Raw genomic sequence first — 72,089 nt, 5'->3', positions numbered from 1 at the left:
AATCAGTTGACTTTTAACGAAATTAACTTATTCATCGGTCAGGGATATAACTCTACAAAAAAGTACTCCTTGTATTTCCACTAAAGCTGTAGATGGAAAACTTGCATTCATTATAGTAATTTTTTTATTGCAAGATTCATAAGATATTACTTACTTTCCTATAAAGTAGGAACGTTTGAGACAGTTCTATAGGCACTGTCCACAAAAGCATTTACAATCTCCTGAATAACAGCCCCTTCTGTTCTTGAGGATCCTGAAGAAAAACCATGATTCAAAACATCTTAAAATATATCATTCAATCAATTTACTTTTAAACGAAAATAACTTAATTATCAGTCAGGGATATAACTCTTCAGAAAAGAACTCCTTGTATTTCCACAAAAGCTGTAGATGGAAAACTTTCATTCATAATGGTTTTTATTAAATGCAAGATTTATAAGATATTACTTTCTTTCCTTTAAAGTAGGAACGCTTGGGACAGTTCCATAGGCACTGTCCACAAAAGCATTTACAATCTCCTGGGTAACAGCACCTTCTGTTCTTGAGGATCCTGATAAGACGTGTCACAGTACTTGTCTATCCCAAATTCATGTATTTGGTTTTGATGTTATATTTGTTATTCTCGTGGGATTTTGTCTGATGCTTGGTCCGTTTCTCTATGTGTTACATTTCAGTGTTGTGTCGTTGTTCTCTTATATTTAATGTGTTTCCTCGGTTTTAGTTTGTTACCCCGATTTTGTTTTTTGTCCATGGATTGATGAGTTTTGAAAAGCGGTATACTACTGTTGCCTTCGTTTATTCAAAACATCTTAAAAGATATAGAATACAATCAGTTTACTTTCAAACGAAAATAACTTAATTATTAGTCAGGGATATAACTCTACAGAAAAGTACTCCTTGTATTTCCACAAAAGCTGTACATGGAAAACTTACATTCATTACAGTTTTTTTTTAATTGCAAGATTCATAAGATATTACTTACTTGCCTTTAAAGTAGGATCGTTTGGGACAGTTCTATAGGCACTGTCCACAAAAGCATTTACAATCTCCTGAATAACAGCCGCTTCTGTTCTGGAGGATCCTGGAAAAAAAACCATGATTCAGAACATCTTAAAAGATGATTGAGTATCATTCAATCAGTTTACTTTTAACGAAAATAACTTAATTATTAGTCAGGGATATAACTCTAAAGAAAAGTACTCCTTGCATTTAAACAAAAGCTGTACATGGAAAGCTTACATTCATTATAGCTTTTTTTAATTGCAAGATTAATAAGATATTACTTTCTTTCCTTTTAAGTAGGAACGTTTGGGCACAAAAGCATTGACCATCTCCTGTCTAACAGCCCCTACTGTTCTTCCCGAAAAAGAAACCGTGATTCAAAACATTATAATTTATGATGCAAAACATCTTAAAAGATATAGTATTAAATCAGTTTACTTTTAAACAAAATTAACTTATTCATCAGTCTGGGATATAAATCTACAGAAAAGTACTCCTAGAATTTCCACAAAAGCTGTAGATGGAAAACTTACATTTAATAAAGTTTTTTTTAATTGAAATATTCATAAGATATTACATACTTTCCTTTAAAGTAGGAACGTTTGGGACAGTTCTATAGGCACTGTCCACAAAAGCATTTACAATCTCCTGATTTACAGCCCCTACGGTTCTTGAGGATCCTGAAAAAAAACCATGATTCAAAACATCTTAAAAGATGTATCATTCAATCAATTTACTTATCAACGAAAATAACTTAATTATCAGTCAGGGATATAACTCTACAGAAAAGTACTCCTTGTATTTATACAAAAGCTGTACATGGAAAACTTTCATTCATTATAGCTTTTTTTAATTGCAAGATTCATAAGATATTACTTACTTTCCTTTAAAGTAGGAACGTTTGACCAAACGTATTGACCATCTCCTGGCTAACAGCCCCTAATGTTCTTGGGGATCCTGAAAAAGAAACCGTGTTTCAAAACATTATAATTTATGATGCAAAACATCTTAAAAGATATAGTATTAAATCAGTTTACTTTTAAACAAAATTAACTTATTCATCAGTCTGGGATATAAATCTACAGAAAAGTACTCCTAGAATTTCCACAAAAGCTGTAGATGGAAAACTTACATTTAATAAAGTTTTTTTAATTGAAATATTCATAAGATATTACATACTTTCCTTTAATAGGAACGTTTGGGACAGTTCTATAGGCACTGTCCACAAAAGCATTTAAAATCTCCTGGGTAACAGCCCCTATTGTTCTTGAGGATCCTGAAAAAAATCATGATTCAGAACATCTTAAAAGATGTATCATTCATTCAATTTACTTTTAAACGAAAATAACTTAATTATCAGTCAGGGATATAACTCTACAGAAAAGTACTCCTTGTATTTCCGCAAAAGCTGTAGATGGAAAACTTGCATTCATTATAGTATTTTTTAATTGAAAGATTCATAAGATATTACATACTTTCCTTTAAAGTAGGAACGCTTGGGACAGTTCTATAGGCACTGTCCACAAAAGCATTTACAATCTCCTGAATTACAGCCCCTACGGTTCTTGAGGATCCTGAAAAAAAACCATGATTCAAAACATCTTAAAAGATGTATCATTCAATCAATTTACTTTTAAACGAAAATAACTTAATTATCAGTCAGGGATATAACTCTACAGAAAAGTACTCCCTGTATTTATACAAAAGCTGTACATGGAAAACTTACATTCATTATAGTATTTTTTAATTGCAAGATTCATAAGATATTACTTACTTTCCTTTAAAGTAGGAACGCTTGGGACAGTTCTATAGGCACTGTCCACAAAAGCATTTACAATCTCCTGGGTAACAGCACCTTCTGTTCTTGAGGATCCTGATAAGACGTGTCACGGTACTTGTCTATCCCAAATTCATGTATTTGGTTTTGATGTTATATTTGTTATTCTCGTGGGATTTTGTCTGATGCTTGGTCCGTTTCTCTATGTGTTACATTTCAGTGTTGTGTCGTTGTTCTCTTATATTTAATGTGTTTCCTCGGTTTTAGTTTGTTACCCCGATTTTGTTTTTTGTCCATGGATTGATGAGTTTTGAAAAGCGGTATACTACTGTTGCCTTCGTTTATTCAAAACATCTTAAAAGATATAGAATACAATCAGTTTACTTTCAAACGAAAATAACTTAATTATTAGTCAGGGATATAACTCTACAGAAAAGTACTCCTTGTATTTCCACAAAAGCTGTACATGGAAAACTTACATTCATTACAGTTTTTTTTTAATTGCAAGATTCATAAGATATTACTTACTTGCCTTTAAAGTAGGATCGTTTGGGACAGTTCTATAGGCACTGTCCACAAAAGCATTTACAATCTCCTGAATAACAGCCGCTTCTGTTCTGGAGGATCCTGGAAAAAAAACCATGATTCAGAACATCTTAAAAGATGATTGAGTATCATTCAATCAGTTTACTTTTAACGAAAATAACTTAATTATTAGTCAGGGATATAACTCTAAAGAAAAGTACTCCTTGCATTTAAACAAAAGCTGTACATGGAAAGCTTACATTCATTATAGCTTTTTTTAATTGCAAGATTAATAAGATATTACTTTCTTTCCTTTTAAGTAGGAACGTTTGGGCACAAAAGCATTGACCATCTCCTGTCTAACAGCCCCTACTGTTCTTGGGGACCCCGAAAAAGAAACCGTGATTCAAAACATTATAATTTATGATGCAAAACATCTTAAAAGATATAGTATTAAATCAGTTTACTTTTAAACAAAATTAACTTATTCATCAGTCTGGGATATAAATCTACAGAAAAGTACTCCTAGAATTTCCACAAAAGCTGTAGATGGAAAACTTACATTTAATAAAGTTTTTTTTAATTGAAATATTCATAAGATATTACATACTTTCCTTTAAAGTAGGAACGTTTGGGACAGTTCTATAGGCACTGTCCACAAAAGCATTTACAATCTCCTGATTTACAGCCCCTACGGTTCTTGAGGATCCTGAAAAAAACCATGATTCAAAACATCTTAAAAGATGTATCATTCAATCAATTTACTTATCAACGAAAATAACTTAATTATCAGTCAGGGATATAACTCTACAGAAAAGTACTCCTTGTATTTATACAAAAGCTGTACATGGAAAACTTTCATTCATTATAGCTTTTTTTAATTGCAAGATTCATAAGATATTACTTACTTTCCTTTAAAGTAGGAACGTTTGACCAAACGTATTGACCATCTCCTGGCTAACAGCCCCTAATGTTCTTGGGGATCCTGAAAAAGAAACCGTGTTTCAAAACATTATAATTTATGATGCAAAACATCTTAAAAGATATAGTATTAAATCAGTTTACTTTTAAACAAAATTAACTTATTCATCAGTCTGGGATATAAATCTACAGAAAAGTACTCCTAGAATTTCCACAAAAGCTGTAGATGGAAAACTTACATTTAATAAAGTTTTTTTAATTGAAATATTCATAAGATATTACATACTTTCCTTTAATAGGAACGTTTGGGACAGTTCTATAGGCACTGTCCACAAAAGCATTTAAAATCTCCTGGGTAACAGCCCCTATTGTTCTTGAGGATCCTGAAAAAAATCATGATTCAGAACATCTTAAAAGATGTATCATTCATTCAATTTACTTTTAAACGAAAATAACTTAATTATCAGTCAGGGATATAACTCTACAGAAAAGTACTCCTTGTATTTCCGCAAAAGCTGTAGATGGAAAACTTGCATTCATTATAGTATTTTTTAATTGAAAGATTCATAAGATATTACATACTTTCCTTTAAAGTAGGAACGCTTGGGACAGTTCTATAGGCACTGTCCACAAAAGCATTTACAATCTCCTGAATTACAGCCCCTACGGTTCTTGAGGATCCTGAAAAAAAACCATGATTCAAAACATCTTAAAAGATGTATCATTCAATCAATTTACTTTTAAACGAAAATAACTTAATTATCAGTCAGGGATATAACTCTACAGAAAAGTACTCCCTGTATTTATACAAAAGCTGTACATGGAAAACTTACATTCATTATAGTATTTTTTAATTGCAAGATTCATAAGATATTACTTACTTTCCTTTAAAGTAGGAACGCTTGGGACAGTTCTATAGGCACTGTCCACAAAAGCATTTACAATCTCCTGGGTAACAGCACCTTCTGTTCTTGAGGATCCTGATAAGACGTGTCACGGTACTTGTCTATCCCAAATTCATGTATTTGGTTTTGATGTTATATTTGTTATTCTCGTGGGATTTTGTCTGATGCTTGGTCCGTTTCTCTATGTGTTACATTTCAGTGTTGTGTCGTTGTTCTCCTCTTATATTTAATGTGTTTCCTCGGTTTTAGTTTGTTACCCCGATTTTGTTTTTTGTCCATGGATTGATGAGTTTTGAAAAGCGGTATACTACTGTTGCCTTCGTTTATTCAAAACATCTTAAAAGATATAGAATACAATCCGTTTACTTTTAAACGAAAATAACTTAATTATCAGTCAGGGATATAACTCTACAGAAAAGTACTCCTTGTATTTCCACAAAAGCTGTACATGGAAAACTTACATTCATTACAGTTTTTTTTTTAATTGCAAGATTCATAAGATATTACTTACTTGCCTTTAAAGTAGGATCGTTTGGGACAGTTCTATAGGCACTGTCCACAATAGCATTTACAATCTCCTGAATAACAGCCGCTTCTGTTCTTGAGGATCCCATGATTCAGAACATCTTAAAAGATGTATCATTTAATCAGTTTACTTTTCAACGAAAATAACTTAATTATTAGTCAGGGATATAACTCTTCAGAAAAGTACTCCTTGCATTTAAACAAAAGCTGTACATGGAAAGCTTACATTCATTATAGCTTTTTTTAATTGCAAGATTAATAAGATATTACTTACTTTCCTTTTAAGTAGGAACGTTTGGGCACAAAAGCATTGACCATATCCTGGCTAACAGCCCCTACTGTTCTTGGGGACCCTGAAAAAGAAACCGTGATTCAAAACATTACAATTTATGATGCAAAACATATTAAAAGATAAAGTATTAAATCAGTTTACTTTTAAACGAAATTAACTTTATCATCATTCAGATATATAAGTCTACAAAAAAGTACTTCTAGTATTTCCACAAAAGCTGTAGATGGAAAACTTGCATTCATTATAGTTTTTTTTTAATTGAAAAATTCATAAGATATTACATACTTTCCTTTAAAGTAGGAACGTTTGGGACAGTTCTATAGGCACTGCTCGCAAAGGCATTTACAATGTCCTGTGTTACAACCCCTACTGTTCTTGAGGATCCTGAAAAAAACCATGATTCAAAACATCTTAAAAGACATCATTTAATCAATTTACTTATAAACGAAAATAACTTAATTATTAGTCAGGGATATAACTCTACAGAAAAGTACTCCTTGTATTTCCGCAAAAGCTGTAGATGGAAAACTTGCATTCATTATAGTATTTTTTAATTGAAAGATTCATAAGATATTACATACTTTCCTTTAAAGTAGGAACGCTTGGGACAGTTCTATAGGCACTGTCCACAAAAGCATTTACAATCTCCTGATTTACAGCCCCTACGGTTCTTGAGGATCCTGAAAAAAAACCATGATTCAAAACATCTTAAAAGATGTATCATTCAATCAATTTACTTATCAACGAAAATAACTTAAATTATCAGTCAGGGATATAACACTACAGGAAAGTACTCATTGTATTTATACAAAAGTTGTACATGGAAAACTTACATTCATTATAGCTTTTTTTGATTGCAAGATTCATAAGATATTACTTACTTTCCTTTAAAGTAGGAACGTTTGACCAAACGTATTGACCATCTCCTGGCTAACAGCCCCTAATGTTCTTTGGGATCCTGAAAAAGAAAACGTGATTTAAAACATTATAATTTATGATGCAAAACATCTTAAAAGATATAGTATTAAATCAGTTTACTTTTAAACAAAATTAACTTATTCATCAGTCTGGGATATAAATCTACAGAAAAGTACTCCTAGAATTTCCACAAAAGCTGTAGATGGAAAACTTACATTTAATAAAGTTTTTTTAATTGAAATATTCATAAGATATTACATACTTTCCTTTAAAGAAGGAACGTTTGGGACAGTTCTACATTCATAATGGTTTTTATTAAATGCAAGATTTATAAGGTATTACTTTCTTTCCTTTAAAGTAGGAACGCTTGGGACAGTTCTATAGGCACTGTCCACAAAAGCATTTACAATCTCCTGGGTTACAGCCCCTTCTCTTCTTGAGGATCCTGAAAAAGAAACCATGATTCAAAACATCTTAAAAGACATATCGTTCAATCAATTTACTTATAAACGAAAATAACTTAATTATCAGTCAGGAATATAACTCTACAGAAAAGTACTCCTTGCATTTATACAAAAGCTGTACATGGAAAACTTACATTCATTATATTTTTTTTATTGCAAGATTAATAAGATACTTTCCTTTAAAGTAGAAACGTTTGGGAGAGTGCTAGGATTTGGTTTGCTATCATCAGTGGTCGTTTTACCGTAAAGTTGTCCAAAATTTTTCTTAACTTGTCTTACTGTCTTTTTATTATTTAATCTGGATTATGATTTTTCATTGTTTCAGAATAGGTTATGACCTCTTTAACTGCCTCTTTTATTGACTGGGGGTCTTCATCCAATTCAATGTGTATACGGGCTTTGTAATCTTGCAAGCTCAAAAGAAACCTTTGAAGCAGGTCTTCTTGTTTAGTTTTTAAATCCCTATTTTTGTATGCCGTGTAATAGAGGCGCTTTAGTTCTGATGCAAACTTTTCAGGTGTCTCACCTGACAATTGCCTGCATCTACTTAATTGTACTTTGTAGGTTCTACTGGATTCAATGACCCCAAATCTGTTTCTTTATTCTTTAATTAATTTTGTATATTTGTCTAGAGTTTTGCTAGGCAGTTGGTCAAAGACAAAATCACCTGCCTCTCCCTGTAATCTAGGTATAAGCTCTCGAAGCTTTTCATTATCGTCCCAATTATTTAGTCGAGCCACAGCCTGAAACCTATTAAGCCAAGTTTCCCATTTCTCATTTCCTGTAAAGGCAGCAAGCTTAACGTTTTGCCATGACTTTGGCCTAGACCTGGATTTGAAAGTTTGACTGGTGGCTACACTGCCAGTGTCTGAGAGTGAGGACTCACTGTCAGAGCTTTCACTAAATGAGTTTGTAACTCGGGTTAATGATCTTATTTTGGATCATCTGGATTTAATGCTGGGTTTTTGTACTGTAGTTTTTTTTTATATCTGTATGATATTTAGCCATTGGACTGGCATTTCCTTGGAGGGCAGTCAAAACAGCAGAAATTATCTGTGTGGTCATGTTCACAAAAAACATTTTTGTTTAATCCACTCATTTCAATTGAATCACCTTGATTCATTTGTTGACTGGTCATGTCAAAAGCTTTATTTATTTGCTTTTTTTGGAGAGAAAGCGTAAGCAATGGTAAGCTCTTTCTTTGAGTTTGTTGGACTGGTTCAGATGGCTTTACAGCTGAACTGGTGATAGGTTTAGGTCTGAAGATGACCGTTTCATCTTCATGTTCATAATCTGATTGACCGGATGTTAACTCATATTCTGTGTCACATTGATCTGTTATATATTTATCAAATTCATCAGAATATTCAGTGTCATTGGCAGGAGCTTGAGTTTTTCTCCGTACCATATTTCTTTTTTTAGTCAAGAGTACGTATCACTGAATTCACTAATTTAAATGAATCCCACCGAGGATGCCAAAATCTGTAGAGTGCCAGGGTGACTATAAACCCAACAGAAAACAAAATTAAATCTCTAAATTCCAACCACTTGAAAAAGTATAAACTCAAGACTATATGAATATTTCTGACAAGACTGAATATTCTCTGACTAAAGTATAGGTTCTCCTGCTTTGATAAAAATCCGGACAATCAGATTATGCTATCCTGGTGAAAAGAACACCAAACAAGTTTTAAAGTTTCCATATTTATTTATTTTTATATACTGTAGGTCATGAACTCACTAAATATGTATTTCACACTAGTCTACAATATAAATATACAGTAATTACATAACAATACAATTTCTAGCAACTCACTAAACCAGTCTCAGAGCTTCCAATTAAAATGTAATAAAAATCTTTTCAAAAATTTATCAATTCTAAATACGTTACACCAAATGCATTATTAAATTGGTTAAAATACATGGAAAAATAGGAAATTGCGATCCAGTCCCATATAATACTAGAATACTGTTAAACGTTTGTAGAACTATATAAGAATTTGTAATGATATATACTTGAACTTTTACATGTTTGAGTCTTGGTATATTAATTACTTATTTAACTTACAATTTCTATAAATATAAAGTTTAATAATTTGTGCAGAAGTTAATCAGAAACCTTTTCTGATTTAAATAAATAAGTTTAGGAAACTGATTGCTTATCAGTTCAAAATATATAAATAACTATCAGGTCCTTCCTGATACAAATACAAAAATGTTGATTAAAGAAATACTGTCAAGTCCTTACTTTGACAGTATTCCATAAATTCAAGTCCTTCCTGAAACAGTACCTATTTTAAGATAACAGTTGGATCCTTTCTAACTGTTATCAAATTTAAATATGGTTTCCAAACCTTATGGAAACCATAATCCCTAATTCCAAAGATTGCCTATTTATTCCTATTTAAAGTAGTGTTTAAAATTTACAAACATCAAATAACTATTTAACAGATTGACTTCAATATAAACTCGAACTATTATAACTAAAGCATTGCCTGCAAAATTCGTAAAATTAACTAAAAGGTTTGAAAGTATTTGCTACAGTTTCTTAAATTTAACTTAACATGACTGATGAGAACAAAAGATTAAAATCTTAAGAGCCCGGCTCCTAAAAGTCCGCTCGAATAAGATTTAACTTTACAAAAACTAAAAAGACATTGTTTTTACCTTTCTATATTAAATAACTATAAATCTAGTTAAATTAAATTTGTAAATTTTTTCTAAAATTAACTTGAATCAATAATCTGCAATAACAAGCCAAAGTTTTAAGCAAGACTAACGTTTTTGTCGTTTTTTACGTCACCGTTGGATTTGTGGGAAGTCGGAACGTACGATATTCCCGCGGAAGTAAGATTTAAAGAAAAGAATTATTTATAAAATAATTCGTAAATTTATATAAAATATATTTCTCATCGTTTTTTTATATAAGAGCTTCTATTGTGTTATTTAATTCGATTTTCCTTGGCAACAATAAATAAAGTTACAACTGCGCCACCGGAAGTAGTGGCTTGTCTGTGAGAACAAAACATGTGTGTGTTAACGGCTGACAAAATTACAGAATTCGCCGCTAAAACAATTTGACAGCTTATCAAAACTATGTGAATACTTTATACACAACTCATGGATATACGAAATGCCGGTGAGTACAACTGTGAAAGCGTTAAATTAAAACAAAATTATATCTTTTTTAAATACTACTCTGCAATCTTTGTTTAAACCTCTGTCTCTATTTTGACAGCTCTCCTCGTCTGGGTGGCTGTTGTTGCAAGCACAACTCGCTTATCCTCCGTTTGCGTAGACGTTTGTTGGAAGTTGAAGCTCTTCTTTCTGTGTGTCCTTTGTCTTCAAAATATAAAAAGATGGATCTGGTACCCATGTAGCAGACAGTTTTTAATCTGTTCCATCGGGCAGAAAACACGATTCGTCTTTCCTTACACAGCCATATCCTGTTGACAATTAATACACTGCCTTATACTTTCCCGTCTTCTTTGCCTCCTCAGCTACTAACAGGCACTCAGAAGCTTCACAGGAACACTGGAAGCGGGAGGGTGGGGCCTGAAATCTGTCTTCAGTACAGACTTCATCCCCAATAGCAGGCAATTTCAGATGCTTACTATCCCTCATAATACTGTTACGGTTCGGGTCTGTAGACCTCAAACTATTTTATGTAGTTTTAAGTCAACCTTTTGTAGTAGTTTACTTTACTGGTATTCAACCATTGGTAGCATGGCTTATAAAGGCACTGGTTTGTAAATATATAATAAAACACTAAAATAATAACAGAGTCAAAATCAAGTCCTACTCAATTTAATACACATGTAATAGAAATATTTCATACAAATATAATAATACCCAGAGAATAAAAACGATTCAGAGACCCCCCGTGGAACGTCGAGCGTCAAGCATAATGTTTCGGTTGTCAATTCCGTAGTAGTAGTAAAAATCTAGGTCAGAGGCCAGTCTATTACATGTATTAAACGGGGAAACCTACTCAATATTATCTGGTAACGATGTTTAACAGTTGCTGGTGGTAATTTCTGAGGTATAATTTATGGTGTATAACAATAAAAGGTCCCTGGTATCGGTTTACAACGTTCTAACCAGAGCCCACAGAAGATGTCCTTTTTATACTTAGAGCCCACATCCCACATCCCCATGGAGTTGGTTGCTCGGATACCATACTGGGTTCTTCTATGAGCCCTTCCACAGCCTGTCTAGTAGGCGAGTCAAATAGATCCACTAGGTTTTTCTTAACAGATGACAGGGAGCTATAATCCCTAATTTCCAAAAGAAATACTGCAAGGGGATATTTCGGACAGTGGCGAAATAGGTTTTACAGATTGTGTCAATATTGGTGTGTTTGGCGGTGTTACTACTCTTGGCCTATGATAGTGCAGCTTTGTCTTGGATTGAAATTAGATGTTGGCACTGGTATTATGAGTTCGCTGTCTTTAGTTCTGGGGTTCGTGATATGTCTTTGGACATTCTTCTCATGTTCCATGAAGGGGAACCTCTTAATTGTAGGTACCAATTACGAGCAAAATCTGCACTGCAGCATCTTCTTAGGCTGTGTGTCCCTAACATGTCTGGTTAATTGACTCCTCAGATTATACTGGGCACCAGAGTGAAAGCAGACGAAAGTCATCTGATGTATAAAAATACTATTTTGAGAATATATTCTTTTTTAACATACAGCACAGTTGACCAGTACCCATAATTTTGCTTGCATACTTTGGAAAGTATTTATACTTAAATTTCTGTTTTTCATTCTATTTAAAAAATGAAACACATTACTTTTTATTAACACACAGCAATAAACCTATGATTAATATATAAATATATATTGATGGCGATCCGATGGATACATGTGTTGTAGGGTTGTCACTGACTCAGACGTACTTGTGAATATAATTATTTTCTGTGACTGTATCTTACATTAATTTGTAGGATCCTTTACTATAGATAATTTAGCTGATCTTTAACAATGACATCTTCATGCCTTATATATCATGTACTGTAGTACGCCGCTAGATTAAAACTGACGTGGAAAGGTAACATATGGCCACCGAAAGCTCTTTTTTTGAGAGCCCAGGTGGTCGTGTGGTCTAGCGGGACGGCTGCAGTGCAGGCGATTTGGTGTCGCGATATCACAGTAGCATGGGTTCGAATCCCGGCGAGGGTAGAACCAAAAATTTGCAAAAGCAAATTTACAGATCTAACATTGTTGGGTTGATGTTTAGACGAGTTGCATTTATATATTTTCTTTTATTTTATTTTATTTCTTTTTATATATTATTAAAGACAAAAAGAAAAAGCACCTTGCGAAATTCTTTAATTTTAATTCCCGATATATTGATGATGTTCTATCATGAATAACCCATACTTCAGCCAATACTTGCATCTCCTATATCCCAGTGAACTTGAAATTAAGGATACTACTGATACTAGAAGGACTGCTTCATACTTTGATCTTTTCCTCAATATTGACGAAGATGGACGACTTCACACGAAAATCAATGATAAACGGGACGATTTCAACTTCCCAATTATCAATTTCCCATTTCTCAGCAGTAACATACCCTCTGCCCCTTCGTATGATGTTTACATATCTCAATTGATACGTTATTCACGTGCTTGTTCTCACTATACGGACTTCATATACAGGAGTGTGCTCCTTACGAAGAAACTGCTCCAACAAAGTTATGAGGACAGACTAAAATTGACACTCCTTAAATTTTATGGACACCATCACGAATTGGTGGGTCCATACGAGGTGTCTTTAACCAAACTAGCTAAGGACATTTTTACCACATGGTAGATTGTGGTTTGTCATAATGTCGTCTTATCTTTTAATTACCATACGTGACTTATTCCCGATTGTGACTGTTTTGCTGAATGTGAATTCGCATTACTATAACACGTGTTACGGTACTTGTCTATCCCAAATTCATGTATTTAGTTTAAATGTTTAATGTCATATTTGTAATTCTCATCAGATTTTGTTAAATGTGTTGATGTCTTTTTTATTTTATTTATGTGTTCTGGAAAGAAAAATTAATCACCGCCTTCATTTATTAAATTTAATTTTGTACGAGAATTGACGTTTGAAGTTGGATTCATAACAAACTGGACATATATATATATTATAGCTTATTGCTATTAATAAGTATTGCAATATGCATTGTGTTTAAATCAAATGTAATATCAGTTTTTAGTTCTAATATAATCTTAAATCAATCCTAATTCTATCTTACTTTTGAATTATAGTTTTTCGTATGTGTCGTCATGCTGTTTCTTAATTTCATAAATTCAAATGTGACGTAATGTTTGTGCATTTTCGCCATCGTATGTGACGTCATTTTTATGATTTATTGCGTTGAGGCCTGGACTGAATCGTGTGTGTCTATTCTGTGTTGGTCTTACATTATGTATTCGGGGTTAGTTTTCTGTAATAAGTTAAAACTTCAGTTTAATTATGTATATCTCTTTTATGTTTTTAATTATGTATATCTCTTTCATGTTCATTTGATAAAATTTACTGTTTGCAATAGCATTAATTGTTCTAAATAATAAGGATGTTCTTACCCCAAGCATAAAAACAAAGCCGTATTTGGCACAACCTTTTTTCAACTTTTGATCTTCAGTGCTTGTACTGTACAACTTTGTACTTTTTTTCACTTTCGAATTTTTCGTCCTGTATCAAGTCAGGAAGATGGCCATTGTTATATTATTGTTCGTTTCTGTGTGTGTTATATTTTAACGTTGCGTCGTTTGTTTTCTCTTATTTTTGAGATATTAAGATAAGACGTGGCACGGTGCTCGTCTATCCCAAATTTATGTTTTTGGTTTTGATGTTATATTTGTTATTCTCGTGGGATTTTGTCTGATGCTTGGTCCGTTTCTGTGTGTGTTACATTTCAGTGTTGTGTCGTTGTTCTCTTATATTTAATGCGCTTCCCTCGGTTTTAGTTTGTTACCCCAAATTTGTTTTTTGTCCATGGATTTATGAGTTTTTAACAGCGGTATACTTCTGTTGCCTTTATTTAATGTTACGCACAACATGACCATTACTTTGTGGCCTAAATGAGGTAGTCCTTGTTTTGTCAATTTTTAACTAAGCACTAAGCACAAAGTTCCTTAAATAAACCAGACTCAAATTGTCTCCCTTGATCTGAGTGCATTCGACAGTGTATTCCAAATCTACAGAAGAAATGGTTAACTAAATTATCAACTATGGTAGTTAAAGCTCCATGATCTGTTCGTACTTGAAAATGTGTACCATAGAGATAGTGATGAAAATGTTTAATACTTAATATTACAGCCAAAAGTTCTCGTCTTATTACACAGTATTGTCTGCGCTTTACTGAGGGATTTACAGTAATATGCTACTACAACCTCTTTGCTTTCATGAACTTGAGAAAGGACTGCGGGAATTCCGAAACCACTAGCATCCGTATCTAGTATGAATTGTTTTGTCATATCAGGGTAACTTAAAATTGGTGCAGACATTAAAGGCATTTGAAGTTTCTCAAAAGCTTCATTACATTCATTGGTCCAACCAAAAGTACATTTTTTCTCTGTTAATTTATGAAGTGGTCTTGCAATTTCAGCAAAATTTTTAATAAATTTGCGTTAATATGAACATGTTCCTAGAAAATTTCGAACATCTGTCATTGATTTTGGCAATGGTCATGTTTTTACACAAGCCAATTAATAAGGGTCTGTTACTACACCCTCACTTAAATATGTCAAATTTTTGAAACAAACTACATTTTTTAGGCGAGACTTTTAGTCCTTGTAGTGCTATTCAATCTAATAAATCATTTAGTCTTGATAAATGAGATTGAAATGAATCTGAAAACACTATAATATCATCAATATAAATCAGACATGTCTGCCAATTTAGGCCAGTCAAAGTATACTCCCTTAAGCGTTGAAAAGTGGCAACCCCATTACACAGACCCATAGGCATTACATTAACAGGAAAAGGTTCTATTAAAAGTTAAACTCATTTGACTCTCTTTGGTGTCCGTCGTCGTTAACTTTTACAAAAATCTTCTCCTGAAACTATTGGGCCAAATAAAATCAAACTTGGCCACAATCATTATTAGAGTATCTAGTTTAAAAATTGTGCCCAACCAACCAAGATGGCCGCCATGGCTAAAAAAAGAACATAGGGGTAAAGTGCAGTTTTTGGCTTTTAACTCAAAAACCAAAGCATTTAGAGCAAATCTGACATGGGGTAAATTTGTTAATTAGGTCGGGATCTACCTGTCCTGAAATTTTCAGATGAATTGGAAATTTTCCACTGAAACTACTGGGCCAATCATTATAGATAGGGATATTTGTACGCAGCAAGAATAATCAGTAAAGTAAGATCTACAAACTCATCACCATCACCAAAACACCATTTTGTTATGAATCCATCTGTGTCCTTTGTTGAATATTGAAATTCACATAGACCAAGGTGAGCGACACAGGCTCTTTAGAGAATCTAGTTTGTCTATCTGATGAGTTAAGCCTTTTTCAACTTATTTTTATAGTTTGTTCTTATGTTTAACTGTTATACCACTGTCCCAGGTTAAGGGAGGGTTGGGATCACACTAACATGTTTAACCCCGTCACATTATCTATGAATGTGCCTGTCCCAAGCCAGGAGCCTGAAATTCAGTGGTTGTCGTTTGTTAATGTGTTACATATTTGTTTTTCGTTGATTTTTTTTTTACATAAATAAGGCCGTTAGTTTTCTCGTTTGAATAGTTTTACATTGTCTTATCGGGGCATTTTATAGCTGACTATATGCGGTATGGGCTTTGCTCATTGTTAAAGGCCGTACGGCGACCTATAATTGTTTAGGTTTGTGTCATTTTGGTCTTTTGTGGATAGTTGTCTCATTGGCAATCATACCACATCTTTTTATATTGCACTTTTTTCATCTTCTCTATAACAACAAAACTGGTTTGTCTGACATTTGTTTTTGACAAATTTATTTATTAAACGGAATTAATTATATTTATTTAAATATTTATTAGAATTTCACTTCGCTTAGTTCGGAGAGTCCCTTAGAATTTTGGACTCCCTACATTGGCTACCAAATGTAACGTTTTCGCTCAGTGTTACTTTAGCGTTTTCGTTACCCTGAAGTGAAACTCTGACCCACTGACAAAACAAGACAATTCGCCAGACAAACTTATACTCGGCAATAAATACTGTTTCAAATGACTGCTCCCTTGGGTTAACTCAACCCTGTAATCCAATAGCTATATTAAAAGATGCGTTGTTTCAGAAGACAGAAGTAAATAATTCGTTTAAAGTTAATGATTTAATGAAATGTTGCTATGATCAGTAATAGATATGTTATTCAGACAATTTTAATAGTGTATCTCTTTTTATATCAGATCAACACAATAAATAACACTTAAATAGTATGCAACTAGTGAGTACTCTAGTCAAGTTCTGTATACACTTGTATTAAATAAAACAATCTAATTAACAAGTAATTATAGAAATCTCTATAATTATATACATCTAAGTTATGTTGACTTCTCAAATGTATAAGTTGCGACTCCGGGTTTTACTGTACTTTTTGTGAATATTCGACTTCGTAATGTATATGTAAAGAATCGTTAATAATAACAGTTTCCACACTATTGGTATATCAAGTAAATGATACAAGAATAACTTTAACTGTTACTTTCTCTGAAGAAACACTCTATTGACGTCTTATTTGAATAGCGATTTTAAGACTCGAGTCTCTGTATAAAATATGGAATATTTTATATTTCCGACTTATCTGTACTTTTCAGTTTCAGTATTTAACTTGTTTGTACGTCCACTGATCTCTAATCTTGAGAGTCTCTCATAATATAAAATTATAAATCTATGTTTTAAATGAAGTAAAACTCTGACAAAATATTTCCTAACCTTTTAAAAGTGCAAGACTCAAATTGTAAGTTACAGTGAAGAAAGGATTTAGTATAATATATTGAAAACAACACGTTATTAATTTCTTGCGTCCGAAGCGCTTTTCTGGATTTACCTTCATCAGGAACGCTCAAAGCCAAACATTTGAAATCCGAAGATGTATAAGTACCGAAACCGTTGAAGAGCTGAATGTCAAAAATACCTAAAATAATAGCCAAATTCATCTAAAGCCAACTTTGCCTGAGGGAGTTGAAACCTTAGTTTCTTAATAATTTATAAATTTATAAACGGACAATTTTAGTAAAGTTTGTTAAATCATGTCAGTACCGAAATACTGACTACCGAGCTGATGATACCCTCGGGGACTGATAGTCCACCAGCAGAGGTGATTGTAAGCAACCTTTTGCCACGGTAGTCCGATCACGACTAACTTGCTCAATGGTAGTTCAATATATATACAACAAAAGTACTTAAAAGACTTCATATTGACGTCAAAAGCGACTCGAATCACTCTATTTCAACGTAATATTGCCGTTCACGACAGTGCACTTTGACGGTTTACGGTAAAGCGACTCCAGTGAACATGGCGGACATTACAAGGAAAAAGAGAGACTATGAGTCTCTAGAAACTTGACCAGGTTAACTAATTTACTAAATATAATTATATATAGAGATTAAAACAACATAACACAATCATCAACAAATATATAAAGGTAGGTCCAGTATAAGGAAATTCTGTATTTCAAAAAATAAATAGAAATTAAGGCGACTCAGTTTCAGGTGGGACTTAACGTTATTTTTATCTTTGCTCAAGTTACTGTTCATAACACAATGTGATTAAGTATTAAATATCTAAGATAAGTTATTCTAATAAAAAGAAACATGTTAAAAAAATCAGTATCCAATATGGTTAAACGGAGATTTAACTTGATAAAAAGTGAAAAGTGGGAGGGGACACAAACTGTTGAACAATGAGGCCGAAATCCGTTATAATATATATATACAGACTGGTGATAGATGTATAGATTGTGGTGTATATAACTTGTGCTGATATATTTGCAGACTAGTTATAGATAAACAGAATGTGTTAATATATATATACAGACAGTGGTGATTCATAAACAGGCTGAGATGATAGATATACAGATTGTGATATTTCATATACATATATATATATATATATAGACTGAGGTGATAACTTTACAGACTATGTTGAGAAATATACAGGATGTGGTGATCGATCTACAGGCTATATATGCTATATGTGCTCAGATATTTAAGACTGGTCACGTGATAGATATACAGAATAATGTGATATTGTAACGCCGTAGGGCTATGTTTAGTTCGTGTGTACCTTAACTCGTGTAATAAAGCAATTCGTATAATAGTGGGACTTTGACTGTTTATAATTTTACCGGTCAAAGTTACACCAATATACAAAAAAGGCCTGTACTATCTAGACAAGACCACTAAATACAAGAAGAACTTTAAATATAGCCATAACATTATGTTATCTATAAGGGATCGTTGAGTCTCTGGCTTTTGGTGAATATGAATGAGAAAGTTGGATATACAATATATAATTTATTAATAACGTATATGCAATATTTATAATATGTTACACATAAAACTGTCTTATTATAGTCATTATATTTCTGGGTAGCGGCCTGATCCTCTAAAAATATAGGGAACCTTTATATAAATACGGAAATAACGGACAGTCTACTTTCTTTAACTGACGGTTGTTATGACGCAGTAATATTCTATATTATTATAATCGGTTAAAATGATACACCTGCTTTTAAAATATTTAACGAAAAAGGCAGAGTATCCTAGATTTCAGTTCTTCTGTATGCTGGAATTGGCTGGTCAGTACAAGTATAATCTATATAACTTGTTTGTTGTTTTTATCCGAAAGTTAACTCTATACAATTTATAAAGTATCTAGCCCCAGTCCGATACGTTATTTATTTGTACGATAATTAATTATAGTCGTATTGCCTGTTTGTCAATCAACAATCTCAATATAAATAACTTATAGCAGTTTTTGTAATTACAGTTACTAAATTTATTCATGCACTTATTCAATTTATCCGTTTTAGTGAAGATAACTTGATAATAATTTGTAATGTTGACTTAATTCAGACCAGTAATTAAAAAAATCCTTTATTATCAAGAACTTTCTATAAAACATAAATATACATATATTTTTCCTTAAATATTACGTATTGCTTTAGCTGAATTTATATTCAAATTCAACTTTTGTACCTCTGAACCTTAATTGTTATGTATGAACACCGTTCCCAATTTATTACGTAACTAAGGTGCAAGTAACGGACACCCTCTTTGTATTATCAGATCAATTTCTCTTTCAGAAATATTCCGTCTCTAGAAACCTTTCATTGTTTCTCTTTTAGACAAATTATTAAAACTGCTCTTGCAGTCCGCCTAGCAGTTTTCTTTATCTTCGTTTCCGCCTTGAGCCTTGAAGTCCGACTGCCCAACACATTCTGTGCAGGATGTTTTATAATAATAACGTGCTCTATCCTCGTGCCAATCAGCCAATCAGAAACTGATTTCAACTTGAAACGTTATATTTCAGTTTCCTACCTGAACAGACTTGTAAATATGTGTTTATTCCGTATTCACGTCACCGTAAAATTTGTATAATTATATTCTAGACATGGAGAAGAATTTAAACATATCTCGTTTATTATGATACGAATTTTTCTAAGTGATCAGCCACATGAAACAGCTATTAATATTTTGCCGTCTAGATTTCGATTGGAACAACGTCAGTTTGTTATCAACTCTAGACCGCATATTTGTATATTCAGCTGTCACCTTCTATTAAAATTGTTATGAAGTTACTCTTTGGATTATGTGTGTTCCATGGACTATTCATGTAAGCTGGTTAGACTCGTGTGAGCTGAGAACGACGATTATTGCATCCAGATTATCTACCTTGTTCTAGACAGTGTTTGTTTACGTCACATTCCAAATAAACTCATCAAAGATACCAGGACTAAATTTACACAATACACATCTTTAAACGTTATAAAGTTTGTAACAAAACCAATAGTACTACGGGTTTGTACAACAATATATTATATAAGAATACATATTCTTTATCGACTTTAGACATTACGACTCTTCGTGTAACGAAAATAAATTAAAAAAACAGCCTGGCTGTTCAAGTTTGTTTTTGTCTTTTTCTAAACAAGATAGTTTTTGTAAGACCTCTTCAGGCTCCTGTACATGTGCTTACAATAATTTTTTTATTTCCGTGACAATACCTCCGTCAACCGTTGGCATTTGGCCCCCAAATGGTCGTACATTAGATAGGTTAGTTTACCATTGTTAAGGGAACATGTGACTATTAAGGCGATGGATTCCATGGAAGTCTATTTTTAAAATGGTTTGGACTAAAGTTCGAATATTATAAAAGACAAATACTTAATAATATTTTTGTGTAAATTTTTATGTTAGTATATAAATTTCAAGTTTTGTTTTCAAAGTTGTTCGATTCTTTGGACTACCTGCCTTTTGAGATCGTCTAACTGGAAGTTTCTGGCCTCTATCAATATCTCTTCTAGATATCTCCTGTCTTTGGGCAGGATACTTCTGGATAATTCTTTATTGTTTCGTTGGTAGTTCATGATAATTTAAAATAGGCAGGGTCCCTATCCAGGAAAAGCGGATTCTCTGGGAGAGTTTCCTGGCATAGGGCCCAAAATAATGACCCTGGCACGACGGATAGGGTCTCCTTAGATGTTTCAAATTTCGTCCCGCCTATATTCAACACGACCCTATTCTCTTGCGATCGGCGAACCTTCTTTATGATTTCCTTCACCATGTTTGACAAAATCGGTTCGGACGGGCCAGATCTTGTTCTTGCCGGAAGGGAAACGCTCCTGCCTCAGCGTGAATGGATAACTCAAGAGTCCTCGGACGAGCTGCTGCTTGATGAGCTGGAATCGGACCTTGCTCTTGTGTTTGCGGGCGGTCCTGAAGTAGCAACGGCTCTGGGAGACTGGCTTAGCACTATTCTGGTGTCTTGATCTGCTTAGACATTACTGTTCTGACTCGTACGGGCCGGACTGACTAACCTTGTCACAATAGATTTAACTGAAGGTACAGGTTCCTCCTGACTGTGGATCTATTATGTCCTCTGTTGTCCCTGTGCTCGGTATTCCTTATAGGGGAGCGACCCCTACTTGCAGACACAAATGGACGAATTTTCCTCTTTAGAGGAGTGTCCTTGTCTGGTTTCCACTGCAATGTTCTGTACAACGTGTTCTTCTTTAAATTTATTGTATTTATCCCTAATCTTTAATCCCGTTTCTTCTGTTTGCTTATTTCTCAGAATCTGGTTGGAATCACCCGCTTCACAAGCGCCATGCCTTTTCTCAAAGATTTTCTTGCATACAGTACATTTGAATCCGTATGGGCTATGTAACTCCATGATGTGCTCCTCTATCTGCCAACGGAATGCAAACTCCCTGTCAACACATATCTTGCAGACCAGCATTTGTTTCTCTTTTTATAATTGTTATAATATTGTTCGTTTCTGTGTGTGTTGCATTTTAACGTTGAGTCGTTTGTGTTTTCTCTTATTTTTGAGATAAGACGTGGCACGGTACTTGTCTATCCCAAATTTATGTTTTTGGTTTTGAAGTTATATTTGTTATTCTTGTGGTGTTTTGTCTGTTGCTTGGTCCGTTTCGGTGTTGTATCGTTGTTCTCCTCTTATATTTAATGCGTTTCCCTCGGTTTTAGTTTGTTACCCCAATTTTGTTTTTTGTCCTTGGATTTATGAGTTTTGAACAGCGGTATACTACTGTTGCCTTTATTTAGGCGCTAATGTTAACAGTAAGGACGTTAAATCAGTACTGATTTGACGTTATTATCACGCTAAGTATGACGTCACATTTCGTTCAATTACCTTGATCTTGCCCTCATCACATAGCTGATCATGAGTGATATTGATGAAGGATGAATTGAGGCCACCACAAGGGTACAAGATAACCACAAAAATACGGATTTGCATTTTGCGTTTGTTCTCCTTCAGTTTTTGTTATATAAACTCTTAATAAATTCTCACCAATAACTTTTGATTTAAGTGCTATATGAGTATTACTATAAATAGATCGTAAAACAATTTTGTTGGAAATTCATGTTAAAATTTCTTGACTTACAATTTTTCGGAATTTTTACCAATTTTCATACTATAAATATATCTCTATAACTACTCCACATACCACGTATTTAAAAACTATAAGGAATAATTTGTGCCATACGTAAAAACAAACAAAATAAATAACTATGTACAATATTGAACCACCACATAAATGCAATAACTAACTGCGTGTTGCGATAACAAGGAATAACATAATTATAGCGTTTATGTAATTTTAAACAATTTTGGTTTCTCTTTTCCGTTAGACCTTTTTAAGCGATTATGGTGTATAACTTTTGGCTTGTTTTTTTGCCCTTTTTGAATCCTGTTTATTACATAATTCAATTTCTTTGTTATAATAAACGGACCATTCCATGGTCTGTATGACTTCGGGCAAAAACCTACTTTGCGTCTAGGTTCGTACAACCACACGGCATCACATACCTCATAAGAAATGTGATTGACATTTCTGTCATGATATTTCTTCATTAAATCACTTGATTTATAAATCCGTGGTCTAGCAAAGCTGTGTATGGTCTGTACTTTTTCTTGTAATCTGTTTGCGTAAGTAGAGTTATTTATGCCATCATTGTTCTTTTCTTAAGGTCTACCTCCCTGCGCAACATCTCACATGGTGATACCCATGTTGTTGCATGTTCTGAGGATCTATATGTCATCATAAGCGGTTGTAAATATTCGTCCCAGTCTTTCTGGTGTGACGATACAAATGCAGATAGCATATTTTATATTGTTTTGTTGGCCTTTTCTATCATACCATTTGACGACGGATGCATAGATGTGGTTCTCGTCTTCTCAATATTATTTTACCGTTCTGTTGAAAAACTTCAGGTTCAAAACATGAACCCTTGTCTGAGTGTATTTGTTATGGTACTCCTACAATACTTATGAAGTGGTCAACAAGTTTACACGTGACTGTTATCGCATCTATTTTCTTAATTGCTATCGCCTGGGTCATCTTTGTAAAGTAATCGCCTATGACCATTATGATTCTGAAATTTGGAATCTGAATGCCAAATCATGTAGCAGTAGACCTAACCGCAGTCTCATCATAACTAATAAAAGTTCAACCTCTAATCTTAGTTTTCTACCAGGCCCTGCTTTAGGAAAAATGTTTGGGTCATCCTCAAATGAGTATCTTATTGGGGCTTCTTTTATTGTTTGTCTAGGACCTTTCCAATACTGCATAACAAATGCTTTCAGCCACTGCTGGTGGACGTTTCGTCCCCGAGGGTATCACCAGCCCAGTAGTCAGCACTTCGGTGTTGACATGAATATCAATTATATGGTCATTTTTATAAATTTTCTGTTTACAAAACTTTTATTTTTCAAAAATTAAGGGGTTTCTTACGCCCAGGAGTAGATTACCTTAGCCGTATTTGGCACAACTTTTTGGAATTTTGGGTCTTCAATGCTCTTCAACTTTGTATTTGTTTGGCTTTTTAACTGTTTTGATCTGAGCGTCACTGATGAGTCTTGTGTAGACGAAACGCGCGTCTGGCGTATTAAATTATAATCCTGGTACCTTTGATAACTGTTTACACCACTGGGTCGATGCCACTGCTGGTGGACGTTTCGTCCCCGAGGGTATCACCAGCCCAGTAGTCAGCACTTCGGTGTTGACATGAATATCAATTATATGGTCATTTTTATAAATTTTCTGTTTACAAAACTTTGATTTTTCAAAAACTAAGGGTTTTCTTACGCCCAGGAGTAGATTACCTTAGCCGTATTTGGCACAACTTTTTGGAATTTTGGGTCTTCAATGCTCTTCAACTTTGTATTTGTTTGGCTTTTTAACTGTTTTGATCTGAGCGTCACTGATGAGTCTTATGTAGACGAAACGCGCGTCTGGCGTATTAAATTATAATCCTGGTACCTTTGATAACTGGTTATACTCAAATGGTCAAACAACATCTTAAATATGTCTGTGTTGTGTAACCCAGTGTAAAAATGTACATCTGCATACAGAGCGTAAAATTATTCTCATTACAAACAGTATTATTTGGAACTGAATCTTCGATAGTATTAGTTCCTGATTTTGCAAGTTTCCTTTTTTTATTGATACTTTTGTCACTTCTTTTACATGGATTTCTCTTATGTAGTGATTTTGAGTTTTCACTATTATTTAAAAAAAAAAAGTGTTGGAACAGGGCAATGGAATGTTCTCTCGCCATCCTGAAAATGATTGGAGCAGATATTTACGCTTTTACTCTCTACATAGTTTTGTCTGCCTTGACGGATTTTGTCGTGCCATAGTTTACTCAGTTGTGGGTCTTTTTGCAGAGAATGAAATTGTAAATTAGAGACATGTGACCTTTTAACAAGTTTATCTGGATATCTTCTGTCATTGTCACAAATACCAATACTGCACCGATCACCTCCTTCCATAATGCGAAATATTAGCAGAATTATACACATATACATGTATGCTAGTAAATACAGATATAGCTATATGCAAAGATAAAAGTCCAGGTAGTCATGAGAAGAAGTTGTTGATTGAATAAATATAAAGCAGGATAGTACAGGTTAGCAAAACATCCATTGATTAGGCAAGCATACAGTACTTGCAACCTTAGGCGTTACTGTTTGACGTGAACTTGACTGATCGGTGAATGATCGGTGACGGATGTTTGACTGATCGATGACTGATCGGTGATCGGTGACCCATAGGATCCGTCAGATAAGTCAAATAACCTATGTGAGAGTTACCGTAACAACGGTCATCGATCGATCAGTAAATCAAATTTATGCACGGATCGGACGGATACGTATATATTTCAAATTCTTATGTAAACCGAACTCAACATTGTTTACGATCCATGAACGCGGACCTCGACGAAGACACCATAATTTACACGTTAATTTGGTTGCAATAAAAAAAGTAAAAATAGTATAACAGTTATATTAGATTCTTGATTAAAGCGTTAAATTGTTTATGTTGATTAATAGTTTTGTATTAAAAATTGTAAACATTAGAAACATATATAATACATTATAGGATTATATGTCTCAGTTAACATGAACTTCTACCTACAAAAATGCCGATAATCCGCCATTGGAGTTTTGAACTTTTTATAGTTTAGAAAAGGTCGTTTTTCATAAAATTAAAAGAATTAAAAGAAAGGCATATTTAAATTTTATGCGCATTGTCCAAAACTACCAAAAATTTCTCTTTTATTTAAAAAAATGACACTGTTTTCTTTGAAATCAGTTATTTCAAACAACTGGAGATAAATATTTTCATTAGAATTGAGCTGAGACTACTATAGTAGTCTCAGTTATAGTAGTCTCAGAATTGAGATAATAAGAATTAAAATACTTAAACTTTTATTTTTATGGAATAAGAATGCAGTGATTGATTTATTTTGATAAACATTATTAACCGTCATATCATTTCGGTACTTTTTGTACATCAGGATTGGCTGTTCTTCATTACATATGCTTACTTTAAGGAAAAAAATATTAAATTTTTGTATGCGTTGCCTAAACTGCAAATATTTCTTCTTTATTCTAAAAAGTATTGACCGCCATTTGATTTTTGTACTTTTTAAAGTTTAAAATTGGTTTTTTTTTTCATGAAATTAAAGGGGTGTCATAGAAATCATACTTAAATTTTATTTCCATTGTTTAAAATAACTAAAATAAGTAATTTTTTTTATTAAAAATGATGCTTTTTTATTTAAAATTAGTTATTTATTTTTATAAGTCTTCTTATTAGAAATTACACTTTAATTTTTGTTGAATAAGAATGCAGTTCTTGATTTATTTTGATACAAATTATTAACTGTCATATGATTTCAGTACTTTTTGTACAACAAGATTGGCTGTTCTTCATAAAATATGCTTACTTTAAGGAAAAAGATATCAAATTTTTGTACGTGTTGCCTAAACTGCAAATATTTCTTCACTTTCCTAAAAATTATTCACCGCCATTGGATTTTTGTACTTTTTAGAGTTTAGAATAGTTTTTTTTTCATGAAATTAAAAGAGTGTCAGAGAAATCATACTAAAACTTTAGACGCGTTGTTTAAAATAACCAAAATTAGTTTTCTTTTTATTAAAAATGAAGCTATTTTATTTGAAATTAGTCATTTTTACCATCTTGAGACAAGTCATCTAATCAGAATTGAGATATACTGAGAATTAAAATACTTGAACTTTTAATTTTGTTGAATAAGAATGCAGTTGTTGATTTATTTTGATGCAAATTATTAACCGTCATATTATTTCAGTACTTTTTGTACATCAAGATTGGCTGTTCTTCATAAAATATGCTTACTTTAAGGAAAAAGATATTAAATATGTGTACGCATTGCCTAAACAGCAAATATTTCTTCATTTTACTAAAAATTATTCACCGCCATTGGATTTTTGTACTTTTTAGAGTTTAGAATAGTTTTTTTTCATGAAATTAAAAGAGTGTCAGAGAAATCATACTAAAACTTTAGACGCGTTGTTTAAAATAACCAAAATTATACTTCTTTTTATTAAAAATGAAACTATTTTATTTGAAATTAGTAATTTTTACCATTTTGAGACAAGTCATCTAATCAGAATTGAGATATACTGAGAATTAAAATACTTGAACTTTTATTTTTGTTGAATAAGAATGCAGTTGTTGATTTATTTTGATGCAAATTATTAACCGTCATATGATTTCAGTACGTTTTGTACATCAAGATTGGCTGTTCTTCATAAAATATGCCTACTTTAAGGAAAAAGATATTAAATTTGTGTATGCGTTGCCTAAAATGCAAATATTTCTTCATTTTACTAAATATTATTGACCGCCATTGGATTTTTGTACTTTTTATAGATTAGAACAGTTTTTTTTCATGAAATCAAAAGAGTGTCAGAGAAATCATACTAAAATTTTATTCGCGTTGTTTAAAATAACCAAAATTAGTCTTCTTTTTATTAAAAATGAAGCTATTTTATTTGAAATCAGTCATTTTTACCATCTTGAGACAAGTCATCTAATCAGAATTGAGATATACTGAGAATTTAAATACTTAAACTTTTATTTTTGTTGAATAAGAATGCAGTTGTTGATTTATTTTGATACACATTATTAACCGTCATATGATTTCAGTACCTTTTGTACAACAAGATTGGCTGTTCTTCATAAAATATGCTTACTAGAAGGAAAAAGATATCAAATTTTTGTATGGGTTGCCTCAAATACAAATATTACTTTTTTTTTACTAAAAATTATGGACCGCCATTGGATTTTTTGCACTTTTTATAGTTTAGAATAGTGTTTTTCATGAAATTGAAAGAGTGTCAGAGAATCATTCAAAATTTTATTCGCATTGTTTAAAATAACCAAATTAGTCTTCTTTTTATTAGAAATGATGCTATTTTATTTGAAATCAGTTATTTTTACCATCTTGAGACAATTTTTTAAATCAGAATTGAGATATACTGAGAATTAAAATACTTAAACCTTTATTTTTGTTGAATAAGAATGCAGTTATTGATTTATTTTGATACACATTATTAACCGTCATATCATTTGAGTACTTTTTGTACTTCAGGATTGGCTGTTCTTCATAAAATATGCCTACTTTAAGGAAAAAGATATTAAATTTTTGTACGCGTTGCCTAAAATGCAAATATTTGTTCATTTTACTAAAAATTATTGACCGCCATTGGATTTTTGTACTTTTTATAGATTAGAATGCTTTTTTTCCATGAAATTAAAAGAGTGTCAGAGAAATCATACTAAAATTTTATTCGCGTTGTTTAAAATAACCAAAATTGGTCTTCATTTTATTTAAAATGAAGCTATTTTATTTGAAATCAGTTATTTTTACCATCTTGAGACAATTTTTTAAATCAGAATTGAGATATACTGAGAATTAAAATACTTAAACTTTTATTTTTGTTGAATAAGAATGCAGTTATTGATTTATTTTGATACACATTATTAACCTTCATATGATTTCAGTACTTTTTGTACATCAAGATTGGCTGTTTTTCATAAAATATGCTTACTTTAAGCAGAGACATATATTATATGTCTCTGTTTTAAGGAAAAAGATATTAAATTTTTGTATGCGTTGTCTGAAATGCAAATATTCCTTCATTTTACTAAAATTATTGACCGCCATTGGATTTTTGTACTTTTTAAAGTTTAGAATAGTTTTTTTTCATAAAATTAAGAGTGTCAGATAAATCTCACTTAAATTTTATTCGCGTTGTTTAAATTTTATAGGCTTTGATTGTGACAGGAATATAAAAAGTCCTTGCATTATGATAAAAAAAAAATTAAAGGATTTTATCATGATAAGGATACAAAACTTTTGAATATAGACTACATCTTTCAATAACTGATCCTTTCATTTTGCTTTTCCCGAGTATGTTTGGAAAATAATAAAATCAAAATCGCGATGTAGACACCGTTTTAAAACCCGCTGGGTTTGAAAATATATTACCTAAATAAAACAAAAAGACCATTCTTTAATAATAATATATTTATGTTAGGTTTTATCGGTACATTTCTTTTCAATTAAACTTTGCTAAATTATTTTTATTAAAGCAAAATGTATCATCATGATCATTGAACGTTCGATTTTCACTAGTCGCCATTTTAATTAAACAAAACGAAACTAAGATTCCGTAATTTGTATTAGTTTATCATGTGGCGTATTACAGGTCAATCCGTCATCAAGGTCCGTCCGATCAGTCCGATCAGTCAATAACTTTTACTATAAGTCTGACGGATTGCTGACGTGAGTTTGACGCGAACTTGACTGATCGGTGACTGATCGATGACCGCTGATTGATCGCTGAAATAGTAACGCCTAAGGTTGCAAGTACTGTACATAATATTTCAAAGCTGATGATAAGGATGAAGCCATGCAGATAACAACACAATGCCCAGTGAACCTGAAATTATAAAAGAAATGGGGAAATTTTGTATTTCAACATGGATCAAAAAGATTAAAAAAAATAATTAAAATGTAGAGGGTCTGAACATAAGGGTACAGCTAGAAAATATTTCCTTCTAATTTAGCTTAAGGATGTACACCTCTGAGGAGCCAAAAATTTCTAGAATTAAACTTTTTTTCTAACCCTGTTTTTTGGGTTCATATGACTGTAAAAAAATAATTGGTGAAGAAAAAATCATATGGTGGTGCACTTCTTTCTTTGCTACGGCCCTTTGAAAGTACCCAATTTTGATGATTTTCTCATTTTTCATCAGTTTTTACCTATTTTTGGGCTATAATCATGAAAAAAAATCACATTTCCACAATTAAACTTTTTGTCATACTTTCAATAAAGATAAAGGGGACCAATCTGAATAAATTTGAATAACAAAAACTATAGGTAGGTGTTAATATAAGAAAGTTTTATCATATTTTGATGCTTTTTTGTGCCAAATTTACCATGTTGTCAATTTTGTAAATTTGAGATTTTTCTCCGTTTTAAGTACAAATTGCATATTTTTTCAACTTCTTTGTTATAAATATTTGAAAACATACATATCTAAGAAATTTGAAAAGAAAAAAGGGATGTGGGATGTACATGTTTCTGGTAAAATAATGTTTTGTATCCCTCACCCATTTTCTCGAAATTTTGGCTAAAAATACTGACTTGATTGGTAATAAAATTTGAAAAATTGATTACTCAAAAACTATTCGTTGGAAATACCCAATTTTTTCACATAGTTGAATTTGATTATAACATTTTTTAAATTCATTCATATTTTCCACTTGTACCACATGTTTTAGACATAATTCCAGAACGAGATTTCATCGAGACTGAACGAGACTGAAATGTCAGAAGAATACATCCTTAATTTCACATTTGACGCTTTAACAATTTTATTTTTTCAATATCGCCGCCTTTTTAAATCCGGAAGTAAACAATTCGAGTCACATGATAGTTTGCCGCCTATCCAAGATGGCGTCATTAACCATGAAGTCGTCTATTGTCAGGCCAATGTACTCTGCATTTGGTGCATGCCAGTCTGAAGATTCTACTGACTCCAATATGACCAGATCCTGGATACCTTTGAAACATTGGAGCACCTAATATCTACATATTTTCTGTACAAGTAACTTTTTAATCTTACTAAAAATACTTCATGTAAAGAATATCCTTGTTTATTATAAAAAAAATCCATGTTGTCCTTAAACTTGTAAATATTTTTGTTATGGACCTAAATGTCAGACCACTCAGGTTGTTCGGAATTGTTTTCTAGCCATTTTTTTATAATGCTTTAATCTCTTTTGTGTCTGCTAATTTGGTCTCTATTTTTCAGATCTGCGAGACAACCAGAAGTCTATTGCAGTTTCAGAATTTTGATCAGTGTGTTCTTGTTTATAAGAGAACGACTATAATGTGCATCATCCTTAACTTCATTATAGTCTTGAGCTCCCCCTCCCCGGTAGTCTGGGGAGTCGTAAGCCAATAGCAGTGGGTAACAATCCTGTTTGTTACTTGATTGATAGTTCTGTAATCAATACATAGCATAGTGGACTAACAATATAGGAGGTATGTTCATGTCTAGATGATCTCCATCGTATTCATTAATTATGTGGGATTGGTAAATCATAGATACCAGGACTAAATTTAGTATAAAAAAAGACTCATCCGTGACGCTCGAACCCGAAAAAGTTTAAAATGCCAAATGTAGTACGAAGTTGAAGAGCATTGAGGACCAAAATTCCTAAATGTTTTGCCAAATACAGCTAAGGTAATCTATGCCTGAGGTAGGAAAGCCTTAGTATTTAAAAAAAATCAAAATTTTGTAAACAGTTAATTTGTAAATATAACCATATCAATGATGAATCATGTCAGCACACAAGTTGTGCTTTCTTTAGTCTCTGGTTAAAGTAATAAGACAAATATTAGACTTTTTACTTTTCTTTTTCGGTTAACAACAAGTAACTTCGTCTTTTCTCGGTTTTTTTTTTAGCTTTCTCATCTAGCTTTGTACTTTTGTGACAGTGACTGTTCTAGTGAATTTCGTTTAACTGTACAAAATGAAAAGTAAAGTTTTAAGCTAATTTAAATAAAAATTAGATGAACCCATAAAACATAAATTAGAGAACTACATATCGTCGTGCACCATTCACTTGTGCTACTCTGTAATTCATGAACTCTGTTAATCCAGAATGCGTGGCGTTAGCTGAAGGATAACTTTTTAATGTTGCATTTTCTGAATGAACAACGTGGCACGTTGCTTTAGTATTAAATCTACCTTCAGTCTGTTAGTGACGGTTTCAGTTCTACTGAAAAAAACTGTTTTACCTGTTCGTCATTTTATTTGGTTTATCACCAGTTAAACTTAATAATCCGTTCGCTCCGTTAAAAGCTGTTACCATATCGCAATCGATCTTTTTCAGGAAAAGTTATGAAGATGTTAAAAGGCATAAAATAAAATATTTTCGAGAAGTCTACTCAATCCACCTGCGTTACTTCTGGCATATGTTGAACTTAACAGTTTCAATTCTTCACATCGAGGAATGTATCGTCATAATGTTCCTGTTCCATAAGTGAAGACATGGCATAAACTCTGGCGGTCCTTTTAGTTTCACAAAATTTGGGAATAGTAAGATCACTACCTCTCGTCAGGAGTGATACATCTATATCATCCTCACAGTCTACACCTACAAGCAGCTCGTTTAACAAGTGTATCGGCAGTGTGAGACTTCAGAATCAACACTCCATTTACAATTATCAAAGAAATATTAGACAACTGAGGCGTTTGTCACAAAGATTGATATATTGATTGATTGATGTTCGCTTAAAGACGAGAGCTACAAATACTTTTAGAATTTTTTTTTCTTTTTTTTTCTTTCAAAATTTTACATAAGGTCCCAATATTTAATAAAACTCGAGAACAAATAAAAGTTTATATTTACAAATGGCATTCAACATTGAGAAATTAGTCATAAAGAATGTAAATCAATCATTATGAACAAATAGAAAACCCCAGGAACAGATGAGACTCGTAACGATAACCAGTCCAATTTAACCAAACTAAAGCCATATATTTTTTTTACTTATCTCACAATGGTTTATCTTATTTATATTACAGATACAATATCTGTTAATCCTTTTCTTTGTTCCCTATGGAAAGCACAGCCTTGTAGTGGTATGTCAGGAAATCTCTATCGGAGAGCTTTCCAAGATCGACCAACAAACCTTTCAGGTTCCCTGATAGACGACGATCAATAGACCTGAGAACCTGAAATAAGATGTCTTAATCCTGAATTGTCCTGATCCCAAAATTTCCAAAAACGAATGCCATAATGTCTGAGAGCCTGGGTGCCGAAATGTCTTGCTACTCTGATTGAAAAAGTATTTTTACCCGATAGTGACAATAATTATTACTTACATAAAATTTACCACAACTGTAAAAAGTCGTAAAACAATTTTGATATGTGTGTCAACTAGAATTGCGTTGCTTCAGTGGGTAGTTCATTTAAACTCAGTATAGAAAGTGTGTTTAAAATGCAATGCTTTCTTGGTGCCCCGAAATTCAGTGTTATGGTTCCTTGTGAAATTGTCTATAAATCCTTTAGCGATTGGTTTGATGAAAATAATAAAGCAAACACGCAGCCATATATAGCCTCTTGATAAGAATCCTAACTACCCGACCGACACTACAATCTGTGATAAACTTTTTAGATACAGGACAATTTCTAGACAACTGAATTTATCTAGTGCATAATTATCCAGTCTCTGAAACAACTGGGCCCTGGAATCTTAGAAAGAAACATATGTAACCAATACCAGTTGTTACCCTTTCGGAGCACCTGAAACAATCCCCCTGATATTTGCGTTGCTCCGTAATTTTCAGTCTTTAGTTTCTTATGGTGAGTTTTGTGTACTCTTGTTTGTCTTTGCCTTAATGTTGTCAGTGTATTTTTTACTTATGAGTTTGAATGTCCCTTTGGTATCTAGCATCTCTTAGTATTCTTTTGTTTTACAATTTGAGCCAACTGCACGCAAACAAGTATCAATTATCCGTAGCTTCAGAAAATTTACGGGTCACAAATATTTAGTGCAAGTTGAATGATATTTTTTATTAGTTGTTATTGGCTTTGAACTAGGCTAAGCTATCAGTAATAACAAATACTATCAGATTTGTACTTAATATCTTTTTGTTGATGGGATGCAAAAGTACACATCCACTCTGTTTTTGCTAGATGTACATTTCCGATTCCATTAAAATGTTCAACTTCACCAATCTGGATGTATGTGCCTGTCCCTATAGCAAGTTAGGAGCCTATTATGTAGTAGTTTTCGTTTGATGTTGTGTAACATAGTTGTTTATCGTTATTGTTTTTGTACTTGGACTAGTCTGTTGGTCTTCTCGTTTGAATTGTATTTTTACGAACAAGATGCAAAATTTAAATAAATTGTCAAATATTTCGGCAAATAAATTATCTAAATTGCATTTAATTCACTTACCGTTATCTTGATTTTTGTTGTTGTTATATAATCAAGGATTTTCTAAATATACTACCGAAATTTACCCACTGACAGGAACTTACATGTACTTTAAATAATCATAATTTAAACGGTAATTACTCCTTTACTACATTTAGATATTACGGTTTTACACGAGAAACTCTACACTGAAATAACGACAAATGGAAGATTTTTTCGTTCCCTATTGTTAATTTTCCCTTTTTGAATTATGATGATCCTTTGCCACTATCTTACGGTGTTTATATTTTAACAACTAGGTCGCTATTCCCGTGCTTGTTGTGACGTTGTTGATTTTTACGAACGTTATCGATGTTTTACTGGTAAATTATTAATCCAGGGGTTTCGTAAAGACAATTACTTAAAGTTTAATCCTTACGAAATTCATCTATAGATATACAGACTTTGTTATGAAGTTTGGTTGTACCCGTAAAAAACTTTAGCACAAAAGTCATCCTCATTTTTACAGAAATGTTGTTTACCGTTCTCTGATATTTAAAAACGAGCCTGGTAAACTTATCGATCATTGAATTAAACTTGTTCTAAAAGGTTACCAGTTCAACACTGTAATTAGATCATTGAATATTGTTTCATTGGTATTAATATTGTTATTATCAGTAAATTGAAAGCAAACTAAATATTATTGTTATATAACATATAAACATCCATGGATCGATAATCTGTCGATATCTTGGCATTGCACAAGGTAATATTTTCCTCTCACTGTTTATAACTTCTTTATACTAAATCCATTGAATGTTGGATGTGTACTGATTGATAATTTAGTCTTAGATGCATGTATTTTTTATAACTTGTTAGTGGCTTTCAACTAGCTGTCAGTAACTGCAAGTACTCTCAGATCTGTAGTTAGTGTCTTATTGTTGTTGGGATATACTAGTACCCGGCCACGTCCACTTTGTGTTTTTGTTAGATGTATTTCTCCTTGTATTATACATCTGACGAGTTTAGCCTTTACCAAGGTTCTACTGTTGTACTGTTACACCACTGTCAGAGATTATTGGGAGGGTTGGTGTCCCGCTAATATGATCAACCCCTCCGCATCCTGTATGTATGCATGCGCCTGTCACATGTCAAGATAGTTATCAAAGGTACCAGGATTATAATTTAGTACGCCAGACGCGCGTTTCGTCTACATAAGACTCATCAGTGACGCTCATATCAAAATATTTATAAAGCCAAACAAGTACAAAGTTGAAGAGCATTGAGGATCCAAAATTCCTAAAAGTTGTGCCAAATACGGCTAAGGTAATCTATGCCTGGGATAAGAAAATCCTTAGTTTTTCGAAAAATTCAAAGTTTCTGAACAGGAAATTTATTAAAATGACCACATTATTGATATTCATGTCAACACCGAAGTGTTGACTACTGGGCTGGTGATACCCTCGGGGACGAAACGTCCACCAGCTGTGGCTTTGACCCAGTGGTGTAAATAGTTATCAAAGGTACCAGAATTATAATTTAGTACGCCAGCCTGTAATAAACGTATTTACACTTTTGATATTTAGCTGTATTTTGCCTCCGGATGACCTTATATCACCTCCGAATAACCTTTTGACGTCAAGCAACAATCACTTTTTAGTTGTGACGTCATATGTTTTGAATTATGAAGTCAAAGTTTACGGGAACCTGTGTGATGTTATGTAATGGCGGACAAATTTGCATACAAGTGTAAATACGTGTATTTAGTGATGGTCGTTTGTTGATGTGTTATATATTAATTTTTTGTTTATTTTTTGTACTTTAGATTTATCATTTCGGTGCCTTTTATAGCTCACTTTGCGGGATGGGCTTTGCTCATTGTTGAAGGCCGTACGGTGACCTATAGTTGTTTATTTTTGTGTCAGTTGGTCTCTTCTGTAGAGTTGCCTAATTGGCAATCAAACTGGATGTTTTTTTATATTCTTGTGTCAGCTTGTCAAAAAAATGAGAATTGAAGCAGGAAAGTACCATAGAAGTAACAACACGACCGCAGACCATAAACTAGCCCAATACCACCAATTCGTCTATCACATAGCGAGAGGAGGCGGGATTGAGCTGGCCTCTGATAAAAAAAAAAATGTACACGTTCATGGGTCACTCTCTTTTCTGAAATCTGCGGACTTGTCTACAATGTAATCGTTTTAAAGTGACAGTCACGTGATGTTGTATAATTAACAACACCTTACCAAAATAAAGTCTTAATCAATAAAAGCCAGGCTGTATTTTTGAGGGTAAGATTGTTTTCGGATACAAGGCACAGTTAAAATTTCATGTTTCATTTACAGATTGACCTAATTGCTACAACATGATGTTGACAAAAGAAATATGAAAATGTTCAAGGACTTGGAAAAAAATAAATAGTTTTTAAATCAATCGCCGAACCTTCAAAACGGGGTCATATTGTATATAGATGAAATTCAAATTTATAAAACTTAATGTTATCTCTTTATTAAGTACCCTGCTTTTTGAACAGAAACTATCATTGTTAAACATGTTCAAATCAAATTATTTTACAGCATATAAGTTTTTCAATATCAACACAGGAATCTTTTCATTTAATAAATCGCGCAAACGTTTCTCTTCCCTAACAAAACACACCCTAATATGACACATGTTAATTCAACTGTTGTGGTTATTATTTCTCGTATACTTATATGTGTTCTTAAAGATATCAAAATGACGATTCCACCGGCAAATTAACGAGACGTTGAAAGTCCCTTTCAGCAATGTTCATACACTCTTTGTTTCAGTGCTTGTAGAGGTAGATGAGAAACAGCACGTACACTGTTGACTTTCTAAATCATAACTGTTATGACTGCTACTCAAAAGCAACTTCCCACTGTCTTCCGTTGGGTGCATAGTATTACAAGTTTTTTCTTCACTGTTCTCACCTAAAAAAAAAATAACCGAACTAAAATAGAATTTATATTTATCTTATCTTTTATATGTACCATTTTCTACACATAATCAGCTCTGATGTATATTGACCTTATTATATAAGCAACACACAATAATATATTTGAGTTTTAAACTTTAAAACACAAATCATCTTACCAATTTAAAAGCAATTCCACATAATTGACGTATACTTACACATACTTCTGGTAATTCCAGGCTTTTTTACTTGATTTTCACTGAAATGAAAGAAAAAAATACGTATTACTTTTTTATATAATATTACTACAACTGGTTTTTTTTTTGGAGAATTTAATTGCAAATATACCAAAGTACTCCATCTGTTCATTCGTGATCACCGATTTGACTCATTTCTAATATTTGATTTATTTTAACAACGTAAAACATTTATACAAACTATAAAAAGGATAGAATAAACAATTTACAACCTTGGACTCGATAATATGTAGCTTCGTTTTGTGTGTATTCTAGTCTAGACGCCATTTAATTAACTATTTTTTTCAGATTGCCTCCCTATCTGAAATCGAAGAGTAATACTAGACAAAGCTTTGTTCCAAATTGCATGCTTGTAGCATTGTCATATGCGTGTTGCCTCTGTACTAGTATGATTACTTCTGTAGTAAAGCGATATTATGTTAGCTCAAATATTTCACTCGTGTTATCAATAAATAAGGAAAATGTAACTATTAAATCTCGAAGATTTTTTATAAGACAGTTAAAACATGCACATTAATTTTATTATTGCTTACCTCTCTGTCTCCTTCGAACTTGTGTGCTTTTGTTGTTTCATTTGCACAAAACGGATAACTAAACACATGGTTAGTAATAACAGTAAAACATTCAGTGTGATACTTCCATAAAATAAGTAGGCTGTAAATTAAAAAAAAGTAACCTTAGATATAAATCTAGTGTAAATAAAAGGGAGAAAAAGAACATAAACATAAAATTAAAATGGTTGATCCAAAGAATGAACTAATTTACAGGTCAGTCTGGCATGTAAGTACAAGTACAAGTTAATATAAAAAATATACATTAATAAATGGTTTTCCAGAATACTTTTCTAGGGATTTATGAGAATAAACTTAATCATTTTAATCATTTTAAAGTTGAAAAACATGAAGCTTACCATAGGAATAACTATTTATTGGTTGAATCTCCTCTGTAAAATTGTTGCATAGGCTTTTGAAATGTTCATCTGTAGGAAAAATAAAAAATGCTTTTATTATATGAGTTCCATAAAAGTCATACCAGGTACATTAAAATTGTCTATGCAAAAAACGTTTTAGTGTTCACCAAGAACACCCAAACATTTGAAAGCCAGGGATATGTAATTACGTAAAAAGTAAGTCGCTAAGGAACCTAAAGTTACCAGTTAACAATTACAGCCAGATTCAGATACAGTAAGACCAAAGCCTGTTAGTGAAACTCAACTTTTTTAAGTGATTTTTTTTAAATGATCAAAGAGGAATTTAAATTATTATGTTAAAGCCTAGGCATTAACTTGTAAACTGACAAACCGGCGCCGGGGACTACATGCAACGGTATTAATCAAGCGATAGTAAATGAAAACAACACTAAATATATGAATCTCGTACGTTCTTGGCCAAATTCAGCTTAGGTCAACCTTTTTCTGAGGGAGCTCGAACCTTATCAAATATTTTTGTGAATCAACGTATTTGATTTAGAAAACATATGTTTTAAAGGGGCATTAGCTACGATTTACGGTTTCATGTACTAACAAATGCGTAATCATAAGCAGCTATTTAGGACCAAATTTGTCAAAATAGGCACAAATAGCATCGCTGATGAATTATTATTGACTTGCAAGTGAATAATAAGACATCGTGTGAACTTCAATTGAATCCCTAGCTGAAAATGAGTAACGGATGTACTAGGCGGGTTTATCTAAAAAGCGGGAAAATAATTTCAACACTGAAAGTAGAATAAGATGACGTCAAGACTAAAATGCACACGAAATACTGATACATGTTATCAAGTCAATGCATTGTTAATTGTTTATTTCAGACTTTCTGTAATTTGGATATACGTTTTAGAATGTAATTATTTTTTTTCTTGACAAGTACACATTTTTAGGGGCCAGCTGAGACCCACTTCTGGGTGCTGGATTTTCTGGCTGCATTGCAGACCTATTTGGTGCCTTTGTTTGTCTGCCCTTTGGTCTGTTGTTGTCTCTGATATAATACCATTCTCAAATTTATTTATAAATCATATATTAGTATTTTTCTTCGAAAAATGGTTTAAACATTATAGTTGTACGATAATGGCTTGCCAAATATAGACTCACATGACAAGACATATTATTCATTTATCATAACGACATAAATAATGTTAAAAACATTAATGAACTTAAAATGAAATTTTCAATAAGGATATTTAAACTTAAAAGAGAGAAAAAACACACTTAAGGTAGTACATAACACAATATGGAGATACTTCTGTGAAAATCAGCTGAACGTTTTAGTTATGTTCTATTTTTTAGAAAATATTAAGCTTCTCAATGATTAAAATTAGTTTTAGTCAAACTGCTATTTGTCCAACGAAAATTTTCCGCTAAAGTATATGGTTCAAGTTTCTATTTTTTTTATTTTCTATTTTTGTCGTATATATATAGTAGGGCCAAAGTAAATATTTTGTAAAAATTTTATGAAAATCAAAACCAAATTAATTTTAGTGAAGATGTTTGGTACATGTACCACCTTAATGAAGTATTCTGTTATCCTCATATATTTATATAAACATGTATAGATGCAGTAACAATGTTTTGAAAGGCGGTAATACTAAAATTGAGAATGGAAATGGGGAATGTGTCAAAGAGACAACAACTCGACCAAATAAAAAAAACAACAGCAGAAGGTCACCAACAGGTCTTCAATGTAGCGAGAAATTCCCGCACCCGGAGGCGTCCTTCAGCTGGCCCCTAAACAAATATATACTGGTTCAGTGATAATGAACGCCATAGTAATTTCCAAATTGTACACAAGAAACTAAAATTAAAATAATACGTCAAGTATGTTTACACGTACATGTTCATTTGAATTCTCCTTAGAAGTCGGTATTTTTGCTATATTACTTTTAAAAACCTACGTTTTAGCTGTCATAATTGATTACATTTTCCAAAACTTCTCAAACAGTTTTTAGATTAAGTTGATTAAGTAATAAACATGATAAATCGTTGTTATGTAGGTTCTATTTATATGAATCCGACGAATGGCTACATAAGGAACACCTTTTAACCATGATTTATATATAGGTTTTGAGTTTCCAATTCCATATATATGTATATACATGTATTTTACCTGTAGTTTTTAAAGGGTCACCAACTTTGAAGTATAATGTATAAGAATTTTTATGGTACAATATAAGGTCATCTGACAATATATTCATTCTCGAAAGAAAAAAAATCAACAGTTGTTTGTTCCTAAATTTACCATTTCTTATTGACGGTATATTTTCTTTTTTTAGAAAAGGATTGTTTACACGGCAAATTATTTAAGTTTCATGGGCAATTTAATGGTTTGTTTTTGAAATGTGATATTGCACTCCATTTAACGCCGTTGTATCCGTTCCTCATCTAAGGATTGGAGTAATGAATTAACTCGATGATTTTGTGTAAATCTTGCATTATTTTCTCTCGTTTGGTCTGCGCTGCCTTATTTGTTTCTGGTTCCGTCCATCTATATCTTAAATAAAATTTTTTTCTTCTTGTAGGGGGAGGGGATTTGTGTTTATTCTGACCCCCAATTTGATGGAAAAAATATTCTGGTCAAGCAGATGACAAAACAATAAACCCAAAAAACTCTGAATCCAGATTTTCCCATACCCTATGGTGTTAAATATTGAAGAAAAAATGTGACAGATACTATTGTACAGTAATAAGCCTGCAAAAGATAAACGTTAGAAGCTTCCATTGTATAAGCTTTTTAATAAGGCGTTCTGTGGTCAGGAGACGGCTGCATTAAGAAATGTTGATGGGCAATGGTTACAACAGAGAAAAAATGACGACTTACCAAAATTGGATTGAAGATACGTCATAGGGGACGCTCCCTTACAAATAGTAAATTGTTCACGATCTCTGTTACATAGCTCTTTAGGCCATGTACAGGCAGTATCTCCACATTGAACCCTGAAGGGTGAAAATAATTCAAGAAGTCCTTTAGAAAGATTGTCTGCCGCCATTTCAAATGTTTTCCTAATGCAATATACGTAAACGACTTGATCTTGTAAAGGTGTGTCGGAAAGTTCCCCAACTAAATTTAGATTTAGGGATGGGAGCTAAAAAAATATTATGTACATTGTACATGCATACATGTATGCACAATTGATCTATTTATAAGTGGTATGAAATATAAAATAGGACACTTCAATTTAAATCTACGCACAGTCGTTAGCCAAGAGATATGACCATCCCTAATAAGGATTGCACAAAGCAGCATGTTAATAACCCCCTTTCCTAAAAATAGAACACATTTTGATTTCTATAATAAAATACTTTGCTTGTTGTATTTTCATTCTGTTTTAGTTATTGTATATCATTCTTTTCTGTTTTTGATTTCACCTTTTTTTTTACCTTGTTTCCCTTATTTGTTCATGAAATTATTATTGATCATTATTGCACAACCCAGTCATGTAAATTAAATGCAGAGCGTATAAAGATTGATTTATCTCCCTTTGATCACAGCTGCATTTTTAATAATTGTGTAAAAACAGAAATTGTTCAACCCAATATATAAAAGTGTTTCCTTTTTTTCAAGTCCAACCCAACACATGCGAAGTATTGCCTATGTGTTTGGATGATTTTTGTTTGCTTAACGGCTTAAGATTTGTTTTTTCCATTTGCAAAGGAGCATAACTTTATATCAGGAAAAGTGAACACACCAAAAGAACTTGATCTGATTTCAGGTGCGTAGCTAGGCAATTTTGATGTGTACGCAATGCCGGAGAAGGAAGTCATACGGCAGGGGGTCTGGGGTAAATGGTGCAAAATCCTGCATTCTCGCAATTTCCGAGGACTTAAATGAACTCACAGAAATCTTACTTTCAGGAGAAACAAGTAAATGGCTGAATTAGGTATATTATAATTGTTACCTAATCATGCTGCACCCACTTTACATTAGAAAACAAACTTATTTCTAAACCAACACTGTGCAACTTAAATAGTATTTTTTTTATTGAGAAAATACATAAATAAAAATTCTAATCACATATCATTATGTTTTATTTTATGAGTGAACAAGCAGTGTTTTTCAACTTTTATTTTCTGTCAAAGTTAATTTTGAAAAATCAATGCCCATTTCCTTTCTTTTTTTCTGCTAAAGATGTCCAAAACTGTGTCTGCTTTAATTTGTTTTTCTTGGTATATGTTCAAAAGACCGAGTCCAGATAAACGATTCGTTTTCATTGTATTTCTCAAGTAGGTCTTCACTCTTCTCATGGTACTAACAGACCGTTCAGTCGTTGCTGTCGAGACCGGCATACATGCAAAAACATTAAGTATCTGAAAGATTCCCGGGTATAAATCCTTGTTTAAAACATTTAATGTTTCCTGCAGGTTGTTAGGGATGTTATCAAAATCTCCAGTCCATTTTGCTAACCACCTCCGAATTTCAGACCGAAAGTCGTTTTTTGTACATTGTAACATGGGCATCATCTGCATATTCATTAAAGATTATGTCCCCATCAGCTAAAGTAAGTTGTTCAATGTTTTTTTGGGATTAACTTTTGTGCGACATAACGCGGCTCTGCTGTCAGAAGTCTTTTATTCAACTTAGCTATCAAATGATCGACGAAAAGTAGATACATGTTCAGTTTCCAGTATTCAGAAGGTGTCTGCGCTGGTGCATTGTGCCTATTACGTTGGGCCCCACGGTTTCTGGGCATTGACGGATCAGTATTGACAGTTGCGGCAAGTTCAACTGCAGAATCGTACAAGGAGTTCCAAACATCTGGGTCGTTTCTCTCGTCATTTAGCTGCCTGACAACAACCCTGGATTCGTCAGCAGCCACAAAGAGGTCAGTCTTTTTTCTGTAAGAGACATGACAATGCAACAAGTGCTGATAGAACATGTTCTGAAGCAACAAGGGTAATTATAAAGTCAAACTTTTCGATAGCAGCTTGATATGGACCGGCCTTCGAATCACCAGGTTGTAAAGACAATTCTCCCAAAGCTGCATCTGCTGTTGAAAAAGCGGATTTGAACGTGAAAAGGGGTTCCGATCTTGCAGCCCAGCGTGTTTCACACAGCGTTTTCAGCTTTTGGCGTCCTTCCATATTGTCTTTTGTAGTGTCGTTATTAGCAAGATGCTCCTTGAAAATGCCAAGCTTCTTAGCGGAGTAGTCAAACATGAATGCTATTTCCTGAAGGGTATTCATCACGTTCCTGATAAGCGTCTCTTTACAAGCGCAGATGATTGAAAGATTAAGATTATGTGCCTTACAATGAGTATAGACTGCTCCAGGTACCACTTCTTTAATTCTTGCCTGTACGCCTCTGTATTTTCCGGCCATATTGACAGCACCATCATAGCCCCGACCTCGCATTTTATTTACAATAACACCTTTAGCTCTAAGGTTCTCTAGGAAAGACTCTGTCAGAGACTCTCCTGTGGTTGCTTTACATTCTGCAAAACCAATAAACTCTTCTCGAATTCGTAATTCAGTCGGATCATAAAAGCGCAGACATAGCGCCATCTGTTCTATCGTGGCAACATCTGTAGCCTCGTCTGACATGAATCCAAAACATGGGGCTGCATTGCAAGTTTTGACTATATCATCACTAATAATTTCATTTTGTATTTCTTGAGAAAGATAAGTTGTTTTATTAGTTGACTGACTATTCTGAAGCTTGTGCGATACCAAGTGTTCCCGTAGGAGGTCATTGTCCTTGCTTCTATACTGCAGTAGAGCCATGAAATTGTCCTTTTCTTCTTCGTATCCAAGTAAGGCAATATTTTGTTGACCTCAAAATATGATTGTTTCTATGATTATTTCAAGAATTTGACGATTCCTGGTAACAATTTTATCATAATGGCTTGAGATCTGTCGAGTAACACTCTTAGTTTTACCTTCCATAACATCGAGGAAGTCATCTGCAGCTGACAAAGAAGTTTCATGACTTTTTATTGTTATGTGACGCTGCATAAGTTTTATTATGTTGCTCCAGTCGGTTACATTATTGACACCGAAAGTCTTCTCCTTAGACGTTCCACTTTTTGGACCAAAGAACCTACACGGTGCACAGTAGACACTATCCGTGGTTTTTGAATATTTCATCCAAGTGTGCTCAAGAAACCATTTAGCCTTTGCTCTTCTAGTAGAATTCGAAATCACTCTGGAAAAAATATCAATCTTTTCTGTATTTCATGCAAATTTTATTTTCAAAGAAACAGTCATCCAAAGGGATAATTAAAACTCCTCATTCAATTTAGATGAAACCTCTTATAAGGCATATGTACTAAGTTTCAAGATTATGTGATTACAACGTCACCCTGAGTGACCAAAAAAGTGTACCTATAAAAAAAGAAGATGTGGTATGTTGCCAATGAGACAACTATCCACAAGAGACCACAATAAAACAGACATTAACAACAAGTCGGCGACGGACGGACCAACAGAGAGACGGACCGACAGACGGCTGCACAGACCACAAATCACAATGCCCATCCATTATTGTAGGTACGGCATAACAAATACTTTTTTTCTTCAACATTATTAAATCAAATTAAAGATAAAATTCTAAAAGTTTGCTAGTTATAGTAAAGGTTAAAAATGGTGGTAAAGGGTGGGGATGGGATGGCGGATAAGTACTTCCCGAAAAAAGTTTAAAACTGAAAGCATGGAAAATACGCACTTCTTTTTAATTTTAGGAACATGTAACTTGTTGAAGGAATGAGGCACCCGTCTTGCACTCAAATTAAAAAAGTGAAAACACGTTGAACATCAAATGAATACAGGTGCACAAAAATTACCCTTTACCAGCCCCGTTAAAATTAAGTTGGACTTGACTGTTTAAGACTTATACATACCTCACAGGAAATTCATAAGAATGAATTGATGTCCATGGCATATTCTATTTCATCCGTAATCTTGGTATCTTCAGAAAAGATGTCAGGGTAAGGGGGCATAGAAGAAGTGAGTGACAATTATGTTTTGACACCCGGAGGACTAAGCCATTTTAAATTGTTTGCATCAGCTACAGAATTACGATGCTGGTTTCGGAAATGAAAAGGGAAGACTAGTTTTCGGAATGGAATATAGCTACAAAGTGATCATTAATATATTTGTATATATGTTTTTTTAACTTCATTAATTTTGTTTTATTCTTACTAGATTTACCATAATTTTATTTTTGTGAAATTTTCGATGTGTACGCAACTGCGTTTTTGCGTACGGGTTGCTACGCGCCTGGTTTTTTGTGGTACAGTGTAACAAGCATTTTGTATAAGTTTTATAACATTTGGGAATACAGACCGGCGGACGGACGAACACCCGGTATTTCTTAGGACAAAAAGAAGCATTCAATTCTTAATTATTTTTAGATTTGGTTACTATTTCCTTGCTGCTATATTTTGTGTTTTTTGTATGAGCTCTTTGTTATTCCACCGATTCATATTTCATTATAAATGGAAAACTTTGAGAACTTTTATCATTTTTTGTGAAACGGGTATATGTTTTATATAACTAATTATTAGAGATTCAAGCTCAGTATTATTTATTTGTGGAAAAGACGTGTATTATTTTTTTATATTTTTGTTAACGCTATCTTAATTTGTAGTTAATATGTATTTGGTATTTTAACATACTATTAGTATCTCGTGAGTCAGTTTTTTTGCTGGATATTGGCTGTTTTATTAAGTATGTTATTGTGTATGAATTTATTTATTGCAATCAATATGTGACACATTAATTAATAAATTATTTATATGAAAAGGGATAATTGAATTTTATAATATTAAGAATGGAAATGGGGAATACATGTATATGTCAAAAAGACAACAACCCGAAACAAGAGCAGATAATCACTGTCTATTTAAACGTTAAACCACTAAATCCATGGGATGTGTTTAAGTTGATTTTAGTGTCTGAACCATGATTTTTTAATATTAATTGTTTTTGTCTTTTAACTAGCTGTAAGTAACTGCCAGTATTCTCAAATCGTACTTCTGCATTTTTTTGTTATGTGATGTTTAACTCATGCTGTGTTATATTTCGTCTCAATTTTGGTAATATATTTATATACCACCCTTGATAAGTATTTTTAATATGACAATAAATGTTCACTTCTGTTTTCATACTATGGACAACAGCTTTATGCATATTGTACTCCTTAGGCAGCAACCATTTGATTTTCGGGGGGAGGGCTATGTTTTTTTTGGAAAAAAAAAAGTCTAATTTCCAGTTTTTGGTGAAAAAAAATAATTTGTTTTGGACCCTGAGAAAAAAAAATTGTTTGTTTCACCCTCAGCTGCCACTATATGTAATGCTAAAATTGAAAGGAAAAAATTGTTTTCGGTTTGTCGCTAAAAAAAATAGATTGTTTTTCGCCAAAGGCGAAAAAAAAGTTTGTACAGAAAAAAACCCGTACCCCCCCCCCCCCCCCGAAAATCAAATGGTTGCTGCCTTACAACACAATTATCTTTATTTTCCTGTGTACGTTATTATATTTAACGGCATTTTGTCCAAAGTCATGGTTGTCTTACTGATTTTTATTTACTTATCATCCTCTTTTTTTTAAAATTAATTTTGTATTCATATTGTGTCATAGATCAAATTCATTCTTTTAATAAATGTTTGATATTTTATAGTGTGTCTTTGAGTTCTATGTCGTGAGGTTAGTAATACACTATTATTTCAGGTTATGGTGAAGGTTGGCGCCTTTTAAAAAATTTAATCCCACTGCATTTGTTTGCACCTGTCATACATGTAAGACAGGAACCTGTTGTTATCGTTTGTTGACGTGATTTCATAAGTGTTTCTCATTTCTCTTTTTTTTTTTTTAATATATTAGACCGCTGGATTTCCTGTTTGAATGGTTTTACACTAGTAATTTTTGGGGCCCTTTAAAACTTGTTTTCCGATGTTTGCCAAAGCTTCGTGTTGAAGGCCATAATTTGACCTATAATGGTTTACTTTACATATTGTAACTTGGATGTAGAGTTGTCTCATTGGCACTCATACTACATCTTCTTATATCTTTGTAAGCAAAGTCTCCATGCCTGTTTAAAAACTTAAAAGGATATATCATAAAATGAAATATAACAAAAGTACTCTACTTATTTATTTGTCATCCTGTTTCTTTATGTCAATTTTTGATAATTAATTTCATTCAATATGTTATTAATAATTTGTTGTGTTTTTTTTAACAAGTCATAATTGTGCTGCTACATTGTACCTGGGTAGATGCCACAATTAAGAAAAAAATACACAATATTGTTGAAAATAAAATTTATTTTATACATCTACATGTACCTTACAAAATGATACAAACAAATTGAAATAAAATTTAATCCAGTAAACTAAAATTAACATCAACAATAACACAGCACCGAACAAATTGAAATGCAATGAATGATTGTATAAAACTTGTATAATTTTAACCTTTAAGTACATGTATTTTCAGGATTAAAAAAAATATCTCTGTGTTTATTTTTTACCAAGCAAAACTAAATTTAAAGTAATATTTGAAATACAACATAACACAAAATAAAATATTGTTAACAAAAAGTTTTCAAACATTTAGTTTACACATTTAAAGTTCTCTCTTTAAAAGTTTAGCAATAATTTTACTAATAACACAATCTTCTGTATAAAGATAGATAGGGATTACATTTGTAACCATCAATTTCTGTTCAATAGTTTTAGGGACAAAATCAAACTTCAATGAAGGATAAAAAAAACTTAATTCACATAGTTTTTTTACTGACCCCCCACCCACCTCTTAACTTAATTTGGGAAAAATGATTGACCCACCCAAATAGATATATGTAAAAATCAATGTCGGATAGCCACATCTTGTAGCAGTTCGCCCCCCCCCCCCCCCCCCCCCCCCACACACACACTATTTGAATTAAGTTTTTTGATGTTACATTGATCTTTTGATGTCGTCCCTTAGACTTCATGATAAACTGAAAATGTATCCTATTGTTTTTAAAAGAGTAAAAGACTAAAGAATAAAATACATGAGTTCCCTGATGTCCAGGCATCTGTGTAAAATACTGACTACACAAGCCACAGGCAGATCTTTGCTAGATTTGCCTCCCTTTGAACACAGTTGAATAAAATCAACTAATTTGTCGCCTGATAATACATATACACATTTATTTTCAGTCTCCAGTAAAAGATATTTTCTTCTGTTGAGCAAGTGATATTAAAAATAGAATCTACAAGTACATTTTTACAACAGCAAAAAATAAGTTTTTAAACTTTTAAAAGACGAATGAAATAAATCATTTTTTAAAAGAGCGTTTTCTCCCTTTCTCATTGTTAATACTGGCCACAATTTATATAAACTTTATAATGAATTTCTAGATAAAACATTTGTGAAAAGAGAGAAAAAATACATTTGTTACCAAAATTCCTTCTGTTGAATCAAGAAAATCATTTGCATATATACTTTCATAACAAAACCTAAACATTTTAAATGTATCTAAAAAAAAGAGATCAATGAAATTATTTGAACACAGTTATGGTTTGTGACTTTTTATAAACAAGATTCTTATATTTACCCTCCAGTATTTCAGTTTTAACTGATTTTCAAAATAAAACAAATATATACTAGAATGATATACATACTAACTAACTAAGCATAATAATAAAAAAAAAACACAAGCGTTAAATTTTCCATTAAATGTGAACATGTAAAGCATCTATATAAGGGAGCAGACGATACAAAAATATACATCGAAATAGCTCTGCTGGTCAGTGTCATTGGTTTTGAATGGTTTCAGTTGGTACGTTGTTGACCATTTTAACCACGTGAGTTTCTTGTGGTATTTCTTGTCGACCCTGTTCAATAGGCTGAGAGTGAGAGCTGTCGTCCAAGTCATGTCGCTTGCCAGATATGAGAACCTTTGATGGACGATTGATGTCATCTGTTACTGCATTTGTGAGAATTCTTCTAGTGTTAAACTCTACTGAAATAAAAATTTCAGAATTGAAACAAGACTTAGTGTCTGAAATACACGAGTTAAAACTAATATCCATATTTATCTAACAGTCATGCTTTTGACAAAAGTCACAACAGTTCATTTGTTTATTTCAGTGAACTGAATTGTTAGCTCATAGAAAGATTTGCAATGAACGATTACTATATGTTGATATAAAAGATCTGGTTTGCGATAAGTGTTATCAACCAACGACAAGCTCACAATCACTACTGTCTAACTCTAGGCTTATTCTTTTCCATTTTGACCTAATATTTCACCTATTGGATTGATGAATAGGAATACAAATTTTGTAATGCATGCAGAATCGATGAACTTTATGGTATCTAATTCAAGAAGATTTCACTAAGTTATGATAAGGAGTTTAGGAGAAGACGCGGATACAATGTGTACATAATGTGTGCGAGATTCTCCAAAAAATTCACAAAACTCAGTTGAGTAGTTGTAGGTACAAAAGTTGGACAGACGAACAGATGAACGGACGGACTCGCCAATCACCATAAACATCTTTTTAGAACCGGGGGGGGGGGGGGGGGGGGGATGTTATCTAGAATAATATTTATTAAGTATTGAAATTTGACAAGGTTAATACGTTTTCAATGCCTTTTAAATAAGACATTAAAACTTACAAACTGAAGCAAATCAATGAACATTCTGTTACTCTTAGCAGAGACATATAATATTATTTGTCTCTGCTCTTAGTAATAACGCGAAAATTTTCTAGATTTTTCAGGGAAATGTTTTCTCAGTTTACCATATATCTATACCAATAAACCTCTTTTCCCAGTCTTTTCAAATTATGAAATATCATTAAAAAAGTTAATTTTATTCAGACTCACCTAAAGTCGTTCCTATTACAGACTCATCTCCGCTTTCGTCAATTATCCCACTGTCTTTTCTCCCAATGAAACTGTAAAAAGGAATATGTTTACGTGTATATATTAACAAGAAAAGCATGATTGACACCAAAAGAGAACAGAAAAATGCCTTAATACAAATTATTCAAGTATAATGAGAGAGCAAAAATAAGTTTACCTTTCATATTTTTCAGATTGTGATGACACCAAAAGAAACACATATATACATGTATATTAAAGGATTATGACAGAGCCAATTAAGTATGGTCAATCATTACAGCAGGTAGGCAGCCAACACCACACCCTTTAACCTGATATAATTTAAACCTAAAACTTTATAAACATATTTTTTTGACGTTGCTACCGTTTTATACTTTATTGATCAAATATTTTAAATGTCTTCCAAAAGATTTAGAAATTGTACGAAACATTGCTGTTATGCACATTTGACATGTTTGTCTAACAAATCTATAATACTGTGCAATAAAAGATTTTTCCATGAAACTTTGAGAAAATTTGGGGGAAAAAATGAATCCCTTTAAAAAATTGGAACCCCTAAACTTTTGAATCCCCCTTAGAGCAATTACCCCAAAACTCGATCCCAGCCTTTCCATGTAGTATATGGAGCATTGTATTACAATTATTACAAAGACATTCATTGCATATTACGCACAAGTTATTAGATATAGGAAGATGTGGTGTGAGTGCCAATGAGACAACTCTCCATCCAAATAACAATTTAAAAATTAAACCATTATAGGTTAAAGTACGGCCTTCAACACGGAGCCTTGGCCATTGTCTGGAAACTAGAAAAATGCTTCTTTTTATCCCCTAATTCCTGCATGAATGACACAATAACCCCAATACTCAATCCCAGCCTTCCTTTTGTGATTTGGAACTTTGTGGTACAATGTCAGAGAAATTCATACACTAATACACAAGCTTTTGTCCAGAAACTACAAAAATATGTGTTTTGGGGCCAAATGTGTCTTCGGACGACGCAGACGACGACGACATCACAATTTTTTTAGCGGTCGCATAAAAAATATTGATCAGCACTGATTTTTGAACTTATCAGAAATATTGCTGATTTAAACCTACAATATAAGTTTAGTAAAATTCTGGCAAGAATTGTACACATAGACCTGTGTGCTAACAATGCAAAAATTGTCCATATAATTTTATGTTTCCAAGGGGCATTTTCTCTAAAAATAATTGATAAGCACTGATATTTGAACTCGTCCGATCCATTGTTGATATAAACCGACAGCATATTTTTTATAATTTCTGATTTTTGTACAATTGAGATCGATATTTTCCATATATTCAAAGCTGTTTCATGAGGCAGAACTATAAAAAACCAGATGCTCCGCAGGGCGTAGCTTTATACGACCGCAGAGGTTGAACCCTGAACGGTTTGGGCAAGTATGGACACAACATTCAAGCTGGATTCAGCTCTAAATTTGGATTGTGATTTAATAGTTGACACAGCATAGGTTTCTTGACACAGAATGAATGTGTTCTAATGAACTTAAACTTTTGTTTTCTCTTAGAGCAATTCACTAAGATGTTGAATATTAATCCTCTCAAAAATATGTTTGAAGAAATTTTCTTTTTATTTATGAAATTTCAAATGAGAAAAATTGAACCCAATTTTTAATCACATCCCCCTTTCCCTTATTCCAAAACTAATCTCAATTAAAATATTCTAATGGAGTTTGCAACAATAACTACTCATTTAAATACATCATAAAATATTAAGATGTAAAAAAACTGCTTGTTATCACTGAATGGTAAAGATTATTTAAATTTATCAGTTGGTAGTAAAAAGTGAATATACATTGTATATTGTATATAACAAAGATTTAAGTTGATTCTGGACAAAGAAAGATAACTCTAATTAAAAAAAAATCTTGCAATAAGATATTTCTTGCTTCCTATTCTGGACAAAGAAAGATAACTCTAATTAAAAAAAAAATTGCTATTTCACAATATTGTGAAATTAGATATTTCTTGCCATTGCACAATACTGTGCAATTGAAAAGACTTGCTATTGCACAATACTTAATAAAATAATTTTAGATCCTGATTTGGACCAACTTGAAAACTGGGCCCATAATCAAAAATCTAAGTACATGTTTAGATTCAGCATTTCAAAGAGGCCCAAGAATTTGATTTTTGTTAAAATCAAACTTAGTTTAATTTTGGACCCTTTGGACCTTAATGTAGGCCAATTTGAAAACGGGACCAAAAATGAAGAATCTACATACACAGTTAGATTTGGCATTTCAAAGAACCCCATTTATTCAATTTTTGATGAAATCAAATAAAGTTTAATTTTGGACACAGATTTGGACCAACTTGAAAACTGGGCCAATAATCAAGAATCTAAGTACATTTTTAGATTCAACATATCAAAGAACCCAACCGATTCATTTTTTGTCAAAATCAAACTAAGTTTAATTTTGGACCCTTTGGACCTTAATGTAGACCAATTTGAAAACATGACCAAAAGTTAAGAATCTACATACACAGTTAGATTCGGCATATCAAATAACGCCAATTATTCAATTTTGATGAAATCAAACAAAGTTTAATTTTGGACCCTTTGGGCCCCTTTTTTCTAAACTGTTGGGACCAAAACTCCAAAAATCAATACCAACCTTCCTTTAATGGTCATAAACCTTGTGTTTAAATTTCATAGATTTTTATTTACTTATACTAACATTATGGTGCGAAAACCAAGAACAATGCTTATTTGGGTCCCTTTTTGGCCCCTAATACCTAAACTGTTGGGACCTAAACTCCCAAAATCAATACCAATCTTCCTTTTGTGGTCATAAACATTGTGTTTAAATTTCATTAATTTCTGTTTACTTAACTTAAAGTTATTGTGCAAAAACCAAGAATAATGCTTATTTGGGCCCTTTTTTTGGCCCCTAATTCCTAAACTGTTGAAACCAAAACTCCCAAAATTAATCCCAACCTTTCTTTTGTGGTCATAAGCCTTGTGTCAAAATTTCATAGATTTCTATTAACTTAAACTAAAGTTATAGTGCGAAAACCAAGAAAATGCTTATTTGGGCCCTTTTTGGCCCCTAATTCCTAAAATGTTGGGACCAAAACTCCCAAAATCAATACCAGCCTTCCTTTTATGGTCATAAACCTTGTGTTAAAATTTCATAGATTTCTATTCACTTTTACTAAAGTTAGAGTGCGAAAACTAAAAGTATTCGGACGACGACGACGACGACGACGATGACGACGACGCCAACGTGATAGCAATATACGACGAAAATTTTTTCAAAATTTGCGGTCGTATAAAAAGTTAATCGGAACTTATTTTCGAGTTTGTCCGAGACATTGCTGATTTAAACCTACAATATAGGTTTCGTAAAAAAACTGTCAGCGATTGTACATATGATAGCGAACACAAGACCGCATGGAAGGACGGGCAGACGGACATCTGGTATTTCTATGTTCCACCTCCGCAACGTTTTGCACAGGGATAAAAACTAAAGTGTCAAAACCATCAATATATATATACATGCAGCAGACAACATTATACAAATATAAATTCATATTCGTAAAATTAGACTAAATTCATTTGTAATCTTATCTAAAAAAAAGCAACTTCTTGAATCCATATCCACAACTCTGATATTGCAAACTTGTACCTTTCAGTCTCTGCTTGTTTCTGTGTTTGTTTGTTATGCCTCTTCAGAGAGCAGTCATGGTGACAATGTCGGATACCAAGTGCCATACCGATTACTAGGCCAATTACATTACCACAGAAGCTTGCAATACCAAGTGTGGTTATCAATACACAATCTATATATAGAAAAGAGAGAGTTTAAGGAATTTATCAATAGGATGTCTTCATACACCGACACAAATTAACAGCAGTTTAAATACAAAAGAAATTGAAAAACAACAGGAAAACAGAAAACATAAGATACAGGTAAAATCACATTTCAGACATCTGTTACAAAAAATAAATAAAACTTGTCATTCAAGTGCAATACCTCCTATAAGGAGTCGACTGACATTTTGGGAAATTTTGACCTGATTGAAGATGTTGTTTTCTCGATAAATTTTTAGGTATTTGAAATTTTCCTCTATCATCTATTATAGTTTCCGCAAAATAAACCCCACAAGTATGTTTATACATCGTCATTCAAGATTATTAATAACAACACTTGTAAGGAGTCGACTGATGATTTCAGCGATGTGAACTAATATCATATCATGTTAAACATCTCGCTGTATCACTTCTCTCTTTCTATTATAATTTTCAATATAACATTTTAAACAGATTTTTTTTTGAAAATCGTCATATAATGGAACCAACTAAAATGATAGCCGTCTTACATTCTGGCCAAAATGAGAATTCAAATCTTACCATTCTGTACATTTTTGCCCCTGCCGTATCTGCTTAATCTCTCATGGTTTTTAAACTGATAGACAACCCTTGCATCCCCATAATAGCTTGTTCTATGCTTGGTTGCCATGTTAGTTGGTAAGCGGGATCATCAGGCACAATTCTTTTTACACAAGATATCCCAAAGGATAATTGTGGCCTAGTTTGGTTTCAGTTCGCCCGACCATGTAACTATTTTCAGAGATTGTGTAAGGTTAACGGACAACGACAGATGCAAAGTGAAGAGAAAATTACACATGGCCATTTTTGATTGTAATAAAAAAATAATATTTGGACGTTAGTTTATGCAATGCGATCCATATGCAATTTCAATATCAGATATCCTAAAATTGTGGAAGATTTGAAGAACTACATGTATTATAGACCGTTGTTCTATACCTTTTGGTTCCTCGGTTGTTCCAGTATTATTGTCTTCTTTATCACCAGCTTCTGCGTCATCTTCAAGTGCATGTTTCCGAAACCTTTCTACAAAAACGAAGGGGAATAACAAAATTTAGCGTTATGGAAAAAATAGGGTGTGTGGTACAAGGAAGTTCGGATTTCAACATTAATGAAAAGACATTCTTGCGCCTGTCCCAAGTCAGGAGCCTCTAGCCTTTGTTAGTCTTGTATTATTTTTATATTAGTTTCTTGTGTACAATTTTGAAATTAGTATGGCGTTCATTATCACTGAACTAGTATATATTTGTTTAGGGGCCAGCTGAAGGACGCCTCCGGGTGCGGGAATTTCTCGCTACATTGAAGACCTGTTGGTGACCTTCTGCTGTTGTTTTTTATTTGGTCGGGTTGTTGTCTCTTTGACACATTCCCCATTTCCATTCTCAATTTTATTCTGTATATACATGTAAGCTACATTTAGGAGAAAACCAAGGAACTGTAGCGATCTAAAAACAAATATGGCAGCAAGCAACCAACGACAATCATTGGATTCCAGTTTCCTGGCACATGCAGAATGTGGCTGGATTTAACCTGTTTGTTACAGCTCAACCCTCCCCCTCAAAATGGCAATTTGAAATGGAATTTAAAAAGTGCAATACTGGAGAATTTAAGAAATATACTATTACTGTCCAATGAAATCGTAAACGCAATACATAACAACTGGCATACTGGTTTGTATGCTAAACTATTTGTTTAAATTTAAAATTGAGAATGGAAATGGGAAATGTGTCAAAGAGACAACAGCCCGACCATAGCCAAAACAACAGCAGAAGTTCACCAACAGGTCTTAAATGTAGCGAGAATTTCCCGCAACCGGAGGCGTCCTTCAGCTGGCCCCTTAACAAATTTATACTAGTTCAGTGATAATGAACGCCATTCTAATTTCGAAATTGTACGCAAGAAACTAAAATTAAAATAATACTAGACTAACAAAGGCCAGAGTCTCCTGACTTGGGACAGGCGCAAAAATGCGGCGGGGTAAAAAACATGTTTGTAAGATCTCAACCCTCCCCTATACCTCTAGCCAATGTAGAAAAGTAAACGCATAACAATACGCACATTAAAATTCAGTTCAAGAAAAGTCCGAGTATAATGTCAGAAGATGTAACCAAAGAAAATAAACAAAATGACAATAATACATAAATAACAACAGACTAGTAGCAGATAACTGACTTAGGAGCAATTATTTAATTTCAAGGGGGAAAAGAGCGGGTATGGTTTTTTTCTGAGTCATTTTTTTTTCTATCGTTTTTCGACGCTATCAATCAAATTGGTTTTTTTCTTCAAAATTTAACACTGAAGGATATGGGTAAATCTAGATTCAGATTTTTTTTTGTCATCAGCTTGACCGCAATCTTTTTTGTTATCAAATTGGGGATCAGAATTTTTATTTTAAGAGAAAAACACATACCCCCCTTTTTGCATTTAAAAGGTCGTTCCAGTTACTTAACAAATGGCAAGAGTAAAATCTCTTTGTTCTTACTGTGCTATAATCTGGATAATGCACAGCTAAGGTGTGCATTAACTACATCAGATATACTGCACAGTTCAAATATATTTTTACCTTTGGGGGCGGTTCTTGGATTTTGAAAGGGGCGTTAATCTATCAAATGAAAAAAATATCCACGAGTGTAGCGAGACGAAAGACAATATTGACGATTTTAAGCTAAAACACGATACTTTGTCAAATCCAAAGGTTAACGACCTGTTCGTCCCACCCCGAATCCGCTACCTGCCTTGAAACTACGACAAAGTTGAACTTCGTACAAACATCGTAGTTTCAAAATAGGAAAAGAAAGGTTTCTCATTCCTTTATTTTTTTTTTATCTAAGCTGGGACATAAACTATTTTATTATATTTTGTGTACAACGTAAATCTAAATCAGTGTTTAAAAGTTAAAAAGATAGTTAAAACATTTTTTGTTAATATCTGCCAAAAAAAGAACTGTATCTAAGAATATCCGAATAAAAGAAATCTGATTTAGATAAGTTTCAGACTCAAAGGAATTTATAACGACTTTTTGAATATCTATCTCTTCTATAAAGGGACTTTTTGGGGATCGAATTTAATGAGGACCATATTTAAGTTTTGTTTTAAAACAGGGGGATTAACTGGAGATCAATCAGACTTCATTTAGATGGACGTGTCTTATAAAGTAATACAGCAGATAAAAATAGGGGGGGAGGGTGTGCGGGAAGTAAAGGGTTTTAAAAGAGAAACGTTTTTTTCTGGGTTTTTTTTAACATTTTAAAATTTGGTAATATATTATCTTCCTCGGTTCTGTTTTTTTTCTAAGCATATCATTGAGAGAAAGAAATTCAAAAGCAATTTATCTAATTTAAACTTAATAACCCTTGTAGTTATATTTTTTTTTATTCATACACCGATTTGAAAGTACACAGTTTGTTAAAGTGTTAATCGTCACCAATTAAACAAAAATTGGGAATAAATTTAACGAAAACGATAAAAACAAAATATACCATTAAATCGCAATCTTAGAATGACAGAGTCTCAATATAAAACCAGATGCTCCGCAGGGCGTAGCTTTATACGACCGCAGAGGTTGAACCCTGAACAGTTGGGGCAAGTATGGACACAACATTCAAGCTGGATTCCGCTCTAAATTTGGATTGTGATTAAATAGTTGACACAGCATAGGTTTCTGACACAGAATGAATGTATTCAAATGAACTTAAAATTTTTGTTTTCTCTTAGAGCAATTCACTATGCTGTTGAATATTAATCCTCTCCAAAAAATGTTTGAAGAAATTTTCTTTTTATTTATGAAATTTCAAATGAGAAAAATTGAACCCAATTTTTTAATCACATCCCCCTTTCCCTTATTCCAAAACTAATTTCAATTAAAATATTCTAATGGAGTTTGCAACAATTACTACTCATTTAAATACATGATGTAAAAAAACTGCTTGTTATCACTGAATGGTAAAGATTATTTAAATTTATCAGTTGGTAGTAAAAAGTGAATATACATTGTATATTGTATATAACAAAGATTTAAGTTGATTCTGGAAAAAGAAAGATAACTCCAATTAAAAAAAAATCTTGCAGATATTTCTTGCTTACTTTACTGGACAAAGAAAGATAACTCTTAATTAAAATTTTTTTGCTATTTCACAATATTGTGAAATTAGATATTTCTTGCCATTGCACAATACTGTGCAATTGAAAAGACTTGCTATTGCACAATACTTAATATAATAATTTTAGATCCTGATTTAGACCAACTTGAAAACTGGGCCCATAATCAAAAATCTAAGTACATGTTTAGATTCAGCATATCAAAGAGGCCCAATAATTTGATTTTTGTTAAAATCAAACTTAGTTTAATTTTGGACCCTTTGCACTTTAATTTAGACCAATTTTAAAACTGGACCAAAAATTAAGAATCTACATACACAGTTAGATTTGGCATATCAAAGAACCCCAATTATTCAATTTTTGATGAAATCAAACAATGTTTAATTTTGGACCTCGATTTGGGCCAACTTGAAAACTGGGCCAATAATCAAAAATCTAAGTACATTTTTAGATTCAGCATATCAAAGAACCCCAAGGTTTCAATTTTTGTTAAAATTAAACTAAGTTTAATTTTGGACCCTTTGGACCTTAATGTAGACCAATTTGAAAACGGGACCAAAAATTAAGAATCTACATACACAGTTAGATTCGGCATATTAAAGAACCCCAATTATTCAATTTTGATGAAATCAAACAAAGTTTAATTTTGGACCCTTTGGGCCCCTTTTTCCTTAACTGTTGGGACCAAAACTCCCAAAATCAATACCAACCTTCCTTTTATAGTCATAAACCTTGTGTTTAAATTTCATAGATTTCTATTCACTTATACTAACGCTATGGTGGGAAAACCAAGAAAAATGCTTATTTGGGTCCCTTTTTGGCCCCCAATTCCTAAACTGTTGGGACCGAAACTCCCAAAATCAATACCAACCTTCCTTTTGTGGTCATAAACATTGTGTTTAAATTTCATTGATTTCTATTTACTTTAACTAAAGTTATTGTGCGAAAAACCAAGAATAATGCTTATTTGGGCCCTTTTTTGGCCCCTAATTCATAAACTGTTGAAACCAAAACTCCCAAAATCAATTCCAACCTTTCTTTTGAGATCATAAACCTTGTGTCAAAATTTCATAGATTTCTATTGACTTAAACTAAAGTAATAGTGCGAAAACCAAGAAAATGCTTATTTGGGCCCTTTTTGGCCCCTAATTCCTAAAATATTGGGACCAAAACTCCCAAAATCAATACCAGATTTCCTTTTATGGTCATAAACCTTGTGTTAAAATTTCATAGATTTCTATTCACTTTTACTTAAGTTAGAGTGCGAAAACTAAAAGTATTCGGACGACGACGACGACGACGACGACGACGACGACGCCAACGTGATAGCAATATACGACGAAAATTTTTTCAAAATTTGCGGTCGTATAAAAAAATATTGATTTTAAACTTACCAAAGTCGTATCTTCCCCTTTCTTTACCCTACAAGAAACTTTCCGCCTAGGATCCGTGGATTGCGAAATGGCGTGAACATTTCTAAATCGTTCACGTAAATTGATTACGTCATGGGTTAAAACAGTTATTGGCCAATCAAATCGGTATATGTAATTCAATCTGCACAGCACGAGATGACCCGGTCATCTCGTCAGCACGAGATTAACCTGGTCATCTCGTGCTGTGCAGATTAAATCCCATATACCGACTTGCTTGGTCAATAACTATAATAACTTAATTCAAAATCGAATAATGCTAGTGTATGGAGCTTCTATACAGTTTAAATTAGGAAATATACATTAGAAGATGTTTTAAATACTTACACTTATACATGTAATTACATGCCGCGATGTACATGTAATTACCAAATCTCATATGGACTTCTTTGACGTTCAAATATTAAAAACATATATTTTTGTTGTTGATGAGTACGACTAGCAAATCAATATTGATTTAAAAGTGACGAATCATTTTTTGTTTATTTATAGGGTATTACTCATAAAATCAGAATTATAACACAAATCATAAGATTTATTTTATGCATGATAAACAAAACATCTGAAAACATGCATATTTATGTATATTTAAAATCACGGAAAAAGAAATTAAGGATACTGTTTACTACACAAGTCTTTTGATACATTATGTAATGAATTTGAAATCAGATTTTTTACAACGCATAGAATTATGAATTTATTGTTCAGGTGTTCAAGCAGGACAACAAACACAGATATATGCTAGTCATTAAATAAGCGCGAACCACATGTTATGCTGATTTAACAAAATGTGAGTTCAATCAGCATTACTCATATATAAGCTTAGTAGGTCATGTCACATTATAATTTCTTTAAAAACGAATATTAAAATAGGATAAATCATTATGATAAACCAAATAAACTATTTGATATTATAAGAATAAGATTTTTTTTATTATCGAATTAAGGGCCCTTGATGGGCAGCATTACATTAACACACACCAAGCAGTACACAATGATTTCGTATACAACATGGAACTACTGAACTATAAGGTTTTCGGTATTAAAAAATCGCACTAACAAACACACACACACACACACACACACACACTCATGCGTTCCTGTATGTAAAGATTTTTAGATAATTTCAAGATATTTTACCGTTGACAGTCTTTGGAATATTCAATAAAGTTCGAACTTTCACACTGTCCAGTTTATCAAGTTACAGATAAAAATGTCTGGACGTGCATGTTTTAAAAATCTTTTTGCCTATTTATACTTTTCATTTTTTAAACATTGAAACATATAGTAATTAAGCTACATACATATATCATGTTCATTTTATTATTCCAGGCAGACCAGGAACAATGCAATGATTACAATATTTATTGTTGTTACGTGTATTCCAAAATAGTTTAGAACAGACATATTTTCATTGGGAAATAACCAAGCATTCGACAATTATTGGTTCACATGTATTTCCTTGAAAAGTATTTATCATCATTGTATCATCTGATTCTGATTTTGATTTTACCAAGGAGGTTACCTCCTTGATTTTACATACTGTAAATTCAGAAATTATTGCGTGCATTTATTATTGCGATTTTGTCATTTTAAATTAAATGCGATTTTAATTTTTACGATTTTGAGAAAAATCCTATTAAATTCATATAAAATGTTTCAAAATTCGAGTTTGAGTTATTGCGTTGACACGTCTGTCGCATTTTTCGTAATAATAAAAACCCCGCAATAATTTCTGAATTTACAGTAGACAGCTCTCTGTATATCAAGGTTTACAGATACATTGTAGTATACAGTGATGACAGACTCTTATAAATGAAGTTTGTCACAGTATTCAGTTTATATCAAGAGATAAACAGGTCAGGACATGATCTTAATGAGGTCAATTTTCCTATTAATCGTATTCAAACTGGGCCGAAAAATCCTTTCATTGCGTATGCCTTATTACATATTTATTTAATTTGACTCATATGTATCATATTTCATTTTATTTTAATTCATGTTTACATGTTCAAATAATAAATACACATAATCAAAGGGGGAACGAAATTTTACATCTTGTATGAATTAAATAATTATATAGATATTATTTTGAGAAAATTATTTATATTTAAACACGTGTTCATCTCGGACTTGAGCATAATATGCAATTTGAATTGAAGTAAGAAACAAAAATAAAAAAATAAAGATTTTATTTAGAAGTGTTAAAAAAATATATATGTTTATATCTATTTCACCACACACATTCCTTGTACACTGCCATATAAATAATAATAATTCAAACTAACATTTTGGTCAAAGCATTTTTTTTTAAAATTAAATTTAAGCATGCACCTACATTCTAATTCATCATTCTTCTTTTGTGAGAGGAACTTGAGTTGTTTCCGATCGAGATAATTTATATTTGGCTTTGATTTCAGTCAATTTATTTATTTTCAAAAGGATCAATGGAAAAATATATGTATTTTATTTCCCTTCTGAGACAAAATAATTTCATTTCGAGAAAAATCAGCGACGGTACACCAAACAGTGGATGGTCGGTGCCAATTTTAGGATTGATCAGAAAATTTAATTCTATATTTTTGATATTTCAAACAATTTCGACAATTCGTAAACTGACTTTTTTAACAACACTATATAAATAAAATGTACCAGAACTTACTCACTTTCTCTCGCCCCTTTTCATATATTCGTATATATTTTCCCAATGTACCAATTAATATTATATATTTTTACATATCTCTCTATATATATTTACAATAACCGATGTAAACAAACAATTGATAAGAAATATTTTGTCAAAATAATCATGCAAGTCAAACGCAGAAAAAAAAACACAAAAATTAATCGAGATGAAATAAAAAGGGGGAGTGGAGGGCAAAAAAAATAAATATTTAAAGTACCTATTAAAGATAAATTCAAGTTTTAAAATGATTTCTAGTATTATCTTTTATTTCTTATCTTATTTAATTGCTATAAATTAAGTATTAATCAATGACTTACCAATGCTACAATGAGCTCTACATTCTCTTGGCAGTCTTGCTTCCTCTTGCAGAAATGTGGAATCGTTTTGGCAGAAACATGCCTTACACACACAGAATTCCGCCCTACTCCTATCGCACGTCTCCCCCGGGAATGTGCAGTAAGTATCACAACATTGAAATTGAAATGAAAGATACGTAGCATTTAAAAGACTTATATATTGATTCAATAAAACCATTTTTACAATCACTCACTGACACAACAAACAACAAGCAGCCATCCACATTCAAAACATATGATAAGAGGATAAGTATGTCGTCAGCAATACGATTTAAAGTGTTCAATTTTTTTAATTAAAAAAATATACTTCAGTTGCCGAAATGAATAATTTTAAATAAAAATGTATACAAAAGATAATAATTATTCTTTAATTGTCATAAATAGTAAAACTTTAATGAAGTGATTTGTATTTTTAGACATGATGAAATGCTCTGTGCGAGCTTTATCATTGTTTACAAAGGGAGACAAATCGTGAAATATTTTATGATAAATGAAAACATACATGGTTATCTCCCATATATTCATGCTAAATTAAGCGATAAAAATATATTTAATATGCAGGTTCATGGACAAATGTATTTAGACATTGTGAGTATTTTGCTTTACGATATCAATTTTACTTCACCAGATGCGTATTTTGGCAGTTTTGATTTGTCACCACATAAAAATGAAAAATATACATGAAATTTAATGCAAAAATAGACTTCTATGCTTTTATACACATGCATTTGAACGTTGTGAATTTTATCAATAATTATTTTCTTAATCTTAATGGTTAAAGGAGCACTAGCTACGATATATATACAAAAATAAAGTATGATTTTTTTTAGATTAATCATTAATTGAATTGGAATAATGAAATAATAATTTGCTTTTAGCAATCAATTTGCTTTAATTTTGTTGAAATAAGCGATTATACATAATTTTTGACGGATTCACTTGCAAGTGAATACGTCATCATCATTCTAACCGATATTCATGTGAACTCAATTTAACCCCCTAGCTAGAGACTGACAACGCATGCATTGTACGTGAACTGGTTATTTAAAGAAACAAAATGTCAACAATGAAAGTGAAACTACGGTAAATCATTTGATTACTAATTCGATCCACATAAATCATTCTTATACGGTTAAAAACAATAAGAAACTTATATTTTTAATCTATAAATTCAAATCAAACAGACCTATAAAAATCCAATTGCACGTGCTGGTTTAACCTATTCATATCTTTATTTGTGTTTACATCGCTTATATGGTCATCTGAGGTCAAATCGATAGTTAATTAGATGGCATCTGGATTTTAATACACACGAAACGAACCTACATATCATCTACCCCATGCTCCGTAAACTGTTTATTTTAAACGTTTGATAGATTGGATAAATGTTTTACATTGTTATTAATCAAATGTGAGAATTTGAGTCAAATTGGTGACCATGAATTTGACAGCTAGTGCCCCTTTAATATATCTTTATTAAATTTTATGTTGGGAACCTTTGAGAAGTAGTTTTATCTTAAAAATATGCTTAAGCAATAAAATCATTGAATTGAATTGAGTTATATATCATATATAGATGCATTTTTGGCCACTATTTGTATGCCCCCTTTTTTTTTTTAGCTCACCTGGCCCGAAGGGCCAAGTGAGCTTATGCCATCACTTGGCGTCCGTCGTTGTCCGTCATCCGTCGTCTGTCGTTGTCCGTCATCCGTCGTCTTTCGTCGTCCGTCGTCGTCTGTCGTTGTAAACTATTTCAAGAATCTTCTCCTTTGAAAATACTAGGCCAAATACTTCCAAACTTTAACTAAATGTTCCTTAGGGAATCTAGTTTATAAATTGTATCCGAAGTTTTGATCTATCAACAAACATGGCCGCCATTGCTCAAAATAGAACATAGGGGTCAAATGCAGTTTTTTACTTATATCTCAAAAACGAAAGCATTTAGAGCAAATCTGACATGGGGTTAAAATAAAAATTCATTAGGTCAAGATCTATCAGCCCTAAAATTTTCAGATGAATCAGACAACCCATTGTTGGGTTGCTGCCACTTAATTGGTAATTTTAAGGAAATTTTGCAGTTTTTGGTCATTATCTTGAATATTATTATAGATAAAGATAAACTGTAAACAGCAAAAATGATCAGCAAAGTAAGATCTACAAATAAGTTAATATGACCAAAATAGTCAATTGACCTCTTAAGGGGTAAATTATTTAAAATCTTTAAAAAATCTTCTCCTCTAAAACTACTCAACCAAATTCAACCAAATTCAACCAAACTTCAACTGAATGATCAGTAGGGTGTATTAAATAAAGTTTGTGTTTCATTTTCTATTTCGTCAAAAAACATGGCCGTCATGGCTAAAAATAGAACACAGGGTCAAATGCAGTTTTTGGCTTATAACTCAAAAACTCCAGCATTAAGAGCAAATAAGACAAGAAGTTAAAGTATTTATAAGGTCAAGGTCTACTTGTCCTGAAATTTTCAGCTGAATTGGGTAACTGGTTTTTCAGGTAGAATGCCCCTGAATTGATGATTTTAAAGAAATTTTGCAGTTTTTGGTTATTATCTTGAATATTATTATAGATACAGATAAACTGATAATTGCAAAAATGTTAAGCAAAGTAAGATCTACAAATAAGTCAATTTGACCAAAATTGTCAATTGACTCCTTAAGGAGTTATTGCCCTTTAAAGACTTTTTTTCACAATTTGTTCATCATGTTGACTTACTTTAAAAAATCTTCTCCTTTGAAACTGCTGTGTCAATTTCAGCCAAAATTAGGCTAAATGAGTTTCAGAGTATCTAGTATAAATTTTATATTTTATTTCCTTGTATGTCAAGAAACATAGCTCCTATGGCTAACATAGAACATAGGAGAACATGATTTTTTTTTGCTTTAGAAGAAAATAGGACGATTCAAAGAACATTTAAATAAATTGAAAAGCCAAAATAATCATTGATGAGAGATTTAACCAAAAAAATTAAGGTGAGCTATTCAGGCTCTTGAGAGCCTCTTGTTTATGTCTTTGCTTATTTGTGTCTTCGGATTGCAGTTTCATTTACATAAACGCTACTTTTTCTACTATAATTCAAATCAGATACTGAAAGGAAAAGATATTTTCTCTTGGAGTTATGGGTACTTTAGTCCTCCATCGCTTAGTAATTTTAACTATCCGGTAAACATCAACACTAAAGGGACCGTTTGTCAAAACGCCTACCAGTCACCAATCACATAAAGTTTCAGTTAATATCGCCTTTTACTTTCTGAGGAGACTATTTTTTTCAAATTAGGTTAACTAGAACCGGACATTGCATCTGGTGACTCAGTATGTTTTTTTAACCTATCAAACCTTCTTAATAGTTATATTCTGAAAAATATAATGGAATTAAAATTAAAAAGGTTGACGAACGACGACGGACGCCAAAATTTTTACATTAGCTTTACATACAATGTCAGTTTGAGCGAATATTTGTGTCCCCGAAAAATATAAAAACTCAAAATGGTCGATGGTTAAAAAGTCATTCAAAGAGGAACACATATATACTTCTTTGCAACAAACAACCGACAGAGCCTTCGTATAGTTGTTGGAAGATCTTTAACGTGAAGAATGAACAAAGTATGTCTCTTTTTTTTACACGAGACATAGTATATATATATATATAGATAAGAAGATGTGGTATGAGTGCCAATGAAACTTTACCTCCTGTACTTGACCTGACGTGTCTGCGTATTTATACATCATGCACAAATAAACTGATATTTTGTGTATGTCTTACACGCTGTCGTTGAGTTAAACTTATGTTCTATTGCCCGATATACTCTCAGGGTGAACTATAAAGAAAATGAAAAACCGCTAATTATTCTACATAATACCGTACCGGATAATTTACCGAACATAGTTAGATATTTGTAGTTTGAAAAAGAGAAGAAACTACGGTTGTTTGAACTGACTTCTTCTGTTCTAGATGTCTAGCTTTGTCATTAACACAGGAACATTTCTTACGGATAATATATTTTACATTTGCTAATATGTTTTTCCCCCTCTTGTACACACCTATTTCCTGTATTGTCCTCCATTTGACGGGCAGAATATTGTTTTAATCCTGTTTTTAGGAAACTTACTTCCTTTTTTCAATTATTGCCAGGCCAAAGTCTTCATTTCCAAAACCCCCATGTCCCTCATCCTAAAATATCAAATTGTCGGGTTTATATAGAAAATCCTCCCGAATGTTCCTGTACAATGTACGTGCTACCGATAATGACATACACGTATGTTTTGTTTGCCTTACTTACCTGGTAAGTATTTTGTTCCAATTGTTTTAAGAGTAATTCAGGATCAGTTGCGGCAAAATGTGTGATATATTAAAGGATGGAAGGACAAACGAACGGAAGACCGGAAAATATGCCAAAAGCTTTAAATTTAACCGCCAACTACAAAAGAAATGTAGTCTTTCACCTTTAAAAAGCGAGAGAGGAGGCTTTCTTTTGTATATTGTATATTTACATTTTGAACAGATTTTGTTTTGCCATTGCACAATATCTGTTGTTTCAGATTATGTATGTCGCTTTTGTGTGTATAAAGAGTACTTTGAAGAACAGTTGTCAATATCAAACCAGTATGTTTCATTTCAAAGGCCTAAATTTGAGAAACTGCATTTTTTTGTCAGTTAATTTTACGATTCCTTTTGTTTTTGTTGTGCTACTCACCCCCAGTTTTTTGGTGGGGTTCGTGTTGATTTTCTTTAGTTTTATATGTTGTGTCATGTATGTGTACTATTGTTTGTCTGTTTGTCTTTTTCATTTTTAGCCATAGCGTTGTCAGTTTATTTTCGATTTATGAGTTTGACTGTCCCTTTATTTGGCCTTTTTAACTTTTTGGATTCGAGCGTCACTAATGAGTCTTTTTGTATGCGCGTCTGGCGTATATACAAAATTTAGTCCTGGTATCTATGTTGAGTTTATTTGATATCTTTCGTCCCTTTTTTGTACATGTGTTTATTGTATTTTTATCTACATCATGTACCGGTAATGCAGAGTTGAATGCTTTTTCTGTGCTGATTTTGACGAACTTTTTTTTTAACAAACACTTGGATCGATGTGTACTACTTGTAAAGGTTTCATCCCCGAGGCTATCACTAACCCAGTATTCTAATTCAGTACTTCTGTGTACGGAACTATTATTGAATTGGTCATACTTATAAATCAACTGTTACTAGACTTTGAATTTTTTTTAAAACTTTTGGAATTGAAAACCCTCGCGCTATTAAATTTCTGATCTAATTTGGGGTTTAATGTAGTTCAGGGGAATACCGCCATCTTGAATTGTACCTTAATTTTTTAAACATTTTTATCTTAGAGTTACCGATGAGCCTTTTGCATCCGGCATACACAATTATAAACTTGATATCTTTGAAGATTTTTGTTAATTATTTCTTTTGATGTTTCCACCCATTCATGAAAACTAAAAGAAGAAGCCATTGAGATCAGAGAGAACTATTTTGCTTGTCACAATATCGTCACTGGTTGTGTTATTTTAATGTTTTATAATTTAGAGAATATTTGTTTAGGGGCCAGCTGAAGGACGCCTCCGGGTGCGGGAATTTCTCGCTACATTGAAGACCTGTTGGTGACCTTCTGCTGTTTTTTTTTATTTGGTCAGGTTGTTGTCTCTTTGACACATTCCCCATTTCCATTCTCAATTTTATTTTAATGTAAGATATTTTGTTGCTTCTGTTAAATTTTTGTTTTCGTCGTTTTGTTGACCATTCTCAGAACTGATTTAAATTTTATGAGAATTGTTATGTTTTTGCTATTATTATATATCCGTTTCCTTCCGCTTCGATATCTTTTACTTAAAAAAAGAAGACAAATGTACAAATGTATCGATATTAAGAATAATTTCATGATATATGATGTGCTAGTAATCCGTCATCGACATCTTATACACAGTGAACTAAATACGTGAATAATCGATACTAAGAAGTCAAAGTTTATTTCATTGTCTGGTTCCTGTTGTCTGATAGGCCATTCTCAGAACAGCAACTTGAAATTTACCCAGATCAAGTTTGATAATTACCACAAAACACAGATCAAGTTCGAATTTTGGTGGTGTCACTTTTATCGTTCTAGAGTTATTCCCCTTTACAAATGGAAAATTTGCTGGAAGTTTTGTTTCGTTTCTCCTACTTAAGGTTGCCTGAACTAAATGCTATAAAACGTATACACAATGCTAATTGCCACAAAATTCAGATCAAGTACAAATTTGGGGAGCGTCAGTTTTACAAAAGATATGTCCCTTTATGACATTATATGCAAGTGGGGAAATCATCTGTGTCCCATGGAAATATTCCCTAGTTATTTATATCTTCACTGAGGACAAACTCATTTTTTTATTAATTTAAAAACAATTTATATTTAAAAGTTCGTTCTTTTTACAATGGTTGAAAACGAAACTTGAGGAGAGAACACTTGTCAGTTAAAGATTGTCTGAAGAAAACAATTTGGGATAAAATTTGTCAATAAATACGACTCGTTTTATTTTTGTTGTGCTACTAGTATATGTGTTTATGTATTCTTATATACCGGTAATGCAGAGTTACATGTACATGCTTTAACTATGCTGATTTTGACGAACTTTTTTCAACAAATATTTGATCAATGGGAACTACTGAAAAAGTTTCATCCCCGAGGGTATCACTTACCCTGTATTCAGTACTTCTGTGTTGACCTGAATTATTATTAAAAAATGGTCATATTTATAAATCAACTTTTACTAGACTTTGAATTGTTAATTTATTTTTAGGATTTTGTACCCAGGAATAGATTTACCTCGTAGGTATTTGAAAAGCCTTTCGGAATTTAGGCCCTCGTGCTACTCAACTTGAGTTCTTAACTTAGTTGGGGTTAAAACATTTTTATCTAAGAGCTACTAATGAGTCTGTTTGATCGGGCACACAATTACAAACCTGGTATCTTTCATGATTTATGTTTAATTTCACCAATTCATGTAAACTGAAAGAAGAGAATGGAGAGAGAAGTATTTTGCCTGTCCCAATATCGTCACTGGTTGTGTTACTTTAATGTTTTATAATTTAGAGAATGTGTTTTAAATGGAAGATATTTTGTTGATTCTGTTAAATATTGTTGGGTTTTTTTCGTCGATTGTTTGACCATTCTCAGAACTGATTTAAATTTTCTAAGAATTGTTATGTTTTAACTATGGATATTATATATTTCCTTCCGCTTCGATATATTATGTTTTAAGAAAAGAAAAGAAAAGTACAAATGTATCGATACTAAGAACAAGTTCAGGATATAATATGATGTGCTAGTAATATATTCAGGTGATATTCATAAATGTAAAAAAAAAAGTAATTGTAGTGTCAAATAAAATAACGAAAACAAAATTTAATTACAATTAAAGCAGCCTCACTTACATTCTCAAGATGGACTCATACTACCATTTGAATCAAAGCAGAAACTACTTTTACATTCTTTCCATTCGTTTCGAAACTCGAGAGGACGGCATCTTTCAAATCATCATCAATAGCTGTGTGATCTGTATATTGTGTTTAATGAAAAATATTTTATTGCATAGAATAAAAGGGAAACTGGAATTTAGCTTTAAAAGTTCAGAGTTATTTTGAAACACTGTTTTAACGGTCGTTTAAAAAATCTTACGCCAACCAACACCACTTGTAACAGTATTAAAACATTTGACTTTTCTACTCTTTACACAAGTATTCCACATTCCAAACTAAAAGACAAATTAAAAGAGTTGGTATTACTTTGCTTCATAAAAAAGAATGGCCAACGTAGATACAAGTATCTTGTCTTAGGGAGGGATAAATCCTACTTTGTAAAGAATCACTCTGATTCTAACAAAAAATTCTCTGAAACCGATATTACCAAGATGCTTGATTTCTTGATTGACAACATATTTGTTACGTTCGGAGGACGTGTTTTTCAACAGACTGTCGGCATCCCAATGGGAACAAACTGTGCCCCTCTTCTTGCTGACTTGTTTCTTTATAATTATGAGGCTGACTTCATGCAGGAACTTCTTAGGAAGAAAGATAAGAAGTTAGCAATATCCTTTAACTCTACTTTTCGCTATATAGATGACGTTCTTTCACTAGACAATTCAAAATTGGGTGACTATGTGGATCGCATCTATCCCATCGAATTGCAGATAAAGGATACTACAGATACAGTTAAGTCGGCTTCATATCTTGACTTACATCTAGAAATTGACAATGAGGGTAGGTTGAAGACAAAACTTTACGACAAAAGAGATGATTTCAGCTTTCCAATTGTGAACTTTCCATTTGTAAGTAGCAACATTTCAGCAGCACCTGCATACGGGGTATATATCTCCCAATTGATACAATATTCCCGTGCTTGCATTTCCTATCATGATTTTCTTGATAGAGGGTTACTGCTCACAAGGAAGCTATTAAACCAAGAGTTCCAAATGGTGAAGTTGAAATCATCCCTTCGTAAATTTTACGGACGCCATCACGAGTTGGTTGACCGTTATGGTATAACCGTTTCACAAATGATATCGGATATGTTCCTTACGTCGTAACTACAATTCCCTTCCCATTCATGAATTTGACCTACCGAATTAGACTATTTACCGGATTTGTAATCACATAAGCAACACGACGGGTGTGCATGTGGAGCAGGATCTGCTTACCCTTCCGGAGCACCTGAGATCACCCCTAGTTTTTGGTGGGGTTCGTGTTGTTTATTCTTTAGTTTTCTATGTTGTGTCATGTGTACTTTTGTTTTTCTGTTTGTCTTTTTCATTTTTAGCCATGGCGTTGTCAGTTTGTTTTAGATTTATGAGTTTGACTGTCCCTTTGGTATCTTTCGTCCCTCTTTTAAAACAAATGCACCGTCTCTTTTTATCCGATTAACATTGTTTGCAATTTTGTTGTTAATCATATTGGTAACTGCTATGTACAGGTTCTACCTGAATTATAACTTAATTTGAGATGTTCTAGATTTGTTAAGGGATCTGAACTACAATAATCCCAACATAGTATTTATGTATCAAATTTACTTTAATCATGTTTAATTTATTTACTCAAAGTAAAATGGATTGAACACAAGTGCCGATTACAATATACTAAACAATACAATACATGTTAATATAAGCATGCACTTGTTATATATGCGGCTCTTTGGCTGATATTGAACCTAGGGCTGATTATACATGCGATATGAAAAATTACGTGTTATTATCTTTTTTATCATATGCTTCAACAATGAAGAAAAATAACAGATTCATATATATAATTGATTGTTTTACGTGGTTCCCAAATAGAAGTTGATAGAGTGAAAAAGTCACGGACGTCGGACCCCAAATTTAGTACATTCGATATGAAATCTTTCTAGCACATGCCTCAATATTTTAATATGGAGGAATTGACAAAAATATACATAGTGAACAGTGTATGGAAAAGTCAACTTTTTTTTTTTTTTTTTTATTATTTTACAGAATATACTTTCCTGTATCCGAATAATTGTTTTGAACACTACTTTGTAATGTTTTCACTGTAAACGTAGTATTGAGGTGAATTTTCCGGAATTTGACGAGTATCACCAGAATGCCATGCGATAACGTTACGGAATGGCATGTGATAACAATCGAATCATGTGATAAACTTTTCATATCAGCCCGCTAAGCACCAATTCGAAAAATATGAAATTTACGTTAATTTTTTATAGATTATTACATGGCATTTTCCATATGGCCCGGGTATCAGCCCTAGACTC

The 72,089-nt window shown here is 32.5% G+C and overlaps 3 protein-coding genes across 4 annotated transcripts; all 3 read right to left on the bottom strand.

Moving 5' to 3' along the window:
• Positions 1 to 36,317: 36,317 nt before the first annotated feature.
• On the bottom strand, positions 36,318 to 41,073 carry LOC134727138 (uncharacterized). The gene is made up of 5 exons (XM_063591519.1): positions 40,846 to 41,073; positions 37,944 to 38,012; positions 37,567 to 37,687; positions 36,995 to 37,035; positions 36,318 to 36,792 (listed from the first exon to the last, which is right to left on the bottom strand). The coding sequence occupies exons 1-5, from the start codon at positions 41,012 to 41,014 to the stop codon at positions 36,632 to 36,634; spliced, it is 561 nt and encodes a 186-aa protein (XP_063447589.1). The 5' UTR covers positions 41,015 to 41,073; the 3' UTR covers positions 36,318 to 36,631.
• A 1,775-nt stretch (positions 41,074 to 42,848) lies between these two features.
• LOC134726520 (zinc finger MYM-type protein 6-like) lies at positions 42,849 to 43,745 on the bottom strand. The gene has a single exon (XM_063590926.1). It carries the CDS (start codon positions 43,743 to 43,745, stop codon positions 42,849 to 42,851), a length of 897 nt encoding a protein of 298 aa, XP_063446996.1.
• A 4,135-nt stretch (positions 43,746 to 47,880) lies between these two features.
• Positions 47,881 to 62,568, bottom strand: LOC134725304 (uncharacterized). Of its 2 annotated transcripts, none has more exons than XM_063589006.1 (5): positions 62,266 to 62,568; positions 54,674 to 54,760; positions 53,532 to 53,685; positions 49,837 to 49,907; positions 47,881 to 48,967 (listed from the first exon to the last, which is right to left on the bottom strand). In XM_063589006.1, the coding sequence occupies exons 1-5, from the start codon at positions 62,480 to 62,482 to the stop codon at positions 48,759 to 48,761; spliced, it is 738 nt and encodes a 245-aa protein (XP_063445076.1). In that variant the 5' UTR covers positions 62,483 to 62,568; the 3' UTR covers positions 47,881 to 48,758. The 2 variants fall into 2 exon arrangements, with proteins under 2 accessions (XP_063445076.1, XP_063445077.1); XM_063589007.1 differs by having other exon boundaries at positions 47,881 to 48,964.
• Between the last annotated feature and the right edge of the window lie 9,521 nt (positions 62,569 to 72,089).

Source organism: Mytilus trossulus, chromosome 7 (genome assembly GCF_036588685.1).
Source record: "Mytilus trossulus isolate FHL-02 chromosome 7, PNRI_Mtr1.1.1.hap1, whole genome shotgun sequence".
Lineage (NCBI taxonomy): Eukaryota > Metazoa > Mollusca > Bivalvia > Mytilida > Mytilidae > Mytilus > Mytilus trossulus.
Note: the sequence above shows the minus strand (reverse complement) of the source record. Positions and strands in the feature narration are given on the sequence as shown.

Bases quoted from the DNA above. Each gene is read 5' to 3' on its own strand.
- LOC134727138 (XM_063591519.1), bottom strand. From the start codon at position 41,014: ATGGCGGCAGACAATCTTTCTAAAGGACTTCTTGAATTATTTTCACCC. The intron at 38,013-40,845 runs GTAAGTCGTCAT...TTTTTCCTACAG, and splicing joins GTATCTTCAATCCAATTTTG to ATGAACATTTCAAAAGCCTA. The intron at 36,793-36,994 runs GTAAGTATACGT...TTTTTTTTTTAG, and splicing joins TGGAATTACCAGAAGTATGT to GTGAGAACAGTGAAGAAAAA.
- LOC134726520 (XM_063590926.1), bottom strand. From the start codon at position 43,745: ATGGCTCTACTGCAGTATAGAAGCAAGGACAATGACCTCCTACGGGAA.
- LOC134725304 (XM_063589006.1), bottom strand. From the start codon at position 62,482: ATGGTTTTATTGAATCAATATATAAGTCTTTTAAATGCTACGTATCTT. The intron at 54,761-62,265 runs GTAAGTCATTGA...TCGTTTTTGTAG, and splicing joins TAGAGCTCATTGTAGCATTG to AAAGGTTTCGGAAACATGCA. The intron at 53,686-54,673 runs GTATAGAACAAC...TTCTATATATAG, and splicing joins AACAACCGAGGAACCAAAAG to ATTGTGTATTGATAACCACA.